At 37.8% G+C, this 72,089-nt stretch overlaps 4 protein-coding genes and 2 long non-coding RNA genes across 6 annotated transcripts; 4 read left to right on the forward strand and 2 right to left on the reverse strand.

Annotated features, from left to right (window-relative positions):
- Window positions 1-5,291: 5,291 nt before the first annotated feature.
- LOC112185020 (zinc finger BED domain-containing protein DAYSLEEPER-like) lies at window positions 5,292-6,425 on the forward strand. Its single transcript, XM_024323235.1, has 2 exons — window positions 5,292-5,740; window positions 6,059-6,425. Exons 1-2 carry the CDS (start codon window positions 5,292-5,294, stop codon window positions 6,423-6,425), a joined length of 816 nt encoding a protein of 271 aa, XP_024179003.1.
- A 9,822-nt stretch (window positions 6,426-16,247) lies between these two features.
- LOC121051792 lies at window positions 16,248-20,562 on the reverse strand. The gene is made up of 6 exons (XR_005806940.1): window positions 20,055-20,562; window positions 19,012-19,165; window positions 18,776-18,890; window positions 18,602-18,682; window positions 16,923-18,473; window positions 16,248-16,561 (listed from the first exon to the last, which is right to left on the reverse strand). It is a non-coding gene; the product is annotated as an uncharacterized LOC121051792 (long non-coding RNA).
- Window positions 20,563-24,866: 4,304 nt separating this feature from the next.
- On the forward strand, window positions 24,867-26,039 carry LOC112189657 (vascular-related unknown protein 1). Its single transcript, XM_024329004.2, has 3 exons — window positions 24,867-25,410; window positions 25,526-25,600; window positions 25,747-26,039. Exons 1-3 carry the CDS (start codon window positions 25,099-25,101, stop codon window positions 25,885-25,887), a joined length of 528 nt encoding a protein of 175 aa, XP_024184772.1. The 5' UTR covers window positions 24,867-25,098; the 3' UTR covers window positions 25,888-26,039.
- An 18,546-nt stretch (window positions 26,040-44,585) lies between these two features.
- On the forward strand, window positions 44,586-48,340 carry LOC112190333 (syntaxin-132). Its single transcript, XM_024329772.2, has 13 exons — window positions 44,586-44,838; window positions 45,450-45,563; window positions 45,825-45,881; window positions 46,300-46,348; window positions 46,610-46,698; window positions 46,793-46,866; window positions 46,970-47,012; window positions 47,098-47,158; window positions 47,265-47,290; window positions 47,382-47,459; window positions 47,548-47,628; window positions 47,709-47,774; window positions 47,870-48,340. Exons 1-13 carry the CDS (start codon window positions 44,821-44,823, stop codon window positions 48,032-48,034), a joined length of 921 nt encoding a protein of 306 aa, XP_024185540.1. The 5' UTR covers window positions 44,586-44,820; the 3' UTR covers window positions 48,035-48,340.
- Window positions 48,341-50,424: 2,084 nt separating this feature from the next.
- On the reverse strand, window positions 50,425-52,951 carry LOC112190332 (isocitrate lyase). Its single transcript, XM_024329770.2, has 3 exons — window positions 52,916-52,951; window positions 50,786-52,388; window positions 50,425-50,632 (listed from the first exon to the last, which is right to left on the reverse strand). The coding sequence occupies exons 1-3, from the start codon at window positions 52,943-52,945 to the stop codon at window positions 50,538-50,540; spliced, it is 1,728 nt and encodes a 575-aa protein (XP_024185538.1). The 5' UTR covers window positions 52,946-52,951; the 3' UTR covers window positions 50,425-50,537.
- A 7,165-nt stretch (window positions 52,952-60,116) lies between these two features.
- On the forward strand, window positions 60,117-70,208 carry LOC112185021. The gene is made up of 7 exons (XR_005805350.1): window positions 60,117-60,555; window positions 60,637-60,724; window positions 61,427-61,502; window positions 67,625-67,942; window positions 68,024-68,111; window positions 68,814-68,889; window positions 69,948-70,208. It is a non-coding gene; the product is annotated as an uncharacterized LOC112185021 (long non-coding RNA).
- Window positions 70,209-72,089: the final 1,881 nt, after the last annotated feature.

A 72,089-nucleotide genomic window follows, 5' to 3' on the forward strand; every position in this document is an offset into this window, starting at 1 on the left:
TATTGTGGGTCAGCCCGTTACAAACACAAAATTTCATTTTAAAAAAAAATATATTAAAAAACTACAATGATGAGATTTGAATATGAGAGCTCTTTATTTAAAATCTTATGACAATTCCACCCATGCTTTCTTTTATATTGTCAAAATAATGAAATAAAACATTATATCCTTGTTTTGACATAAGTATTTTTTCTAAATATTTAATATATGTTTACTTTTTTTTGGAGAATATCATGTCGATATATTAATACTCAGGCCAGAAAGGACTATTACATATCCTCCCTCTACCATCTCTGGGTAGAAAAAGAGTTTGTGGTAAACGACAGTGATACATAGATTAGGTCCGATCATTTGACGGTACCCATGCTCACTTATTTAAGCAAGCCTATACACTATGAAAAAACATAGGAAATAAGCAAGCTTAAGGTAAAAACTCATAGTTGCCCTAAAAAAATAGGAAATTAATTAGAAAGCAAAAAAATAACTAAATAGAATAGCCCACAAGGGCAGCCCATAGAAAAGCCACGACCCAAGCCCAGCAGGTGGATCAGCACCCAGACCAAATTTTCCCCTCCTCCACGTTCTTGTAGCACGTACAGCAGGCATCCCTGCCTTCGGTCTAGCCTGCCATGACACCCACGTCGCCTGCAACAACGCCGCCACGAACATCAACCCCACGACCACACCGCCACGACCAACCTCCCAAGTTCCATCTCTGTACATCCCACTGCCGCGCATCGAAGGCTCTAAATCAGTACCCCACTACCTCAACAAACCTGCCGGGCGACAGCAAACTTTTCAGACCACCGGAGCCATAGCCTCAAGACATTCCCGTCTGGCCGCACTCTACACACAGTGACGAAGCCAGAGGCTTGCCACGGGCAGGAGTCGCCAGACGAGCGATGAGATGGAAACTGGAAAAATCTAGTTTTGGGTAGGGTTGGAGGCGGTTGTATTTGTCTTATGGTAACAGATCCAGAAAAATAATTAAATATATGTTTATTAATAAAGACTAATCTCATAATAATACAACTATAGAATGAAGGAAAGAACAATAGATACTAAATCTTTATTATATTAATAAAGATTAATCTCACAATAATATGCTAAAAACAATATATTTTGAGTTTTTTTCTTTCTTTCTTATAGTGGAATATAAAAAATTATTAGAAATCTAATCTTAAAAAGCTAAGATTAAGAAAAACGTTGTAGAACTTAATTTATTTTAATTTTCTAAATAGTTAAATGAAATTAATTTTTATTTGTTCAAATTAAGATTTTAAAATCGTGCTTTATAGTAGGTAGGCACAAGCACGGCCCGACACGATATGGGCTCGGGCCATGGGCCGGACCGGGCTTAATGTTTAAGTAAATGGGCCGGCACGATAATAAACGGGTTGGCCCAAGCATGGCACGAAGCACGACTAGGCCCGCTTAAAATGGACCGGGCCGGGCCGGCCCGTATGCCACCTCTAAATTTGCCTTTGTCTTGCAGCCATTCTGGTGTCGGATCTTCGCGTAGCGGACTTGTCTGCTTGTGGCTTCTCCAGTGCCTCGCCCACAACACCGAAGCCTAGTTTCTAGTCTCGCCTGTGCTCGGTGCCCCTACTGAGCTGCCTCATTCCTAAGCCATTTCCCCAGCGTAGCTCAAACCAAACTCCGAGCTTGAGGTACCCTGCTATGAAAGTCTTCCTCTTTTCCCTTCTTAGTCATCTAACATTCTGCGACGTCGACCTAGACGTCATGAAGTTTCCTTCACAATGACCAAGACTAACGTCGAGATTAGCGCCGACGTCGAGGTCGACGCTGAGGTTATTGAGAAAGACGTCACTGATGTCGAGGTCGACACGAACGTCAAAGTCGAGGTCTATAGCCAGTGCTTTGATGTTTTGTCCAATCTATAAATGTTCCATCGAAGGATTTAATGCATTTAGTGACATTGTTATCATAGCGGATCAGTATGTCTTATTTTTGGTAAGCCAGATGAAGGATCATTTTCAAGGGTATAGACTCCACAGCTTCACGGTTAATCAAGCTTAATTTACCATGTACTCAATGGCGTAAGCGTAACTTTATATAGATGGGGGCGACAAAGAAAAAAAAAACGATAACCAAACCAATTAATGAAACTTTTAGGGTTAAATACTGTTTACTCCATGAACTTTTACTCCAAAAATACTTCAGTTCCTGTCCTTCTAATTTCACACGTTTACTCCCTGTACTCTCAATTTTGGACTGATAGGTCCATTCCGTTACTCTCCTTTCAAAAACTCCGTCAAATAGCTGACATGGCAATCTCTTTTACACTCAAATGTCCATTATACCCTCGCTTCCTTTTTTTATTTCCTAAATTTTTTCTTCTCTTTTTCTTAATTTATTTTAAATATTTTTCTCTCTTTTTTATTTTTTTTATTTACTGCTTACCATCTCTCCAAAACCCCCAACCTCTTCTGTCTCCCAACCATCACCTCCCCACCCACATTTCCCGATCTCAACTCACACAACTCATACACAAAATCAGAAAATCAAAACTTAGAAAATTTTCATGTTCTTGAACCAAATCCAAATAAAAAAGAATAAGAAAAACTGAAATAGTTCTTCTCCCAAACCTAGATCGATTAGACAAAATGCAAAGAAAATCAAAACAATCCCAACAACAATCCATGAGCTCCATCAAACTTTGCTCAAAACCTTCTTCAAAAACCCCAGTACCATTTAATCCCAATCTCAGGCCAAACAGCTCCATGCCAAAATCTTCTTAAATTCACTTACCAAAACCTCCACATTAATCTTCTTCTACCTTGACATCGACCTGCTTCAGAAGAAAACCCGACACCCGGAAGACCGAGAATTCGGAGGCCCATGAAATGGTTTGTATGCTCATCAGAAGCTTCAGCGATATAGAGCCTCAGGGGATTCAATTCTTCTTCTTCTTTAGCTTCAAACTTGATTTGGGTGGGTCTCTGTAGGCAAGTTCGGCGACAGAATGGGTAAGGCAGAGTGGTCGAAGGTAGGGATGGAGGCGGTGGAGGTGGTGCTGCTTCCACTCGGTAGTCAACAAGTGTTTTCTAGCGTTTGATCGGCCGATGGGTTTGGGGCTATTTTCCGGTGGCGCCTAAGAAAAGACGACGTGGGGATTTGACCCTGAATCCAGTTCCTCCATGTCCGACATCGGTTGAGACCCATATTGATCTTTTTTATCAAAGAGCTCCGAAATTAAATGAATCGGAGAAGCTGCAGGAGTCTGATCTGCTACAACGACCTTGCTCGGGACTTTGGTGCCTTGGGGTTAGATGGGTTTTGGTAGAGGTATGAGTGAGAAGTGTGGGCTGGTTTGGCTTAGGTTAGGGGGGATAAACAGAAGAAAAAGAGAGAGATGGAAGAAGAAGAGAAAACAGAAAAGAAAGGAAATAAAAAAAAAGAATTGAGGGTATAATGGACATTTGAGAGTGGAAGAGATTGCCACGTCAGCTATTTGACGGAGTTTTTGGACGGAGAGTAATGGAATGGACCTATCGGTCCAAAATTGAGAGTACATGGAGTAAACATGTGAAATTAGAAGGACATGGACTGAAATGTTTTTTAAGTAAAAGTTCAGGGAGTGAACAATATTTAACCCAAACTTTTAATTTGCTTATATTTTCATTCAATACATTTCCCTGCATATTCAAAAATAATTAGCATATATCCCAAGCTCCCAGCACACAAAACATTTTCCAGCACACTGAACATTTGCAATCAATTATCCCAATATAGAAAAACATTCAATACATTTTCTGACAAAACAAACTTCCAGCACGAAAACAAAGGAAAGTAACAAACTTAAACAATATTCGATCCTATTAGTGAACAAAATCCTGTAGTAGTGGAATCGAAAAAAAAAAAAAACATAGTCGATTATGAACTAATTCATGAACCCATGCCAGTTCGTAAGATCCTCGATCTAAATTGGAAATATAAGGGAAATAGCTAACATGGACAACAACAACTAGGGGTGGGCATTTTAACCCGGAAACCCGAAAACCCGGTCCGGACAGCCTGGTTCGGGCCGGGCTTTAGAAAAAAAAAAGATAAAAATTTAAGGCCCGGACCGTTTAACAATAAAACGAGCCGGTCTTGGGTTCTGAGATATTGTAGCTTGAAAGCTCGGAGAAAAGCCCGAATTAATGTATAATACTATAATTGTATAAAACTATATAACTATATATGCCTCAAAGTTTTGACCACTTCATTCGAGCTGATGTGGTCGTTGACTCGTTTCTGAGTTTCTCTCTACTCTCTATTCTTCGAAGAAACTAGGGTTTCCTCTAACCCTAAATTTCCAATCCCAGCCGGCCTAACCTCTGAGTCTGTTCCAAAATCCCAATCCATTTCAACCCCAACAAAATCCCAATCCATTTCAACCCCAACAAAATCCCAATCCATTTCAAACCCCAATCTTTATTTTCTAATCCTAAATCCTAAGTTTCAATCAGAAATCTTGAAGAAGTGAAAAGCTGAATTCGTCTAAATGGAAGCGTCTGGGACATAGAGTTCGGTGCCAGCAACGACGGCAAGTCAGGCGACTGAGGGAGGTGAGGCGAGTGTGGCGGTTGATAAAGGTAAGGCGAGTCACTCAACTTTGAAGAACCCCGTGAAGAGAAAGAGGGAGGATGGTTCGAGTCAGAATAGTAGTTGCCGGTCCGCGATTTGGGAGCATTTTGAGAAGTTTGACTAACCAATAACAAAATTGGTGGATGGGAAGGAAGAGGTAATCGGACACTCTAGCAAAGCCAAATGTATGTATTGTTTTACTATTTTCAAAGCTGATTCCTCTTATAATGGTACTTCAACTTTTAGATGTCATATTGAGAATGTGTGTAAACAATATCCTGGTAGAACTGATTTGGAAGATGGGCAGAAGATTTTGAATAGTGAAGGGACGAGTAACTCTGTAGTGATGAGACAGTGGAGTCCAGAAGCTTGTACAGATGTTGTTGTTATGATGATAGTTATGGATGAGTTGCCTTTTAATCATGTAGAAAAGGAAGGGTTTAAGTATTTTTGTTCGGTTGCCATTCCTCGATGGTAAATTCCTAGCAGAAGGGCTATTGTTAGGAAATTCTCAGAGATGTATGATGCTAAGAAAAAGGAGCTTAGGAGTGAGTTGAGTAAACACAGAATTTGTCTCACGACTGATACTTGGGCATCGCTACAAAATGTGAATTACATGGTGTTGACAACACATTTTATCGATATGGGGTGGAATTTTCACAAAAGGATATTGAACTTTTGTGTGATTCCTAATCATCATGGCACCACCATTGAAAATTCTGGAAACCTGCTTGGTTAGTTGGATGAAGGATAAAGTGATGTCCATTTCAGTTGATAATGTTGCTGCCAACAAGCATGCAGTGGAGTATGTTCGAAAGAAGATGATGAATTGGACAGTTCCACCTATTTTGGGAGGCCATCATATACATGTAAGGTGCTTAGCTCACATTTTGAACCTCATAGTTAGATCCGGTTTGTCTATTTTGGACAAGTCGGTGGTAAGTATTAGAAATGCAGTGAGGTATGTGAGGTCTTCATCTTCTAGGCTTGACACGTTCAAGATGTGTGTTGAAAAAGAGATATTAGATGTTAGGAAAGTTTGCATTCTTGATGTTCCAACTAGGTGGAACTCTACATTTTTAATGTTGGAGACAGCGATGGAGTTGAGAAAGGCCTTTGATAGGTTAGCTGAAGAGGAAGAGGGAAAGTATTCCAGCTATTTCGATGAAGATGAAGACCTTATGAGTTTTCTATGAGGTTACATTGAGGATAAGTGCTACAATGAAGCCGACTGCCCAAGCAGCTTTCCATGACATTGTTTCAATAGAGTGCGAGATTAATGGCCTATTTTTGAAGCCCGGAATGGCTTATCACAATGAAATAGAATCATTGATGGCTCGGATGGCAGTGAAGATGAAAAATAAGATTGAAAAATATTTTGGCAACGTTGATGATGTCAATCAGCTTCTTTTGGTTGCCTTAGTTCTTGAACCGCGGTATAAACTTCACAATGTCGGTTCTGCAGGAGAATGTTGGGAATGGAAGATGGTGAGGTTAAAGTAAAGGAAAGAAAGCTCAAAGAACTGATAGTGGCCATGACTGATATCTATGCAGCTTTAACCTCAACCCCAAAACAGAAGGTAGCCACCACTGAAATGCAGTCTGTTAGGAGTGTCCACAGAGGTGTGAGTGGAAAAATGGCCGAGATGATGGAAAATTGGGATAAGGAACTGGCGGAGTCTGATGAAGTTGTGGTGGAGTCTGAAGTTAATCGATACCTTATTGATCCCTTTGAAAAGTCTAAAGATGGGGAACCTTTGGAATTTTGGACTAGTGGAAGCACAATGGGCCAAAATATCCTAACTTGCAAGCTGTGGCAGGAGATGTGCTAGCCATTCAAGTCTCCACAGTAGCTTATGAGTCATGCTGTAGCACAAGCAAGCGAGTAATTGATCCACATAGGTGTTCCTTAACTCCTAGAATTGTTGAAGCCCTTATATGCTTGCAAAATTGGCTTAAGAGTTCGGGAATAATGGCTCTAGAGTATGTTCCAACTCTTGAGGAGGTGCAAGTCTATGAAGAGATTGAGAAAAGTATCTTTCAATGTCTTGATTTGTCATTGACTTCTCTTAATTTTGTCCAGTTGCTAGCTTTTCCAGTTGGTAACTTTCTATATTTTGAACTTGCAGATTATCAAAATAGAACACCAATGGTATATACGACATTGGATTATCAAAATAGAACCCGTGCCCAGGCCTAACAGCAACAAGGCCCATTACACATACTTGGGAGTTGAAAACTGAAGGCTAAATTGCAGACTGAGATGTGGGTAAATCGAATGATGATTCATGATTTCATTCTATAAAGACAACATGAATAGCATAAAACAGGCTTATTGCGGACAAGCAATTTTTTCTATTTTGAGAGTAGTATGTGGTATGTGGTCAAAACAAGGAAACAGAATCAATATGTTTACTTTATTCATTCAATTATCATGGTGTTGAATCAATGAGGCTAGTACTAATTAGTACCTTCAAAAAGAGTATCAAAGTTGAGAGATTAATCATTTTATAGAAGGGTGGTGTTATTCATACGGGTGGTGTTATTCATACACTCATCTATACTATTATTAAGAGAAGGTTTGTTAGCCAAAATCAAAAATTTTGACAGAAATGACCTTAAGAGATTAAAATATTTTGAGAATTAATTAAATTACAACCGCTATTACGACAATTACAAATTATATTTTTATTAATAAAAATAAACAAAATAAATCTCACAACCCACTTTTTTCTCCCACTAACTTTTTTTTGCAATAACCGTTTTCTTCCATTATCTTTTCTTTTTTATTTTCTGAAGAAAAAAAATATTACTTGCACATGCAAAGCATGTGTGGAGGAAGGCTCTATTCACACACCTCTATTTATCTATTACTTTAATTTTTTTTATTTTTTTTTACAAATTACTCTAACTATCATCCATTTCTTTTTTTTCTTTTTTCTTTTTAACAAGTCAATCATCCTCAAATTTCAAACCTTTATTTTTCTGCAGACACAGAGAACTTCAAAACTCTTCGCGATTTGCTTCTTTTTTTTTTTTATCAAACCAGAGTAACTATAGTGTTGTACTGTTGTAGTATAAAGTACTGGTGGTATCATGAAATTTTGCTGAGGTAATCATTCTACATGATTTAGAAGGTGCTGACTAACATTGTTGACAATTGTATGTTCAATCATATTTTGATTATAAAGCCTTGCATAGTACATTCTTATTATTGTTTTCTGTTTTTGCTACATTGGACATAGATTAAAAGGTTGAAAAAAATTAGCCATATCATTGATACGCCCAAAATAGGCGCTCAACTTAACCCTGCAAGAATGTCAATTGTCAGTATAGAATAGGTAGGGATCGTTCTAGCCGGGGATTGAGGGTAACTTTATAATTCACACAAAAGAAAACAAAACTAAACTAACTAAAGCACGTACAAAACAAATAACAAAACTAAACAAAACAGAAAAGTCAAATACTAGAAAAGAGAGAAAAATATGGCTGGAAACAGAAGGGGATAGAAAGGTGGTCTGCAATCCTAAGAGAAAAAGATGGCAGGAAACATAAGGGGATAGAAAGGGGCTCTGCAATCCTAAACAAGAACAATATTTTGGGGTTTTTGGTTTTTAACGAAAATAAAAGATAATTTAAAAGAAAAACGATTTTTATTTTAGGTTTTGAGAAAATAAGATGGAGAACATGTTAGAGACTTGGAAATCCACCGCCAATTACTTTCAAACAATGTTAAGTTAACCTAGATTCAATTACTAAGGTGTGTACAGAAACCAACCAAGAAACAAGTCGGAGCAGATCATGTCCCTTATTAATGTTTCCCTAAATACTTAGTCTACGTGAATGCACAATAGCTAAGCCTATCAAACATGCAATCAAGGTATAGAACACTATCCTATCAACAACACATATAGTGTCAACACATTTGAAGCATTAAGATCTCATGGAAACGATTGATTATAGAGTTGCAGTCTAGTGTGGAACGCCTACCTAGCAAGCTCTTCTAGTTGTTTAAACATCAGCTTTTGTCCAAAGCCTTGCATACTTGTGGATTAGAAAACAAGACGATTAGGTGAATTATTTTCTAAATCCTAGCTCCAATTACATGCAGATATCCTAAGTGTCGACCCAAAGAACATAAACACATAAAAGTTTTCAATCAAGCAGAAATAAACAACCAATTCACACCAAAGATCAAGAAACTAAATTTAAACAAACATATGTTCTACATAATTGGGGCTTCAAACCTTGCCCCTAACAAAAATTAACTAGCCACACATCGTCTGAAATTCAACAAAGAATAACATAAGTATTAGATTACAAGATGATAAAAACCGTAAAAGGGAGAGTATGAGAGCCACGAATTCACTTTTAGGCAGCCTTGGATGCAAGGCTGCAAGCACTCCTTCAAGATAGGGCACGGCTAAGCTTGATGGAAGATGGAGGATGGTTTGCATGCACTAGGGTACTAGTGCTCTTGAAGACTTGGGAATTTCAAGACTTTGTGTACTAGGGTTTGGGAGCAGAAGATGGCGCTGTTGGATCCTCATTTTCAACGTGTTCAGAGCCTTTATATATGTAGAATACACAGCCCAAGTTTCCTTTTCCAATTCTGCTTCGAAAACCTCCCCTAGTTGCTTGAAGATTACTCTAATTGGTGCACAATTAAATCTTGAGGAATCATTCTAGGACTCTCCTTCATATTTTCAGCAGCAATAACCTTCCAAAAATGCACGCAAAATCCGTCCAAAGAAGATTTCTGCCAAACTGTCCTATTTTGACTTGGATTCAATTTCTGACTCTGAAGCTTCCTTGTTGGACAAGGAACGACTTCGTCTCGCCATTTTTCTAGATGGTTCTTGACCCCCACATGTTCTATGACATCCCATATTCTATATTTATCAATAACCTTCTGGAAAAACTCCAAGAAAATCGCCGGAAAAGATCTCCAAAAAAGCTTCGTGAAAAGCTGACAGTTTCTGCCTTATCGGGAAGCCTACTTTGACTTTGATTTCCTGCTGTCTCATTGACGCTTATGACCAGTTCTTTAGCTGTAGTTGAAGTATAACATCATGTCTTCAAGGATCGCTGGCCCTTTCTTCAAAGGTGCATCTGGAAGAGTGCAAGAATTGCTCCTCAACACAGTTCCCAGAAAGCTGATTCTGAAACTGCAGTTTCTGCTTTGCAGCAACTGTTTTGTACAATGAATTCCGTGGACTTCCCTTGTAATTTTTGGCCAAAAGGTTGATCAAACTTGGTCCTTTGCATCAGTACTTCATGATCCATGGTTCGTTGCTCCATTTCAGCTCTTATTTATCTTGAATCACTCCACGAACTACCTAAAAAGAAAACAAAGTTAAAACTGACTTTTTAAAGAAAATAGCTAAGAAAAATGTAAAGGATTGCATATTATATTTGTAGCATTTTATGCTTCTATCAATCATCACTCTACAAAATGTTTTATTCCACTAGTGAAACAGTGACTAAAACACTAGGAATGTTATCTTGAATCAACGTTGCTTAATCAGAGGTGAGAGGTTTTGAATTTCCTTTAGTTTAATTAGTTGATATGCTTACACCTTTGTTCAGTTTTGTATAGCAGTCATAACATACCTAAATCCCCAAACTCAGTTACATAGTGATTTTTCATCTTAACCCTAAACTTTGCCACACTAATTGTAGAACTTTTGACATATTGCACTTTGTCCTGCCCATTAGTTTTTTTTTTTCTAATCAGCAATGACATTCACGAGAAAAATTGCTTTATTGTATAATGATGTTTAATTCATGCTTGACTTGCCAAATATAAAAAGGAAAAAAGAAAGAGAAACATAATTACAAGAAAGGTAGTTAGGGTAATAGCACCACCCTTATAGAAGTTGAAAAGTGTAATATATATACATATATATATATATATATATATATTGACTAAACACTGTTTAGTCCTTGAGCTTTTAACCATAAAACACTTCAGTCCCTGACCTTCTAATTTCACACATTTAATCCCTGTACTTCAAAATTTCAGACCAATAGGTCCTTACCGTTTAAAAGTTGAGGCGAAATGTCTATTATGCCCTTAGTTCTTTTTTTTTAAAATTAATTTTCTTTTTTTTTTAGAAAATGAATTTTTTTCCCCTTTCTTTCTTTCTGTTTGAAAAAAAAAAGAATAAAAAAAAAAAGAGAAATGAATAAATTTATTTTAAAAAAAAGAATTGAGGGCATAATAGACATTTCGCCGCGACTTTTAGACGGCAAAGAGTTATTGGTCTGAAATTTTGAAGTATATGAACTAAACGTGTGAAATTAAAAGATCAGGGACTGAAGTGTTTTATGGTCAAAAGCTCAAAGACTAAACAATATTTAATCCTATATATATGACCATTTAAAATGGTTTTGCGTTATATATGAGATACTTTTTTTTAATTGAAATTGCTTAGATATCTTATGGATTTATCTCGCCATTTACTCTTCGTTTCTAACATTGTACTATTGTAGGAGAAATGTAAGACAGGGGAAGGATATATGATAACCCTGAAATTACGATTACCAACACCTCAACTTTAATGCAAACTAGCAATTATGCCCGCGCGATGCTGCGGGTATATTACTAATGCATTATAAGACAGCGATTACAAATATTGATGCATTCTAAGCTAAAGGGTTCTTTTATACATTCTAAAATCTGGTTTCCTGACCAGATGTGTATTTATAATTTTGCAATTAGGATAACTAAACTACCTTTAGCTAAAAATGGTTACACTTGGCTTTTGGATTTCCAAAATGGGTTCAAAGCGATAAGAGTATACGTGTTTGTGTGAAAAGGGCTTGGCCAAACCAGCTACTTCACATTAGCTTGCATCCTTGGCGAGGGGAAACAAGTCGTTTTCCTTTCTTCCACCTTATCATCTGCCCATTGTTGTTCAAGTTCAGTTTCTACCTGCCACAGAATCACCAAAATTTAAATATTTCAACTCTATGCCTAGCATGTGAAGAAAGTGATTCATTTAGTTACATATAAACCCTTGCCAAAATAAAGACCAGCCTAAACCTACAGTTTCAATCAAGGTTGCTGAAATAAAGCAAAGAGCTAACTCTAGAGGTCTAATACCACCCAACTCGTGCAGCAACTATTCAATTATATACGAATGCAATTGCAATAACCATTTACCACCAGAATGCAGAAAATCAGAAAATGCAGAAAACTAAACCAATCCACAACACAAAAAAACATAGAAAGAAAAAACATGGTCTTCAAATTGTCATGAACTTTCTGTGCAAGGATGAAAACCATCTATGATGTTGCCCCTGTATTCTTATTGATTCTACTAAACTAAACCGTCACCAAGTTTTCATAATGGTCAACGTTTATAATCTAAAACTTTGCTTGTAAAATTGAGAAAGTATAAATTTGAAGAACTCAAAACAATCTATGAACTAAACTATACATCCATAGAAACTAAGTGCCTAAAGTTTACATCAATCTGAAGGAAAAAAAAATATAAAAAAAACATTGGAAGACAATTAATTTTACTGGAAGATAATTGAATTATTGAAATTAAGAGTACCAAGTAGATGCTATCTTTAGAGGAGGCACCTGTTTTTTTACAGGATGTCCTTTATCAGGATTATTGTAATATTATTAGGAGCGCTAGGGGTACAGGTGTTATGTCCCCCCTATGCGACGTTATGAAATAAATAATAATATAGGCGTGGGGATGAGCCTCCCAGCTTCATTTGGTTCCAAACCCTTTAAAAAAAAAAAAAAAAAAAACATACCTTGAAACAAAAACAAAATTGATGCGAACATATTTAAGGATCCAAGCCTTGAAACAAAAACAAAATTGATATCATTTTTAACATTGGAAAGCGAACTTTATTGTAAATTGAAGGATCCAAGCTCATCCATTTAATGCAGGCCTCGCAGGCCTTTTTAGGCCTGGCAGGGCTAAGCCTTGCGGGTTTTTTTGGGGCGGGCCTTGCGGGCTTTATTTACAAATAAATCTTTAAAGATAATATTTTTTATAAACTTATATTTATATATCATACACTCCAAAGAGAAACCTCTATCAACTTAAATAAAATGGAAAAACCGACCGTTAGATGAGATTATTATAATAAATTATGAGTGTGATAAAAAATTTAGCCAATTTCACTATATTTTCGAATCCGATCGAATTGGTCAACCGTCGTCACTTGTATGTTTCTTGGTTGACCGATGACATGACGACCGCGAAACGTGCTTATTTTTTCACATCATGTCTGTAAATATTCCATCGATGGATGTGCGTGGACATAAGATAAAAATTTCAATTTTAATTGCAAAGATGTTGGCCTATATCAATTTGTTTTCTAAAGTCGTATGACTTGTATATTGCATTTAAATTGTTGAGGTTCATTCTAAAGCAACCATGAAGTGGAAAATGAATTTAGAGAAATCAACCGCTCGATTGAGAGATTGTAATGTTTTATGGTGATTGTAAAAAATTCAGCTAATTTGATTCTCGTTTCGAATTCGATCAATTAGATCAAATTTAGTTACTTTTATAAACCTATATCTATATATCATACACTCCAAAGAGCAACGCCTATCAATTCAAAGAAAATGGAAAAATGGACCGTTGGATGAGATTATTACAATAAATTATTAGTGTGGTAAAAAATTTAGCCAATTTCACCATATTTTCGAATCCAATCGAACTGGTTAACTGTCGTCACTTGTATGTTTTCTTGGTTGACCGATGACATAACGACCGCGAAACGTGCTTATTTTTTCACATCACGTCTGTAAATATTTCATCGATGGATGTGCGTGGACATAAGATAAAAATTTCAATTTTAATTACAAAGATGTTGGTCTATATTAATTTGTCTCCTAAAGTTGTATGACTTGTATATTGCATTTAAATTGTTGAAGTTCATTTTAATTGTTGAAATTCATTTTAAAGCAACCATCGAAAATGAATTTAGAGAAATCAACCGCTCAATTGAGAGATTGTAATGTTTTATGGTTATTGTAAAAAATTCAGCTAATTTGATTCTCGTTTCGAATTCGATCAACTAGGTCAAATTTAGTTACTCTTATAAACATATATATATATATATATATATATATATATATATATATATCATACACTCCAAAGAGCAACCCCTATCAATTCAAAGAAAATGGAAAAATGGACCGTTGGATGACATTATTACAATAAATTATGAGTGTGGTAAAAAATTTAGCTAATTTCACCATATTTTCGAATCTGATTGAATTGGTCAACCGTCGTCACTTGTATGTCTTCTTAGTTGACTGATGGCATGACGACCGCGAAACGTGCTTATTTTTTTCACATCACGTTTGTAAATATTCCATCGATGGATGTGCGTGGACATAAGATATATAAAAAAAAATTTAATTACAAACACATTGCCCTATACCAATTTTCTTTCTAAAGTTGTATGACTTATACATTGCATTTAAATTGTTGAGGTTCATTCTAAAGCAACCATGAAGTGGAAAATGAATTTGGAGAAAGCAACCGCTCGATGGAGAGATTGTAATGTTTTATGGTAGTTGTAGAAAATTCAGCCAATTTCGTTCTCGTTTCGAATTCGATCAACTAGGTCAAACTTAGTTACTCTTATAAACTTATATTTATATATCCTACACTTCAAAGGGCAACCTCTATCAATTCAAATAAATGGAAAAACCTACTGTTGGATGAGATTATTATAATAAATTATGAGTGTGGTAAAAAATTTAGCTAATTTCACCATATTTTCGAATCCAATTGAATCGGCCAACCGTAGTCATGACATGTAGAATACTAGAATATATATGCACATATTCTATATAGAAGTATGAGAACTTCCAATTTCACCATAAACCAAATTACAACAAACACTACTACACAAAAGGCTTCACACGACGGTTTAAAACTGTCGTCTCACGTTTTGCATTTCCGTGGTCTATCGAGGCGTCGTCTGATGAAACGCTGTCAGACGACGGTTTTTAACCGTCGTATACCGATCATTGGGTCGACGGTTTGTAGCTGACTCCGTCATCTGATGGATCGGCAGATCTACCGACATGCTGTTGACAGGCTGTCGACAGAAATATGTCGTGGTGTGACTTCTATTCATACCACGGTTTTAGATATTTTCCGTGGTGTGACTTCTATTCATTCCACGGTTTTTAGAAATTTGCCGTGGTGTGACTTCTATTCATACCACGGTTTTTAGGATTCCAGCCTTGTCTCTTTGTTGTTCAGAAGTCAGTTTTTATATTCAAAACGTTGTGCAAATTGTATACACACGACAGTGCATGTGTGCTTCACACGACACATATAACTTTAACCGTTGTACAATGACATTTGAGACAATGATTTTTCCTAATAATTGTTGTCTTCATGCGTATCCAACAATGATATCAGTACAAACCGTCGTGTGAATCATAGAAAATTGTTTGATTTTAGCATTTAATTGGGTGAAATTTTGTTGCACTTTGACCCAATAGACGGTGATGATTTTGTCAAAACATAAGCACTCTAGAGATCAATGTAACACAATTAACTGAAAATTCATCATTTATATGCATAAAGCCATCAAATAAGAACATTTCCAAGTATCCTAAACATCACACAACACTACTAGTAAAGAGGAGAAACAAATCAAAGTCAATTTCTAATTCACTAATGTCCTGCTCTCATTAGCTTTCGTCTTCAAAATTAGGCTTCACTTCATAAAATTCGAAGTCTCCATGGCCTAAAAAATAGTAGTAGGTCGGGCTTCCTCGCTGAAAGGATTCGAGGAAGTTGCATTGCTCCAGATACACGACTCAATGTGCATCATGCTGCAAACAGATATTAATTAACCGTCAGATGACAAATCAGTAGTCACATTCGAAAACACATGAATATGGACATTCTAAACAACCAAAGACAGACCCCTCGTAGTCAATAAAAGTAGCTTCAGCTTGTCCATGATGTACTATGAACCCATCAATAATGAGTTATCACATACAGATCATAATTAGTCTCTGGAACTCTATGAAAATATCAGAAAACAACTCGGATGGAAATACATGCAAGTTGTATCCTAAGTTGTGATAAGTTTGACTTAAGAGATTCAAAAAATATTGGATATCAGCATGTTGCTCGTTAAAACTGATTTAGGTTTGCAATTTAGTCAGAAACTCAAGTACTGACCCAATTAAGCTATTGCTAGATAGACCCAGTTAAGATATTGTTAGATAAATCCCTGAATCCAGCCACATACATACATTAATTTATAAAATTACTGCAGATATATGCGCACATAAAGTCAGCTATTGCTAAGTTGTCAAGCTTGGAATACCTACAGAGATGTAACATGTCAAGATTGGATATACATGAAGTTATCTCTCCTGGCAATCCACTCGAGGACAAGTTCATAATTCCAAGTTTCAAGTAACTCATTAAGTGAATTACGTTGACAGCTAAGTTATAGTTGTGATTCTTGAGTATATAAAAGCATGGTATGTTTAAGCCATGTATGTTTTCAAGCAATGTCTCATAATCTGTCAGGTGTGGATCTGTTTCAAAGCATTACAACCATTGCAGTGAGTGCTCTGATCTATAATCATTCATTGGACTAATTGAAGACTAAAGGAAAACATATGATGGAGGAAGACAATAGAATTACACTTTCAGTTTTAAGAAAAATATAAACAGTTAGCGGTACTGAAGATCGATTCAGAACATAGGGAGAAAAATTTAATAAAATAAAAAGTAAGATATTGAGAACTGGAGAAATTAATAGTTGATCCAAGTGAGAGTGAGATTGCTTACCATCGAAGTTGCCGTCAATGATACGAGTAGCATCATTATAGTTATCCATTGTAAAGACAGCAAAATAGGCATAAAGTTAGTGGCCTAGGCAACTTAGCGTCATTTGTATCTTGAGCCATTTAGAGCTAAAACTCTATATCAGTCTCTGTACGCTGTAGACACATAGTAAAGGCAACGTTACATAAAGAAGAATCAAACAGCAAAAAATTGCAGAACTTTAAACTGTGAATTTAAAATTCTTGATTGCCTAAGTGATCAATATCCATGCTTGAAGATCAAGTACATATGCCAGAACTAAGAATTTATGAAATCTTACATAAATTTTAATTACTCTTTCTCAATATTGGTCGTATTCTACTTGGGCTAAAACTGTACTTCCGATTCTAATACTTTTTCAAAATGGTCCACATTTACATTTTTGTCACAAACAAAGTAACCAAAAGTCCAAAACACAAACACAGCGACTTTTCATCATAATCTGACTCTATAGTTCTTGTCACATTAGTTTTCCACCTGATGAAATTAGAGGAAAAGTTCCCCCTTCTCTCAAACAATGTGAAGGAATAGAAATATTAGCAGACTAAAACAATGGCTTTGTTCAAATTGGCATTAGAAAAGCTACAAGGAAATCAGAGGGAACTATTAGAACTCAAAAATGTATCAAATCTTATTCTGCTTAGTAACATGAAAGAATTCTATAAACAGCTTGACATGAAAACAAGATCTTTTTCGAATTATATAATTGATCCTCCACTTAAAACCGTACACTGGCCCTAAGCTCACAAAATGAGCAAGGATCCAAGGAAAGTGAAAGAATAAGATGCAGGTATATCAATTATTCCATCAGTATAAGAAGCTCTATATTGAACTATATAAACTGGAAACATAAATTAAAAGCAATCAAACTAGATTGCTAGTTATGAAAGCTTCAAGAATCTGATTTCTCTAATTGTGTTTATGCAGGTAATAATGTACTATACATGGTTCATCTCAAATTTCTCTATTTCATGTCATATATACGCAATCTTATTCCCACAATGCTTAATTGTGTTCTCCAACATTAACCTCTGCTCTTCTACAAGTTCCAAGAATCAAATATGATAATCAACAGAACAGAATCCCTGGACTCTAATTATATTCATCTAACAAATGTAATCTAAATGAAATTTACTAAGCAAATTTAAATTCGCTGCTACTGGCATATCTTTTATTCAACTTTCAAAAGACAATGGTGAAAAAAAAGAAAACAACAAGACAAAGAACTGAATCTACAGCCTGTACCTCCTGCTCTATGGCTTCAATTTGATCCCCAATTTTACTTAATCATATTAGCAACGAATCGGTTTGATTGAGCGGCCTAGATTCAAAATCAGAGAGTGAGAGAGAAAGAGTACCTGATGTCGTCGGAAATGGAGTAGACGCGGTAGTGGTGAAGACTGGATTCGACTAGGTCAATCTGTGAAGAACGATAACATTCCCAGAATATGCAATACTATCATTAAAAAAAAAAAAAAAAAACCCTCACAACAACCTACAGCTCTTGGCTTTCTCTCTCACAAGAATGGTTTATGAATCTAGCAATTCCTCCACGATTTGTAGCATCAACCTGCAAGTTTCAGGAAAAAAAAAAACTAATCAATAGGCAATAAACTGCATTGCACAATTGTGCACAACTAGCAGCTTTGAGAAGGGAAGGTTGAAAATGGCTTCCTGAATGCTCCTCACATACAAAGTAGTAAAGAGGAGAAATACTATAGAGCATATGCTGCTTACAATAATTAGAAACAAGCAAAAGAGAGGTTTTGTCTTGACTTTTGATTACTTTAAGGTCAGAGTGCAAATTTCCACAATGACTAGTAAAGAGGAGAACCATGTATGCTGTAATGAGCCCGTTGGACTAACAATTCATGTATTATGCGTGTCGAGATTGTGCTATCTATTATACTTACATGAAAAGAAAAAAGGAAAAAGAACAATAGTGACATCTGAATGAGATGTGTGAAAAGCAGAAAGGAAGAAAAGAAGAAGAAGATAATCACCTTCCAAAAGCCTCCCCAGCAGAACCTATACAAAGAAAAAAAAAATTATATATATATGAATGAGCTAGATCTATGTACATAGCTTGGCACACGAAACAAAAGTACAAATTAAGTGGAGGATTAATATATCAGCAGTGCGTCTCAATAAATTACCTTCCTCCAAGGCTACAGTTTAAGGCTATCAAGAGCCATGGTTTAGGCTTTCGGTTTTCATCAGCCCAACATTTTTGGAACCTAGAAGTTCAGTAAAAAAAATAAAGTTATGATGCAAGCTGCAGTCTATTAGTTAAAGAGGGAAACCAATGCCTAAAAGGAACAAGCACACACTTATTGCTCAGCGTTTCAGCCTGATCCCAGGTATCCAATTTCCATATATCCTTCTTCGTAAGAGGTCTTTGATAGCCAAGCTTCATAAAGGGACTCACCCATGAAAATAATATTCCTGGTAAAAACAGAGAAAATCCAGAGATCAGTTGACAAGTCAGCCATAGCAGCAACAATAACAATATCAGCATTGCAACAAACATCATCAAAGATTATAAATTTCAGGCATAAAGTCTCACTGGAAAATAAGTTGGCATTCCTCTTAGGACAGATTTGCTCTCCACCAGGAAGTGTTTGGTAGGCATCATCAATTGATTCCGTATGGATTGGAGTATAACCAGGATAAGTAAACAAATTTGGTACATGCACAAGCAAAAGTATTCCAAACAAAACCTGCAACGAGGATTATTCCAGTTAAACATTAATAACAAAGGTCTATGAGACTATGAGTGCAAGCAACACTTGGCATCTAACAACTAGATTCTAGTCAAATCACACAAACTTGAATTGTTCTGATTGTAGGCTAACATGTATTGTTATGATTGTAGAGGCTAGTCACAGTCATGATTAACATCTAAAGAGAGAACAGCGCTAGTAACAGTCGAATTACAAGGGACCTCTACTTTTTCTTTTTACTGATTATTAATATGCATCACTTCACACTCTACCAAATTGAAGTTATATCACAATAGTATATACTATATACTATATAGATTATCCTAGCCAATAAAACCCCAGAATACACATCCCAAAATAAGACGAATCATTAAATAGCATTATCATTTCTGAAAACAGTATTAAAATCCTAAGTCTCTCACATATTCAGCTTCGTGATTATGATACCATCAATTCGCCAGAAACACCACCTTAATTTGAAACTGATTAGCAATCAAATCTTCAAGAAAACAACTGGTAGAAGAACATTGCGGCCTTACTTTCTAGTCTATAGTTCCAATTCAGTTACACACCATTCACCATGATCCACATATAAACGGATATGTACAAGTATGGTACACTGCAACAATTACTCTATCAAAAATCCTATTAAGGAGACCAAACAAACAGATAATCAAAACGAAAAACGAATTGCAGAGATTGAAACCGAAACCCTAATAAAGGATACACAATGGTCACAAGCATCAACAAGAAGGATACACAATTCAAAAGGCAAATTCAAGAAAAAATTCAAGAACACCAAGCCCTAAAGATCAGATTTTGAAATCGAACAGATTAGGGGAAATCGAAATTTGAGAGAGATGAAGGAGATAATTGAGACCCCCACCCTAAATTCAAATGCTTCTTCGCTCCATGTCCCTTCCTCAAGCTCGATCCCACTCCCAATCCCATCCCCAAGCTCCGTCTCTCTCTCCGCCGACGCCTCTGCACCTAAACCCTAACCCAACCCCAATCTCATCCTCCTCTCCCGCCGTCACTCTTTGATACCCCAACTCGCTCTCTCACCACCCCCTTCGCATAACTTAGCCGCCTCCACCGCCAGCCCACTCTTCTTCATGACCCTCGTAACGTGACGCCCGAGTTTGTTTTGGGATTGAATTGGGAAGAGATGGGAATGGAAGAAAACTAAAAGTGATGGGATGGGAAGGGAAGCGATCGTCAAGTTTGGTCAAAGAGTGATGGTCCGGTTGGGTTTGTCGAGAAAGGGTTTCTAGCAGAGAGAGTCGACATAGCAGCGGCCGGGCTAATGAGTTTTGCAAATGGGGTATATGCGTTGGTTGCCTCTCTCTCCTAGGGTCATTTTTTGTCTAAGTGTTTTTTTTTGTTGCCGCTTTAATTATATTGGGCTCATTTGGACAGCATCGAGCTCCCTCATTTGATTTATGGACAAGCCCCCTCAGACGATGGTTTTTCATATTTACGTTGTCTGAATGCCTAATTTTAAATTTTCAGTTTGCCTCTTGTTGTTTTCTGGGTGGAGGGAAATGGGTTTGGAGGGAGCGAATGGGGGGAAATATTTGGAGAGAATGTTGGTGGACATGTTTCACTTGCAAACTTATGGATTCATACCACAGTTTTAAACAAACCGTCGTATAACCACTACGTGCTGTGGAAATTTAAGTGCTGCCAATGGTGGAAAATTTGGCACCCTATTTCCATTTTAAACTCACACCACGCTTTCACTTATAAACGTCTTCTGAAATAATTCGTAAGTTTAGCATGAAAAACACCCGTTGGTTGAATTCATATAAGAAGACGGAAATTTTACAACCGTCGTCTCAAAAATGAGAAATGATTCACACCACGGAAAACAGTGTAGCGTCGTATGAGAGGTGTCGTGTGATTCATTTTCTGTAGTAGTGAAATTCACACTCACACAAAGACACACACACACGTATAATATATATATATATATATATATATATATATAAACACACACACATATATAAACATGTCTAAAAGTCCTGGATCTTCAATAATGATGGTGTGGCATACTGAAAATTTTCAAATATATGTGTTGGGCCTTCTAGATGGGCTTTCCGTGCATATTGTAAAAGATGTTGTAGATTCCCGTCCAAGCTGAACTTTCTTCACATAAATTTCCATAACTCCTTGTAGAAAAGTCGGAATTGCAAACCGTAAAATTATTTAGAAACTAGACACATGGGGCTTTCCGTGCATGTAGGGTAAAGCTCCTAATTCCATCTGAGAAGTTCCTAGTAATTCAGCGAAGTTAGGTTCTAGACATGAACTTGTAAAAGATGTTGCAGATTCCCGTCCAAGCTGAACTGCCTCCACTTAAATTGCCATAACTCCTTCTAGAAAGGTTGGAATTACAAACGGTAAAATTTCTCAGAAACTAGACACATGGAGCTTTCCGTGCATATAGGGTACAGCTCCTAATTCCATCCGAGATGTTCCCAGTAATTCAGCGAACTTAGGTTCTAGATATGAACTTGTAAAAGATGTTGCAGATTCCAGTCCAAGCTGAACTACCTTCATTTAAATTACCATAACTCCTTCTAGAAAAGTCTGAATCGCAAACCTTAAAATTTCACAGAAACTAGACACATAGGGCTTTCCGTGCATATAGCGAACAACTCCTAATTCCATCCGAGAAGTTCCCAGTAATGCAGCGAAGTTAGATGTTCTGCACAACAGTTTCTGTGTTAGTTAGCTTAGCTTAGCTTCTTTTCTTCTTTCTTTGAAACACACCTACAAAGACACTAAACTAACATAAATGAACCATAAATAAGGAGAACTAAACATATAAACCAAGAAAAAGAGGCATAGAAATATAAGAATTAAGAAAATATGAGCACATCAACATACATACATATATATATAATATAATAGTTTACGGGCTTTTACGGGCCGGGCCTATGAGCCTGGCTTTTGGCCCTCCGGGTCGGCGGGCCTCCTTCGGCCCACTTGATCTGCTGGCTTTTTGATGAGGCCTATGTTGATTGCGATGGATAAGCCTAATATTAGCGAACAGTGGGTGTTGACCTTTATGGAGGTCGAGGCCGGGATTGGAATCGGGACTGTCAAGCAGTCGCTGACGATTGAGGGCGAGGGACTTTCTTTGAATCGCGGTGGGCCGTGCGAACGGATAGAGTCTTTTTCCGAACCGCAGGTCTTCTTCCTCTCTCTCTCTCTCTCTCTAGTATGCTTCTATCACACCCGAGATATCTCTCTCTGGATCGTTCTTCTCTATCTCTCTAGATTTGTTCTCTATCTGCAGATCTAGGGTATTGGGAGACAGAAGCGTGGAAAGAGATCGTGCTAGGGTGAATGGTCTTTTGTAATTAAAAGGAAATGGAGGACAAAATCGTCTTTTCACCATCGGCTCGGCTCGAGCCGGTACTGTTACTAAGCCGATGATGAACAGTGAATCCCGCACCCTCCTTTAATATATAGTATAATAATAATAATTACGATCTGATCGACGGAACTGGGATGGACCAAGTCCTACTCTTAAACTCGGCCTTGGGCCCTTGGTATCCAAACCCGCAATATTTTAATGTTAGAACATTCTACTCTTGGAAGAGAAAAAAAACCTCCAATTGTTATACTCATTTGGGAAGATGTAAGAATAAGTACATATGCAGAAAACAATCGTTATGTGCATATCTTTTGAAAAACATGAGACGATGTAAAAATTCTCATCTAGCTTTATTTTGTAAAAAAATTTCGTTTGAGCATATCTTTCGCAAAGACATCGTCAAATTTGGGATCGAAATCTTCTTATTGGATCGAACTAGACATATGTCCATGTCTAATCTTCTGAATTCTCGTTGTATTAGGTTTTTCATCTATTCTGGTATTTTCTTATTTTCTTTCCTCACCACAAAAAATGGTAGTACGTTCACATGTAAATGTGTCTATTGTATATGTGCGAAGAGCCCAGATGATGCATATTTATTGTTGTGCAGGCCATTCATACCAACTCGTAAGTCTCCAATTCCAACCAAACTTATCCTATCTTGTTTACCCGTAGAGTTACCTTAGATACTCTGTAAAAGCACATGTTTTTTACGAGGGTTATTGAGATTTGTATTTACTCTCTACTTATGATAGAGGAAGACAGAAAAGTCTGGGTCATCTCCCTACATATATGCATCAGAATGCGTGGTTCTCTTTCGTTTACAAATATAACCACACCAGTTGCATGAATATTTGTCCAGTCCTAATCGAGTTTTGTTTGCATTGTCACCGTTGTTGGCGAGGAAAAATCCCACATTGGAAAAGTGACAAATAAAATATAACTTATAAGTGGGTGGATCTCACCCAATTGTACCGAGACCTTTTGTGATTAAAACTCAACACCTAACAGGTGGTTAAGTTGAGACAGTATCGGTACAATGGTGGGCCACGGGCCACGCTTGTCGCTGTTTAACATGGTATCAGAGCGGGTCTCTCTCCAAATGCGTCTCCAATTGTCATGGGCCCGAACTTGGGTTCCTTACATTGCCATCGGAAAATTCCGATTGGATTGTTACCAAGTGTTCGGTGTGGGTCTTGGATTGTTATGTTGGCCAAGTCTCCAACATGTGACTTGTGTCCCAATTTCCAATGTGGGAATTGGATTGTTAATTAATTTCACGTGCAGACCTAACCCACACCTTGGATTGTTATATTGGCCAAGTATCCAATATGTGACTTGTGTCCCAATTTCCAATGTGGGAATTGGATTGTTAATTAATTTCACGTGCAGACCTAAAATGTTAATTAATTTCACGTGTAGACCTAAAGTTAGGTTGCACGTGAGGGAGTGTGTTGGAGAGGAAAGATCTCACATTGGAAAAATGACAAATAAAATATAACTTATAAGTGGGTGGATCTCACCCAATTGTACCGAGGCCTTTTGTGATTAAAACCCAACACTGTTAAGTTGGGACAGTATCGGTACAATGGTGGGTCACGGGCCACGCTTGTCGCTGTTTAACAACTGTCACATAAAAATCTAATCTAACCAATGGATCGATCTTATTTAAGTTTTTGACATATGTTGTTCAACAAATTGAGGTTTATAGCAGCTGTGAGTAGGTATGAGAACCTTAATGATGCAGTACGCGAGGGGTAGCAGCTGTGAGTAGGTATGAGAACCTTAATGATGCAGTACGCGAGGGGAGAACTATAGGCTGGGTACGTCTTCGAAACACAACTTCCTTTCTTCCGAACATCAGTCTACCTTAGTACGTACCCCAATATCAAGTTTATAGATGGAGAAAAAAAAAAAGAGAATGCTGAATGGCATGGTTGGGCATAAGATATGCTAATGCAAAGTGCCAAAGTCTACTTGGGCTGAATTATCTTTTCTTAAAAGTCTCTATTTGGAAGCTTAATTTCTCGGGCCGGCCCTAAATTAAGGAAATAATGTGTGCGCAGCCTAGCCTGCAGTCCAGGTTTTCTGTCAGGTTTTACCTCATCATTTTTTTGTCAACTGTTTTACCTCGTCATTAACTGGGATTAGTTGAAAGGCGAAGTCAGAAGTCGTAACAAAGGAACTATTGGTGTGAAAATCTCATTCGATCAGAACCACAAAGGTCAACGTACTCCTTCCCCTCATATAATTTGTATTTTTCTCTGCACGTTCTCACCCTTTGTTGGTTTTATGCTGCAACTACTGGTTTTAACGTCGTCATCAACCTCCTCTCTGTCTGGCCCACCCTCATCAGATTCTAACATTATGGGTTCCTCATTTTCTTCATTCCCTTAATCTTCTCTTTCTGTTATAAAATCCCCAGTCTTTTTAGAAACAAGTGGCCGCCCTCTCTCTTCCTCTCTCAGGCAAAACCAAATCTGGCTAGCTAGCTTATCTCTTTTTTATTTTAATTTCTTTTGCTTAATTTTGTTAGATTGATATCATGGATATGTCGACTTTTGGTTCATCGTCTATGATCAGAGCTGTTCCTTCCAAAGAAACAGCAGCAACATACTCCTGCACTGAGGAGGAAGAGAGTGGTTGGACTAAGTACTTTGAAGACTTCTCAAACAATACTAGAGCTGATCAAGGACAGACTAGTTTCTGCTCTTCTTTGGTTTCTGATGCCTCTTCTGGTGCTGCATGGAGAGTTTCGCATAACAACAGTGTGCCGAAAAAATTGAAGAAAAAACCCAAGAAGATTGGGGATTATGATTTGGAGGATACTGCTAGTTCTCCTGTTAATAGTCCCAAGGTCTGATGATCGATGTTATTAATTCTTTATATGTTACTTCTTCCCTTTGGGATATATATGTAGTTTTGTACATGTTTCTAGGAATTGACTGTTGTGGTCGTTTATCAATATGTAGATTGGTGATTTGAGACCAGTTGATCATATGAATCCCAGAAAGATAGATGATCATCGTATCAATATTAATTCTTTGGTATATTCTTTTCTTATTCTTAATTCTTCCATTATTAATTGTTCTTTCTAGCTTGCAAAATAAACTATTCCGTCATTTAGTTTATCATTTATATTGGTTGGTTAGCAGATTAATTTGTTTGGTATTTATTCCTGTTGATTTTGAAGGGTAAAGAGCATTTTGCAGAAATGAAGCAGGCAGATGAAAACAGTAGTGATTGTTCTGGGAAAAATGATCAAAATACAGACCTAAAGAAAAAAGGGTTGTGTTTGGTTCCTCTAAATCTGTTAATGAATTATCTTGTTTAATTTAGTTTTGTCAATGAACTCGATTGTATCCAAACTCTTATGAGTTACTTTATAAATTACTAAAGGAAAATTCTGTGGATATATATAAATGTTGTATATTTCTTGTAAGCTATATATATATATATATATAAATAGTTTTCTTTGGTTTCTGATTCTGGTTTTTGCATATTCATATCTTCATTGTATCTGGTCACAAGAAGTAGGGCTGTATTTTTTTCATTGGCAGTAGTACTAAATTAGAAGCCTATTATAGACAATATTCCTCAACTACAACAGTATATAATGTAAGACTAATTGGGCTTATATGAGGAAAAAGACTAGACAAAGATCTATGATGCCACTACGTGTCTTATTAATTAAGAGAGTAATGTGAGTACGTGGCCTAACAAGCAAAGTAATGGCTATAAAGATATAAAGGTATTGTTCTTTTGAAGTTTCCCTCTAAGCTAATCAACCCTATAATTAAGCAGGAATTGCTTAAAGTAGTCAAAGTAGCAAATGAAAGTGATTGTCGTGGTAACAGTCATCAAACAAGGCTGCCCGGCCCTTTTGCGTCTAGTTATATTCGTGGTCATATATTTCTTCTTCTAAAAAAAAATAAAAAATTAACCCCTCATATATGCACCATTTATGAACTTCCATGTTTCTTATACCAGAGGATATAATAGTATGGTAACTATATGGTTACTACAAATAAACCTGATCGATGAGTATTAATTCTACAGATCAAAAACACAAAGTGGTGGTGTATCTAATGTATGGTTAGTTTTAGAACATTATTTAAAACCGGAGAGCTAAATTTAATTATTCGCTAACAATTTTATGTCTTTAAATAATCACTCTTAAATTATAGAAACACTGTTCACATGTCAAACAACAATTTATTACATACATTATCAAAAATATTTTTTTATACGTTAATGAATATAATTACATTATTTCTTTTCTCAATACCAGGGGCGGAGCTAGAAAATTTTTTCAGGTAAGGCAAAACAATGGCAGAAGGGGAAGAGAGGAAAATTAGAGGGAAGCTATAGATTCTGGAGGCAATTATGAAGATTTTGCCCTGGTTTTGCCATATTTTTGCCCAATTGCTGTCATTTTCTTCCCCAATTCACCTTGTTTTGCCTTGATTTTGCCCAATTTCTGCCATTTTCACATACCTTGCCTATATCAAATCAGTGTAAACTCAAAAACCTAGTCTAGACAAGTGCCTAATTTGGGCTCTATGTGAATCCGCCCCTGCTCAATACAAATTATTTTTTGGAGATTGATAAGAAGTTTCTTATAAATTATTGAGACATAATATATGCAAAGGGAGCGAGAATCCCAACAGAATCCTAGCAAAAGGATGTAAGTTCCTTGTACGCTCAAAGCAAACAATATATATGACATAGCAAAGCTAGAAAGACAGCCAGTCATAACAATATCTAAATGAATGGAAAAAGTAGATTGATAGGTTTAAATATTAATTCAACTTCAACCTCTTGCAGTCCATTCATATAAACAAATACTCAGAAACGGCTGCAATGGAAGACCCCTCCATGTGCACGAGGATTAAAGGCAGGTGAGCGTTTTATTAGAGACATTTAACTCAGCTATATTCCCAGCATTTTATTCTTATGCTGGTTGAGTCTTTCTTTCTCTTCTTAACATTCCTCTAGACCTTTCTTCTTGCGTCTCGATTCAGATTGTTCTCGCCATTATTAAAGGTTAAGATGCTATACCTAGCTACATATGTGCTTAATTGTTTGGTGTTATAGACTTATAGCGAAGAGGGTGAAGGAAACCAAATACATGCTTTGATGTTAATCGTACAACAACCACCATTTCAACGACTCAATTACATAAAATTATATATGTATATCCCTCTCTTAATCGCTTATTCCATCATGCTTCTTTTTTTTTCTTTTTTCTTTTTTCTTTTCCTTATGCAAACCAAACATGTCATTATTGACATATAGTTTTCCTGTCCACCAAAGTGCCAAAGTTGGTACATGCTAATTGACACTTTGACAGTATTAGCTATAGCTATATAGGGATGTTTGTAGCTATGGTCTAGAAAAGGTTCCTAATGATGCGTGTATATTTGTACATCAACTTGCTAATTAAATCCTATTGCAGACATAGCATAATGAGGTGATCATGACGAAGTTTGCAACTTCATATAAACTTCTCAACATTAGGTAATTTATAAACCTATGAATTAGACCGATTAATAAGTTTGATGTGCACAATGACCTCTAGAAATGTAAGCAACACCTTCGGTTAAAATTTGATATAATAATTCATATACAGAATAGATTTTAGGAGACAGTGTACAGGCAAATGTCATCAATAAAAATTTTACTAAACCGTAAAAGAACTTCTCATTTAAATGTTATGATAGCAAATTGTTTATATAAATGTTTCGCGTGATGATGTAGAAGAGATATAACATAACCAATCACACTGTGCTTATGCAAAATGCTCCTCTTACTTAAAATTTTTTTTTGAAATAGAAGTTGAATTCATTAGATCAACAGCCAATAGGCTAGAGTCTGCCATAACTTACAAAAGCAAAACTCGGCAAGAAAATCCGAACTAAAACTATAGAAGCTAGAGTAGATCATTAAAATCTCTGGGACGCTCGCTTTTAAACAAGCCTATCTAAGAATGTATAAACCTCGCCCTCTACGGAAAGAAAATCATTCAACTAGCCCTTCCTTGCCAAGCACGCAATTATGGTACAAGTAAAAAACTAGAAACGTCATAGAAGACTCATAGAAGTCCATACACTCTCACATAAGCTTTACCCCAAGTAACAGAAACTAAAAAAGAGCCAACTCCTTCCCTTTCGGGTTGGAGTGTTTCCCTACAGACTGCTTCATTGTTGGAGACTTATTCTTCTCCTTACCCTCACCATGCTTTGAGATCTGCTGCTTGCCACTAGACAACGACTTATTTCTACTGCCAGAAGGTCGTCCTCGCTTCCGCTTCATACTCCCAGAATGAGTCTCCTCCTGTATATGGTCCAGGCCAAGCTTTTTAGAATCAGGAATGAGATTTCTCTTACCTACCGCCAAACTCAATTTCAGTTTCTTAGGGGAGATAGTCAGGTTGTCTTCTCTGTCTCGATGCTTGCCAATGATACGTTCTAGAGTTTCCGCTGTCCCCTGAAGTTCACGCACCACAACATGTCGCTTCTGCTTTGGAAACAAAGCATTCAAACATGGTTCCCCACTCAGACCAGGATCTGGAGTCCGAAATACCAACGGTGGACACGGGGTGGTAACCCTAGCTCTTACACCAGTAGTGAGCCAACTACCACTAGCATGCCCCTATGTTGACCCCGCCCAAACTCCCGGCGAGCCCCCATCATTCATCTCTGACACCGTGGTCTGGGACCCCAAAAAAATTCTCTCGGCTTCATCATCGTCTTCATCCAGAGCCGGTCCGGAGCATGGCAAACCCACATGTGTGACTAATCCACATACATAGCATCTTCCTTAAAGCTTGTCATAACGAAATTGGTAGCGCAACTCGACCGCATCTTCCACCAAGTACCACCGCTTGAAAGGCAATGGTTTATTCAAAGGTATCTCAACCCTAATCCGGAGTTTCCCAGTCTTCTTAGCATTCTTATCAATTTCCTGAAAATCCCCCAGCGTGTAGCCGATCATGGTCATGACATGTTCAAACCGAAACGCTGGTGGTATTCCCTGAGGAGTTATCCAATATGATGCCATGGCTAGGGGCACTTTCTCCACCGACATGATACCATCATACAAAGCTAGAGCCACAGGCGCGTGATTATACCCCCATGGGGCACCCCGCCATATCCGAACTCGATCAGACGGATCCGACAGCGTGAATAACACCCTCTGTCCTTCTGCTTTCTCCACCTGCAACGACCCATTAACCCTCCAGGCGTTGCAAAACATCCCCATGAAAGACCTGACCTTGAAATCCCGAGCGGTGAGGAGCTTGCCCACTAAGAATACGTTTGTCTATCGCAAACCCTTCCCCTGCGTAGGTCGCAAATCAACCTGCCTCTTGCCTTCAGCGATAGCAAGAGAGGAGGCTAGTCTAGCAGCCATTGCATCAACAGAAGACATTTTGTTGACAAGGAGAAGCACTGAACCGAAACCCTAACCATAGGTTTTTAGAGAGAGAGTTGACGGCTCAAACTAGTTGACTAGTCTAATCCGTTAATTACCACTCCTCTTACTTAAATTTGTTTCAAGAATCAACATAAATTCTTGAATCTGGCACTATGTACATATCGCATTATATACCTAGCTAGCTCGATCACACAATTAATTTGGACCTTTGTCCCCTATTAGAGTCTTGCCTTCTTGAGAAGATTTCTTAAGCCATTATTAGCTAGATCTATAATGGAAAAAGACGAAGTATATGGAGGAGTATGACACAATACAATTGTAGAACTAGCTCTATTTTTAAAAAGTACAATAGAATTTATCAGTAAAAACTAAAAAGTATTAACCGAAAAAAGAAATGTAGATTTAACTTTCTACTAAAAGATTACAATTGTAGCAAGTGCAATTCAAAATTAGGAACATCCAATCTAATAATTCCATTGCCCATAACAAGAATATGAGTTGGGTGCGATCATACAAGCAATAAGCCAATCATGTATTAGATCCCATCAGAATTCCGAAGTTTTGCTTGAGTGAGAGTAGTAATAGGATGGGTGACCTCCTAGAAAGCTCTCGCATTACAGTCCTCTTTTTTATTGCAATCTATTAAAGGTTAATCTGTTCACGGAGGTAGCCAATTTTTCCCCAAAAAAGGCACTTATACATGATTGGCGTTTTCTTTCGTATACGTTCCCTTCCATCCAACGACGCGTTCAAATGACGATGTCGCTGGATGGGCTATAGTGGCTTGGTATCTTCTCGATCGAGCAATTGTTTTCATCAAGTGGGTGTAGTGGTCGAAGATTGAGCATCTTCAATCATTGTCGATCTGGGGCACTCTGATCTAAGATGAATAGCAGGAACAAGCGTAGCTAGCATGGGTACGTGGTTCACTGAGTTAGATCGTTGACGTTGAGTAAGATTGGGATAACGTGGTGGCCAAGCTGAGCCGGATTCGAGCAGGTGTTGCTCGGATCCGAGTGGGTTGTTGGTTGAAGATCGGTTGTTTGATGCATGTGCTTGTTGGTGGATCCGGATTTGGTCTGTATAGGATGGTGACCGGATGAGCACTGGCGGGGGATGGTAATTGTTCAGCGGTGGAGGTTGTACAGTCTCTTCTCAACAGTGACGGTTGTGCGGCTAACATGGGTTGTCCGGCTAGCTTGTCAAGAGTTCTTAGTTACCTTGAGTGACATTGGGCCTAAGCCCAATCTCACTGGGCTTATGGGTTTTTTTGTCCAGTTTTTCTTTACTTGTTTTTTATTTTATTTTTTCAATAAGTCCCTATCCATTATTGGTAACGGAAAATGGGGTTTGTCCTCATTGTCACACTCAACAATCAACATGCCTTGTCTATCTTAAGAAGGCAGCGAGTAGATTACTTCATTAAATGGTCACAACCTCCTAGTGGTAGGATGAAACTAAATGTTGGCAGATATTACCCCGGCTGTCAACATAATGGGAAAGCTATATTAATTGTACTATGGCTCTGCATGAGTTTTATCTTTCCGTTATGTCACTTTTACAGTAAAGCAAATGAAACACTTTTTGCTAGTTGGTGCATGTTATAATACAATTAAAGGTTTAATGAAGACTCATGCTATCAATTGGGATTTACTCTCAATGCTTATTGTAACATATATGAGGTCTATGCACCATGTATTCCCCCCTTCCAAAACAAACAACTTATATTTTACAGTTTCATTAATTAAGATTTCGAGGCTGTGGCACCGCCCTTACTTTCAAAAATAAAAATATGGAATCTGATTACGAGCCCTAATTGAATAATAGCACAATCAAGAATGTTGTTATCTTAGTATTTGTTAATTATAGGTCAATTAAGAATAAGGAACCCAAGTGGTATCAATGACCAAGTAAATATTCTTCCATTCGTCATCAATAGTTCTTTTGTTCGTCATCATCAGTAGTTGAAGAATTTGATGAAGAGCATTATATGGATAATGTGCAGTGCTCCTTCCTCGCTTATGGTAATGGTCCCCTCCTCAATAGTATATATCAATTAATTAGATACAAATACAGATTTAATTTACAATTTATTAAATGAAATCTATCATTTCAATTGTGGACTTGGTTGTGATTAGTTTTGCATATGTGCTCTGCATGAACCAAAGATTTCAAGTCAGACTAGTGGATATCCATGATGTGCCCAGGCAGTATTCAAAGAGACTGCGTTAGGTATGCGTGTCAATGAGATAAACATCAGCATCCAATCTATTAAGAATATATATATTCCACCTGGGAAAAATGAGACATTGTTTATGAATTTATAAGGGTTTGGACAAATTGATTTTGAATGTGAATCTCAAATTACTTTATCATGATATATGTCCAAGCTTGGACCGCTGCTGAGGAGATCGCAACGGTTTCGCTAAATTTTGTTTAACGCATATTGCAACGGTTCCGCTACCTGTCAAATGAAATACAGAGGGTGTCAGAGAGAGACTGCGATTGACTGTCTTCTCTACTCCGATGCCTAAGTCAATCAATTTATTTATGTGAGTAAGAGACTGATCTCTTCCTTATTTTCGATGTGGGACTGATATGCTTCAATTCCCATCTTCTGATGTTTCAGCGAGATGATCTTGGCGCGGCGCTTGGTGGCGCGTTAGCGGTGATCTTGGGCTGAGCTGGAGCTTAGGTGATAGCATGTTTGGCGGTGTTTCCATAAGTCACACCCTTGATATTTGTTGGTAACACTAGTGGTAGTATGAGCGTGGCTCATTATAACTAATTATGGTTAGGCAAATGTTCATGTAAGTACAGTATCAGAGTGAGGTTATCTCACTTGTGCATGCCTAACAACCACACGAACTCCATGTCACCCAAAAGTTGTTCACGTGTATGGCTTGAAAATTTGCCACACGTGCGAGGGCATTTTGAGAATATATACATTCACATGGAAAAAATGAGACATTGCCTATGAGTTTATAAGAGTTAAGGCCACTCTACCCATAATCAATTTATTTTGGATGTGAACTTCAGATTAATTTATCACAATCCATACTACAATCCTTTTTCTTTTTTGAGAAGATTACACCATCTTTTTCCTTGGTGATATCTAGTTATCTAAAATCTTAATTGGCCAATCCTTTTGGCTTGGATATATTGATTAGTAGCATGCAAATCAAAGTTAGGTGGTCAATCACATAGTTAACGACCACTAATAATGTGATTTTAACCTGTGGAGGAGCACCGGTAGATCAAAAGTCTATCTCAGCTTCCCAATCAATTAGCAACAGTAACATCATGAGTAATAAGCAGGAGACGCAAGTGTTCCAGAAGCTAAGGCCTCTTCTTCTCAAATCTCAACTTGGATCAGAAATTGATTTAGAATAATGAATTTCAGAAGATTCCTGCAAGTAGCTAGCTAGAAATGGTTTTTCTTTTTCATCGCTATTGCAAAAGTGCTTGTTTCTATGTTTTTTTTTTTTTTGCCCTGGCAAAGGGTTATTTTTTAAATTGCTCAAGTAGATTTCCCTTTTCCACTCATGGTAATCACTTCTGGGGTCATGTCGCCCACAAAATTTTCTTTTCAGTGTTTCATTGGTTTTTTGAATTTGTGGTTCAGTTTATCCTTTAGGATTTTAGCACCTAAAAGAGTGGGAATGCAAACTCTCTATTTACTTATTTCAGATCCCTTGGCATGTTGTAATTGCTTCTTATCATCTATATAATTTTAGTTTTAGTAACCTATAATTAAATTTTGATATCGGCTACTCAAGTACGCTTTTCATTTGTCAATTTTACGTTAATTTTATCAAAAGGAAGACGGAAAAGAAGCTTGTAACTATTAATTTCTGAAATAAAATTTATCTGAAATGATATGTATTTGGTTTAATTTGCATAAAAATCAATAACAACGACGACAATGAATTTAACTCAGAGATTGAGCATGCTTCTAATAACATGCAATTTATCAAATAATTACCTATGAAGTACTAGTTATTGTAAAGTATCAATTTGTCAGATACAAAAGAAGATAATGGCGCACAGTATAGGGAATTTTTCGAAAGACCAACATACACCTAGTCCTAAATTTCATGCATTGCGTGATTAGCTGATTATGACCATTTGGTCTGCTTGAGAGGCCAACACCTTTATACCATTGTATATAGAATAGAAGAAATTGAAACAATTCCATTTTATTTATTCGGCAATGGACTAATTTTTTTTTAAATGGCCAGCGCAGCTGTTTGCAAGCTTTAATTAATTAAACTGTCGAATACAAGGGGAAATACAATAGGCTGTAAAATGTAAATTATAATGGATTGAATTAGAAGGCAGTTAGAATTAGAGCCATGTGCCACCAATCCATGCATAATATGCCTCCTCATAAATAGTCCATGAATTCATTCAATCTTCCACCAAAATGTGACTTGTATTTTGGTTTTTCATTGACTTTAGAATACGCGATTCCAAATTCTAATACGGCAGGCAATAACCCCGTGATGAGAAAATAGTAGTGATAATCATTTAGGGCCCCGTGAGTCGAATCACTTTCGTAAGAAACAATCAAATCCAGATAATACTTTATGAGACTTTGAATATACATTTCTTTGCTCGCAAACAATGTATATATGTTACATTATTAACTTATAATTTGCCGGCCCTAAACTACTCTAAACCTATAATATATTAATAAACAAAATAATTTAGCTAGGTTGAGCATATAATCTGATTACCTAATTTCGTATCTTTGCAACCATATAAATAAGGCACAAATTCATGTTTGTATGTGTTTATGTGGGAAAGAAAAAGCTTGTGCCGGCTGCAAGGAAGTGTAAAACATAGCCTGCATTCATTCATGAATAATTTTCTCACTAATTAATTTGATGTCTTGAGAAAACAATTAAGTTTATGACATGAATGAAGGGCAATGTGGTCACCGGTGTGATTCTTCCACCTCATAAGTGAATTTAAATACTTTTTTTTTTTTTAAAGAAAGGAGGTCAACCTTTATTAAAATTTAGTAAATTTACACATTACACACTTTAGTTGCTAAGGCAACTTGTAAAAAAGAAGAAGCTAAAAAGTAAAAGGTTTCAAAATGAAGTGAACTACAGTGTGCTGCCATAAGATGAGCCACCCTGTTTGCAGCCCGTTTGGTATGAACCACCCTTATATTGGGATGAGTCTCCAAAATCACACCCAAATCTTCATAAAAGCATCCCAATATGGACGTGTGAGTTCTGTCATTGCTGATCAACTGCCTTTCAGCCAATTGTGAATCAGTCTCCATTATAGTTGGTAAGAAAAAATTTTCCACCACAAAATCCATCGCCTGCCTGCAAGCCACGATTTCAGCACGCTCTGGTGATAGCATGCCATGCAATGGTTTGCTACCACCAGCGAGCATAGTTCCCTGCCAGTTTCTGATAATAAAACCTCGACTTCCTTTCTTAATTAGTTGCATGATGATAAGATCCATCAACATTAATTTATCTTAAACCAACCAATTGGAGGAGCATTCCAGTGAACTACACTCCCTCCACTAGGTCTAATACCAAGCTTCAAGTTATGAAATCTAAAATCTTGCAGCCTAGATGCTGTCTTGATCAACATATCACAAACCGGACTATTTTTATTCTCCCAAACTCTACAGTTCCTTTCTTCCTATATTAGCTCACCCAAGCTTTCCAAACAAACTTCTCTGACACAAGAACTTAACCATTCCAAAATATTGTAATTAGCAAAATAGGGATTGTAACAAACCTGGTACACCACACCATTAGTTCGAAGCTGCTGCTTAGTATATGGACAATCTTGGCAAACATGCAAAGTAGACTCCAAGGCCATAGTGCAAAGAGGACATATATATTAGTGATTCCAGATTAACCATCTTCTAAGCTAACCTCTCCATAGAAGGCACAATATTATGGCACACACGGCATATATGTACTTTGGCAGAATTCAGGATATTCACTTTCCATAACTTCTTCCAAAAGTTCATCCCCATAGGCAAGTCAAAAGGTCTCCTAGAACGAGAAGTAGAAAAAGAGAATCAATAAACAGTTTTCACCGTGAACTTCCCACTTTTCTCAAAGAGTCAAACCACACGATCATCAACCACTCTAGTTGAAAAAGGGACGGATAAAATTATCTCTGCTTCATCCAAAGGAAAAACAGCCCGGATCAAATTAGCATTCCATAGACCAGTTTGGCTAATCAGTTCGTTGACCAAATTGATGTCACCAGTAGCACTATTACCTGCCCTAGGTTTGCAATTTGGTACACCTGGAAGCCAAGAATCAATCCAAATATTCATTGCTACACCATTACCTACCTGCCAATAGGTACCTTGCCCTAACAAATCTCTTGTAGAAAATATGCTTCTCCAAGAATAAGAAGGGGAAGCATGAGGCTCCACCGTCCAAAAGATTTCTCCGAAAAATACTTAGGTTTAAAAATCCGGGAAACCAAAGACAAATGATTGTTTAGCACGCGCCAAGCTTGCTTGGTTAACATTGCTGCATTGAATTAAAACCTCCTCCTGCATATAATCTGAAACATTTTTGCTAAAAGCCACCGAGCTTTTATCAAAATTAACCAATTGTCCATAAGCTCTCCCATATGTTTCAAAGACATCTTGCATCTGGTAACATGACTCCAACGAGGCAGAAGCATAAAGCATGCTATCGTCTGAGAATAATAAATGACTCACTGAAGGTGCATGCTTCACTACAAATTTCAATTCCATAAAGCAAACCTGCATTTTGTTTATGTTGAAGTAGAGCAGAGAAGCCTTTAGTTTGCACCAATGAGAAATAAATATGGAGATAAAGGGTCTCCTGTCTCAACCCTAGACTAGGAACCGCAAAACCACGAGGCTTACCAAGCACCAAAAATGAATATCTCTCCATTACCCTTCTAAGAAAGACCCATTCCATTTTATCGTGGGCTTTACTCAAATCCAGTTTCAGAGCCATATATCCTTCACTGCCATCCCTTTTTTTGTGAACAAAATGAGTCAATTCATTTGCTACAAGGATATTGTCAGTGATCAATCTGCCTAGCACAAAGGCACTTTGGAAAGTTGAAATCATATCCGGCAAAATCCCTTTCAACCTATTAGCAATAACTTTCGAACATTTCTTATAAATAACATTGCATAATGCTATAGGCCTCTAATCAGACATGTGAATTTAAATAGTTTGATATATCCATCTATGTCGTTAGTCAACAAACTACGCAACATATATTTTCGTTATTTTGATAAATTAAGAAAAAATAAGTATGGGGTATCATTACACTGTTGAATTCTCATACATATATAGGTTATGTTTTGAAGTGCATATAGCTTGTTGGTTACAATTATTTGATGAGAAACTCTAAATTTAATAAAAAAATATAAATTAAGTAGGTTCATTGTATTTATTATTAAAATTTGCAAACACATCACGCGTAAATCTATCAATTGATTAAGATGATAAGAAACTTTATCTCGTGACGTTATGTACTTTTTTTTTTTGACATGATGTCAATAAAAAGGTTGACACTTTTGTCTTTCACTGTTCATATCCAACCAATCTTTATAGATTCTCTTTCTTTAGCCGTTACACATGAAAGGTCTTTTTGGTTGTTTGCTAGAAGATATTGCAATCCTAAATATATGATTGAAAATTACACTCATGTATATATAGCACATGGAATTCCAGCTAATTTCTCGAAAACGTTAGTCTAGGTAGTTTTTCGATCAGGTCATTAGATAATGACAAGTTGAAAAAGGCAGCTAGTGTGAAGAGGATGAGTTAGATAGATAGCTCAATGAATTCATCCATGTCTACAGAAGAAAAAGCTCTCGAGGTTTTGACATTAGCATTAACTTACATAAAGGGCAACTTTCCAAAATATACAAAAGCAGTGCTAGATGAACAGGCTAGATACATCATGTAGAAAGCTAAAGAACTTGAAATAACAGTATACCATGTCTTGCATATATATATGAATTACATTTTGAGTTTGGATTTGCACTTAGAATCAATTCGCTCGCTCTTTACGGAAAATGAGATGTCGCATGTGCTAAAAGTCGTAGCGCTAAACTTCATGAACTTGAGCACAGTCACTTTCCCATGTAAATCAGCAATCGAGATCAAATTGAAAATTCCAGTATTCACATCTTCCATGAAATGAGGGTTTGAAATCAACTTGTCGCCCATAAGATCCACAGAGGTGGTAATGTTTATTTTCCCTCCTGCAGGGACAAAGGCATGCTCCATCAGAACCAATCCTACAACTGTGCCGTGATAAGTAACATATGTCGTGGCGTTCTTGAAACTAAAACTTCCATAATTCCTATTATTTATCGTGACGAGCATGCTTAGCGTCACATTTAGTGTCACATTCGGAAAGAGTGTATATTGAATATTTTCAAGGCCAACGGGTCGGGCATTGATCTTGGGTTGTTTAGGCTTGAAAACGGTGAGTGCCAATATCGTTATGACGACGAGGGCTATTATTACGAAAATAGCAGTAACAAGGCAGCATATTTTGAGACCTATGCTCGGACTTCTGGCACTTATCATATCTGAGTTCCTGATAAAATTGAGGCCTACTAAGCTTGAGATAAGATGGCTAATCACTACAAAAAAAAATTGCAATGGCCACCGCAGTTAGCGTCGGCGCAAAAATGCCGTCGCCATTGGTCATAAATTTGCTACGGGAAACAAGGCGTCGCACAATTAAAATTGGTTTGCGACGGCAAATTAACGCCGTGGCATAAAAACTGATACAATTGCGACGGCGTCTTTAATGCCGTAGTTAAATTTGTCCCGATTCTTGCTACGCTATAGTTGCCGTAGCTTTTTTTAGTTTCCTTCAGGTGCATTAGTTGCCTTTTGTTATTTTTATTTTTCATTTTTATTAAGGAAATGGTTCCTATCGGAGTGACGCTCACTCTCTAAACCCCTTCTCTCTCTCCTCTTCTCCTTTCTCCGGATACGATCGATGACTTCGAGAGGGGCGTAGAGCGGAGCCCTCTCTCTCCCGCCGCCCAAAAATCTCTGTCGTTGATTCAATTCCGGTAAGTTCTTCAAACCCTAATCTCACCAATTTTCCTTTACATTGCGGAATCAAATTTGAACGGAATCAAAAACCCCAAATCAGGTTGTGAAATTCATGTAGTTGATGATTCGCTGGCCTTAGGGTTCATGTCATCTCATCTCAGATCTATACTTGCAAATGGCTCAGATCGACCTTCATCTTTACCTCCTTGGCGGCTCTCTCACAGACCAAAGGAAGCCATGGCCACAGTGCATGTCGTATCCTGCCCTCCCCGGCTTGGCAGCGAATCGGTAACCTTTCTCCTCTCTCGTTCGTCAAGTGTAGTTTCTTTTAGGTTAACACATTTTATCTTCATCTTCCTCTGAATTCAGTTTGGTGGCACATGAATTAGAATTAGGTCGAGTGTATTCTCGCATAGATTCACATGAAAAACCCAGTTCAGACTATATGCTGCAACAATGGCTGTAGGGGAGCCCAGAGCACCAAAGTAATTAATTCACATCTCCATGTTTGGGCTTTTCCTCAGAAGGTAACCCAACTCAGTTTTCTAATCTTTTTCTAGTGTAGATTTTTTCTTTTCTTTTTGGGTAAGTTAAATTGGGATTGGATTTTGGGTTTTTAGGCTGCTGGTAAATATCCTTACTTTCCTGGCCAAGAACCCACTTTGCCTGGGGATATCGATTTGTTGCTTCAGGTATGGCTTTCATGAACCCACTAGTATTCCGATTATGTCTTACCCTCTAGCATTTTTCTTTTCAATTTTGTTTGTTGCTTATTTAGAATGTTCAATTACTGCACACCATGTGTTTGAAGTTATGCCTCAAAGACAGCACCCAAGCTGAACCAGTGGGCTATTCCATGATTTTAGAAAACCCTATACTTCTTGTTTTACTCTCGGTTTTTGATAGCTTAAAATAGACTCTTCAATGATCATTTTGAGCTTGGTTTCATGAAAAACGGAGTTAAAATGAAATACTTATGCCATTTTGAAATTACTGCACTGTTTCAGAATTTCTGCAGAAATCAGTATTTTCTGTTACTTTGGATTCTTGTTTGACCACTCATTTGAACTGCGAATGACCTGAAATTTTGCAAAATAGTAGCTTTACATGTCTACTTCAAATCTGGAGAGTTTTGCATGAAATCATTGAAAAGAGTAGTTGTTGGTGAATTTTTCTTTCTTGCTACCAGTCTTCTGAGATTTTCCCAAATTTGCAGCAACCTTGTTATGAAACAATATGTTTGAAAGGCTTTCACACCTTTGTCAGTCCTTGAATTTTAGTATGTTAAAATAGACTGAATATTAACATTCTTATATGGATTTCTTGTTAACACTTAAGCAGGTTTGTAGAGAAACAACAACCATGGGTTGTAACAATTGGTGTCTGGGTAGCTTGATTTGCTAAGAATTGATCAATTTCAAGATTGAGTTTTTTTTTTCTTTTAACAACGTCTGTGTTTTTATCTTCTTCTTTGGTTGTTTGTTTTCATTGATTTTGGATGTTGATCAATTCTGGGTCAAGTAACTGTAACTGGTCATGTAACTTGTCACGTAACTGACCATGTAACTGACTATGTCACTGACCAAGTAACTGTAATTGGTCATGTAACTGACCATGTCACTGACTAAGTAACTGTAACTGGTCAAGTAATTGACCATGTCACTGGTCAAGTAACTGACCATGTCACTGACCAAGTAACTGTAACTGGTCACGTAACTGACCATGTCACTGACCAAGTAACTGTAACTGGTCAAGTAACTGACCATGTCACTGACCAAGTAACTGTAACTGGTCAAGTAACTGACCATGTCACTGGTCAAGTAACTGACCATGTCACTGACCAAGTAACTGTAACTGGTCATATAAGGGATACAATTTCTGGATTTGTCTTCAGCTTTCTCATTCCAATTTGTCTTCAGATTAGGATTTGTCTTCAGCTTTCTCATTCCAATTTTTTTTCTTCTCACAAACTCATAAAATCGTTTATGTCTCTACAAATTACCAACTTTTAGTCTAATACACAAACAAATATGGGATAGGACTATTTTGACTATTCTGCTCTTTAGTCCTAAGTATTACCAAACATGGGTCAGGTATTAACATAGCATATCCCAAGTTAGAAGAGTCCTAGACTATTATAGGAAATAAGGTGGGGGATAATATATAGTCCCACGAAACAAACATCACCTTAATGGATTGTGACACTGTTCAGAAACTTTTTTGTTTCAGTAATAACGCTTCCTGATTGAGCTGATTTGATCGAACTGATTATTTAAGAGAGTCAGATATTTAACTTCAATAATTTATGTTGTTTTTTATGCAGGTGAGGATGTGAAGGAAAAAGAGCCGGGCCCTTCAATTTATCTTATAGTTGCCAAGGTAAACAATCTACATTTTTTTCTTTCAGGCTTTCTACTTTGCCTCCTTCGATGGAGATGGAATCATAAAAGAGAATGATAAGTCAATTTAGAAATCAGAACGTCGACCCAATGTACTCAAATATAGAGTAAGCATTTCCTTACAAGTATGAGGTATGTTGTAATTTTAAGTCTCGGATTGAATGTATCCTTGCAACACTTGATTATGATATAACAGAGCTAGGTTGTATGATATAACATTTGTTATGATATAAATACAATACTTATTGTTGGATTTTTAAAATTTTTTTTTTTGTAGAATTTGGAATCTCTTGTCTGTCCAATTTGGAGTTGCTCATCAAAGAGAGGTGAATATATACCTCCTTTATCATGATCGTTTCTACAGATCAATTGATGTTTACACTTTTACTTTTTGAATATACATGTTTGTTCATTCATATCTGTCATGAAATACTTATGTTCTATTGATGCATTTATACGATTGGGAGTTGTGATAACTATACTATTAGCTCTTCTTTCATCAACCTAGAGACACAGGTACTATTATGAGCACGTCCTGTTTGTCATTTGAGACCTATGCATGTAACTTGGAATTCTATTTACAGTGCATGTAACTTGGAATTCTGTTTACAGTGCATGTAACTTAGACTTATGCGTATGAATTGAATCATATTCGTCCAGATGTCAAGGTTCATTACATATTTGTTTATATGTAGAACGTATTGCAGAAGTCAAAAGAAATAAAACATTCCTTATTTCTTTTCTCTTCTTTTCTTCTAGTTTTCAATTAAATTCAGAAGTATTGCAGTTTATTCTAAGCATTGGCTTTGGCCTAGCAAGCATAGTTCCAGTAGCATTCCCGGAATGGTAAACTTGGCCATGGCCGGCCTACTTCTTAAACTAACCACATCCTAGATAAACACTAAACATGAATCCAATGACTATATGATATATATGCCAAGATACAGAATCCCACAATTGCCATGAATGGGTTTTGTGTTTTAATTTGAAGAAGGGTAAGATAGTTGTGAGCTCGGTTGATGTGGGTTTATAATGAGTTTTGGTTTTGGGTTAGTTTCTATAGTGATCACTTACATATGATGTGGGTTTATGATGAGTTTTAATTAACGTGTTTGTTTCTTAGCCTTAAAGAAATTAGTATAAGTTTTAGTTATTGAGTGTTCATGAAAATCTAATGGTTTTATTGTTTTGCAATGATAAATCAGCCTGCAAAAAGCCAGTGGCAGCGATCTCCGAGTTCATTTTAAGGTACCCTGGATCTTCATGATAATGAATGGAATTTCAGACATATATTTCCAGGTAAGTATGGAACTATGGATTTAGCATTCTTCAAATCAACTACTCTAGCTTTAATGTCGAAGAAAGACTAAGTGAACTACTTCACACACTTGCTGACTCAAAATGTCAAAAAGTAATTAAGAGTTCAAGTGAAGTATTAATTGTATTTACTGGTATGAACAATATCTGTGTCATGTACATCTCCCATTAAGTTTCTAGCTTTTTGTTTCTTTAATGACTGCTTGAAGATTTCTGACTTTCTGTTATAGGAGGCTTGCAACAACACTAGAGTAATTGGTATGTGAAGTAGATCAAGGAAGATCCTGCAAAGTTTATCTTGAAGTAGAGGAAAATAACTGACTTGTAAAGCTTAATCTTGTAAATTTTGGTAGAAACTCCATTCCTTTTGTAACATTCATGAGGAAAATTAAAATGTAACATTTTTTTTATATAAGCTTCATTCCTTTTGTATAGTTTTTATTCATAAAAAAAATAATTAAAAAAAAAATTGGCATGCATATTTGCATGTCAAAATTTTTTTTATTCATAAAAAATATTTTTGTGACGGCATTTTTGCCGTTGCAAATGACTTTTGGCGACGGCAAAAAACTTCAGTAACGGTTGGTGGCGTCGCCATTGGTATTTGCCACGGCATTTTTCCGTCGCAAGAATTGCCGTCGCTAATAGTCTTGCGACGGGGAATTGCAGTGGCAAATAACATTGGTAACGCCACCAACGGCGTCGGAAGCATTGCCGTCGCAGAGCCGTCGCCAATACTCTTTTGCGACGGCAAAAGAGGCTTTTGCTACGGCATTGCGCCGTGGCCATTGCAATTTTTTTTTGTAGTGAATGAAGAAGAAATGGTGATCATATAGGTAAGAACATCATATATAGGAGGTTGGATCTATTTCCTTCTGGCTAAGATAGAAAAATTTGAATGCTAAATATGGTTTATGTGATTAACACTTGCTTGTTTTGCTTGAGATGACGGAAGATAAACGTTGACCAAGGCGGTGACAAGATGGAGCCTATAAACTAAATTGTTCGTTAAGGACACTTCAGAGTTCAGAGTTCCATTATTGACATCCATTTTGATGAGTATCACATATCTTATAAAAGCCCAAATGAAACTGTCCGAGACTCTCAGTTTATATATTGTTGGGCCAATAGCAAAGGAAAAGGAAAAATTGGGCCAGACATATATTTTAGGCCTTGGAATTAAATTTGAGCTCATTAGTCCAGACTTATATACTTTAGGCCCAATCCAAACTATCATTTACCCACTTTTCATACCAAGTTAATAAAGTTATAAGTTTGAATCTCATCTTTTCATCGACAATAACAAAATAGTAGACTTTTCGGTCATTTTATTTTCTTATGCAACTAATTGGGCCTCATTTATCCGAATTAAGCGATAGTCACATATAATCTAACTGGCCCATCTTACAATCTAATATAATTAGTGTTTCAATTGAATGAATCATTATACACGATAAAACTTTACAAAGATTCTAGGCCTCTTATTTGAATTTAACGACTTTAAAATACATTTCAAACACCCAAGCAAGCCATTTCAAAGGGTTGCTAGCTATATATCACACCCAACCGTCTTCAATATTCGCAACAAATTCTCCAATCAAGAAATTCTTTTTTTCTTTTCCAAACAAATAATTGGTATCTGGGGCAATAATCTTCCATGTGCAAGCACTAGATTTGCACCAAGTAACCCAATTGAATTACAATTTTTACATGTCGATCTAATTGAATACTATCATTGACTAAACAAAACAAAAAAAAACAAAAAATGAAGAAGAAGTCACAGCTCACAAAACATTGGGTAAGTTAGGCTGTCAGACAGAACCCAAACCTTGTTGCATAGATTCTCCATTATCAACGTAAAATATTATTGCCAAATTCGTATTTAATTGTGAGCGCGTGGGGCTATTACCTTGCCTCTGTGTCCTTTTTGGCTCTTCCGTTTTTCTCAATATACCTTGGCCGGAAAGCTTGCAACACCTTCGTCACTTTCACAGCTCTCCATCTTCTTCAGATTCTACTCTCTCTCTGTTTCTGGCCTTGTGAGTTTTGTTCAAGATGAACGACCTGCTTACGGTAATTGGGTTTTGATTCAATTCGTTAAAGTTTCTACCTTTTTGACTGTGATAGTTGATTGAATTCAGTTTCATAACTGAGGGGGTCATTGTTCTGATCTGGGTTTATTTGCTTTGATTAAGAAAAGGGTTTATGCTGGTGGGTTTGAATTGGTACTCTTTTAGTGGTGGTGGTGGATGACATTTGAGGATTTTTTTTCCTTGGTGATTTCTATGTAAAGTTCATGTTTTTAGTGAGTACCAGATGTAGTTTAAGACAAATTTTGTATTAGATGCTATAAAGATCATAATCAATTGAGTTTCATTGACACCTTACCCTCCAGTTGATGAGGTGACTGACTGAAAGGGAAAGTGTAACAGACAAAACAGGGTTCTAAGTTTTCAAAGTTTCAATCTAAGGGTGCCTTTGTTACAATTTACTTCTGTTATTATTATTATTTTCTTTTATGTAGGAGTATGTTTTCAATCAAGTATCCCAGACATAACACCCTTGTTCATGGGAAAATTTGAATAAGAAGAAATTTGTAACTGTTTTGCATCTTCCTTTGCCAAATTGGTTATCAGTGTCCTGTAATCAGTGGTTAATTTGTGTAAATTTTTCTCTGGCTTTAGGATTCATTTGTCAGTGAGGCAAGTGCTCAGCCTTCCGGAACAAATGATATCGAAATGGGAAGGCCAATTCCCCATAGCGTGTCTGATGGCGGAATGGATAGTTTCAACAAGCAGGTCTTTCCTCAACAGAAAATTATCATTCTTTGGGCTGCAGACTACATAATTATCAAATCATTTGGGATTTGTGCATTTTATTATCATTTTTTCAAGCAAATACATGAAAAAATAAATCTCTTATCAAATGCATGTATCAATTTTCTTCTTGCATTATGAACTTATGTGGTGAAGAATGTTATTTGTTGACTTTTTTCCTTTTAAGTTCATATCTCCTCAAGTCACCCTTTCATGCTCTTCATTTTTTTTTTGGTAATGTAGATCCAAGAGGTTGAGAAACAGGTGGAAAAGCTTTCCGGGCTTCTTAAAAAACTTAAGGTACATATCTATTTTATGATAGCTATGTTTTAGTTTGTATTGATGTACTTGTGAGTTTTTTATATCTGGAATTGGGGTCTGATAGATCTAAATTTCATTGGCTTTGGTTCTGTATTGATATAACTATGTTGTATCTGAATTTTCATCTTTATGTTAGAACCTATGATCTCTCGTAAACTGGTGGTATTCTTTAATGTTGGTTCTACCTATTATTATTCATGAAAGAGCTTTCTCATCTCCACCACAAATATATGACAGACACATTGTTTATCCCATTACCATGTTTTGTCCTACGAACACAGTCCGCCTTATGGCTAAGACTATCTGAATGATGCTGGTCTTGGATTTTTTTAACAGTTGAATATGTTTGTATGCATAAGAACAGTAAGTAGAAACTTACTGTGAACTTTCTTTATAGGATGCGAATGAGGAGTCGAAGGCTGTTACAAAAGCATCTGCCATGAAAGGTATAAACTATTTTCCGACTCAGTCATGTTTTGAAAAGCTTTAACCTAAAAGTGGAATTTTCAGCAAACGTTAGTCAACTATTCGGAACTTGGAATACTATCGGTAACTGTTTCATGATGCATTGTGTATTCTGATGTTCAATATCTCCATTCTGTTTGCTTGTCGTTCCAGGTCTCTTTTATTTATTTATTTTATTTACTCTTATCATAATTTTACATTCCTATTACTCTGAGAAACTGAGACAGTTACTCTTATTTCAGCAATCAAAAAGCGGATGGAAAAAGATATTGATGAAGTGGGAAAGATTGCCCGTGGTGTCAAAGGAAAACTAGAAGCAATAAGCAAAGATGTAATACTTTAATAACTCTTCCTTGATCTACCAGATTTGTGATATTACTTCGTAGTTTCTCTGTAATCTATTGACTCCCTTTATCCTCCCCCAGAACTTAGCCAACCGACAGAAGCCTGGATGTGAGAAGGGAACAGGTGTTGACAGATCAAGGATGAACATGACAAAGTTTGTATACAGTACTTATGTTTTATATTTTAGAGTACTTAACTCCTTATATAAGTTGTAACAATCTATTAAGTTGATATAAAGTATTTTCATTTTATGGCAGTTCATTGACGAAAAAGTTTAGGGAGATAATGATCGAATTTCAGGTATATGCACTCTGCACATTCAGCTTGTTACTTTTGACTCAGTTTGCCCCACTCTTTTCTTATCAATGTTGTATAAATGTTTTAGACCCTTAGACAAAGAATCCAAGATGAATATCGTGAGGTTGTGGAGAGAAGAGTCATTACAGGTTTGAATGCCTTTCAACACATTTCATATTAAGATACTTGTGTTATAGTTTTATTGTCAGAAATTTTAATGGTTGGACATATATTTTTCCATTGATGGTCAAGCAGTTACAGGAACTAGACCAGATGAAGAGGTGAGCCAGATTCCTAATTATAGACTTCCTGTCACAGATATTTAAGTTGTGATTGTGTTTCTAACCTGTCAAACTTTTTTCACCTTTCTAGACAATTGACAATCTAATAGAAACTGGAAATAGTGAGCAAATATTCCAGAAGGCAGTCCAAGAACAGGGACGAGGACAGGTATATTCTATTATTGTAGTATATTGATGTAACCTTAAGATTTCCCTGCAAAAGAAATTGAGAATTAAACCATGTACTCTGATTCCAGGTACTAAATACTTTGGAAGAAATTCAAGAGAGGCATGACACCGTAAAAGAAATTGAGAAGAAGCTTCTTGACTTGCATCAGGTTTGTACCGTGCATCAAGGCATAAGGTTTTGACTACCTGAAACTAACACATCTGATATGGTTAAGTGTTAAATTTTCAGATCTACCTCGATATGGCAGTATTGGTTGATGCTCAAGGAGAGGTTTTAGATAACATTGAAACTCAGGTTTGATTCTAATTTTGCATCATGTGTTCATATCTGTGTATTGCATGTGTGATTGTGTATCACTTTGCGTCTGTGTTGATGGGGATCGTGTTCAGGTTTCGAGTACAGTTGATTATATGCAATCTGGGACCACTCAACTTCAAAATGCAAAGAAACTCCAGAAGAACTCCAGAAAATGGATGTGCATTGCCATCATGATTCTTTTAATTATAGTAGCTGTTATAGTTGTCGGTGTCCTCAAACCATGGAAAAGCAGCTAGGGTGCTTGAGTCTACCCTATTCTTTTCACCGTGTAATATAGGACCGTAAATGAGTTGGTTGGGGATTATTTTATATTCACATCTGTGAGGATCGAAGAGTGTGTCTTAGTTACTTGGTTGTGATTCTTTATGGTCCTTTCTTCTTCCTTTTTGGCTTTTGAGTGATTCATTTTGTGTGTGTACTTTTGTGAAGTTTGGTTTATTGATGGTGGTGTGTATTTCAGAGTATGGATTTAAAATGATTGTATAGTTGGCCTAATCAAAGGGATGGCTTTGGTTCAAACCATTTCAGTTTCCTTGCAGAAATTGACAATGTGACTCTTTAATTTAGTTTCTTTTTTCTTTGGAGTAATATTGGCACACTTAGAAAACATGATAATACACGCACGTCTCACTTGTCTCACCCTATTTTTCTTTCTTTTTAAATAAATTCTTGGAAACGTATAAAAATGTGTGATACAAATAGGAATTGGTTATAGTAATTTTTCTTACTATTTTTGTGAAAAGTTCAGCTATAATTTTCATCAAGAACAAAAGAGAGAACATCATTAGATTTACTGATTTACATTCAAGCCATATGTAACTTTCCCATGTTAGCCGAAGAAATGAAACTTTTCCTTTTATCCTTCTGTTCCCTTCATGGGTTTGTTTCCTTTAGTGTATTAAAATGAAAAATGGCCTACATGATGATTTTTCGCCAGGCCCAAGCAGTGTGCAGGTTTTATTTACGCACTACCCTTGTCTATAGTAGCGAGCAAAAATGGCTAAAAATTAGCTTTGGTGGGTAACGAAGATGATACGAAAACCTTTGTCAAAAAAAAAAAAAATACCATGAGGTTATATCATCTAGATTAATGTTTATATGCACCGGTCATATATAATATTCTCACATGTATGCAAAATAATTTCACATATGTTATACTTTCACATACAACATATGAATGTATCGAAAATGAGATCATATGTATTCGGTGCATGTCATGACATTATATATGCTTTTAATTCGTTTTTCAATCTTCATTCTTTTGTGTGGTCGAGAAAGACTCAATAAAAAGATGCTACATACAAGCATGCACATATAGATACACACATATCTTATATCTAGTATTAAAGACATAGTAATTCGCTATGACATTAATCTATTACTCTTTTTTTTTATGAATAAAATCTATTACATTTATGTACCAAGATTTTACTTATTACTTGGAAAATGTTACAGAACACTTCATGTTTTTTTCCACTTGAAATTGGACTCATAATCATTGTAGGATCAATATAGGACCTACCTGGGAAAGTTATCGAGTTAGCATTTACTATCTTAGGTTGACCATATATTATGGATTTTGTTCATTAATCTTTTCAAAAAAAAAAAAGGATTTGTTCATTAATACAAGGTGATTTTAACGAGCCAATCAATTGTGTATAAATTTAACTTTTTGTTGTCGATTTAAAAAAGTTACAGCATTTATAGAATGGTAATGATGAGAAGATTTGAATTCACTTCCTTATCATAAAACTTTTGAAGGTTTACAACTTTGATCGATTTGGATCAAATTTTGAGGGTCTAGTTTACAACTTTTTTTTCTCTCGTAGTGAAGAAAACTATTTTATGGAAATTTTCTTTAATCTGTGATAGTATTAATTAGGTGGATTGGAATGTGGAAGTTGGTTACTCATATGTTTGGGTTAGTATGGGGTCATTGATGTTTTCGATTTTCTTTTTCTTCCCATTTTTCTTGCATCAACAAGCCTAATGCATTTGTTCATTCACACTCTCTTTTCACATTGAGTGAGAAAACTAAGCACAATGCTAGCTACAATTTAGAAAACTAAAATGAGTTTGATTTGTATTAATACTTGTTTATTAATTTGGTGCAGGTGACAAATGCAGTGGACCATGTACAATCAGGGACAGATGCTCTACACACTGCAAAGAGCTTGCAAAAGAAGTCAAGAAAATGCATGATCATTTCCATGGTCTTGCTCTTGATCATTGCTCTCATTATTGTCCTCTCTATTCTCAAGCCATGGAAGAAATAATAACCGCTCCAAGCAAGCTTAAGAATCCTCCAGACATAGTCTAATACTTATACAACTTCACTCACAATATTCACAAGGTACTGTCTTTGCTCTTAATTCATTTTTTTGATTCTTACGTACTCGAGGGATTGAACCTTTTGTATTCTATTTTTGATAGCCAATATCCAGCAACTTTGCAAGATGGTTTCTTTGCCTCCAATGTTTTATCCCATGTTATACTTCCTTTGATAATGTATAAGTGGAATTAATAGGAATGAAATGATACGAGTTCATATTTAGGGAAATATCCCATTACAGTACACACAAACAAGGGCACTAGGTAGCAAATACAAAAAACATATACCCAGGATGTTCCAATTTTCACCAATTATATGATTGCAAATTGCAACACATTATTCTAACCCCAAATCCCACAATATATGAGCTGGGTTTAATGTCCATAGTACCCCTGAGGACCATACTCTTACATTCTAGCCTTTGCAATCACAACATTGCCTTCACTCAGATCACTAGCTCCTGGCCTAGTCCATGATTCCTTGAATTGCTCTTCGGTCACTCCTGTAAAACAAATAGTAACAAACAATGGTGAAGTATGAAATGAAAGGCTCCAGTGTATGATTTGTATGTGAAACACAGAAACTGGGTCAAGAACCAAAGTGTAGTAAACTCTTTCTTAGCTAGAGAACAAGAAATTAGAGAAAGATGACTTACCTTTGCCCATAGCAGCAGTTGAAGAAATGCCTCCCTGGACTGTCTTGAGATACCTATCATAGAAATTAGCACCGGACCATTTCTGATGAGCAAGCGTGTCGACTCCATTGTTCCTCTCCTCCCTCTGAATCCTCTCCACATAAGCCAGCATTCCCCTCTTCGCATAGTCCCTCGCAAAAGTATCTATCACGAGTGCATCAGCATGGAAACCAGCCAGTGTTATGAACTGCCAGCAGTACCCCAACTTTGCTATCCTCGGAATGAAGTCCCTCATTTGTTCATCAGTCATTCCAGAAGCATCCCAATTGAAAGAGGGTGAGAGGTTATAAGCCAGCATTGTCTCCGGCTGCATGGTCTTTACTCCCTCTGCGAATTTCGTGCACTCAACGATATCGGGGCTGGCTGTCTCCATCCAGATCAGATCAGCATGGTCGGCAAAAGCCCAGCCACGGACAACTGCAGCCTCCACAGACCCTTCGAACCTATAAAACCCTTCTCTGGTTCTAGGCAAGTCCCAGTCCCAGAACAAGTTCTTAAGCCCCAACCTCTCAGCAATCTGGCGGCCTTGCTCGTTGGACAAACACTTTTCATGACTAGCATGGTTTGCCCATTCGCTCAATCTCCTCCTCTTCTCATGTTCACCAACGTTCATTGCATTGATTGCATCTGTCACGCATTGATTAAATGTCTTCAGCTGTGCCATTGAAATCCAGCCAACCTCAAGTGCTTGAAGCTCAGCTCCTGTTTTCCTAGCAGCCATTGCTTCAGCCAAAAGAGTAGCCAAACTTCTCCCCTTCAGATTAGGATTCGTTGCCCCCAAAATGAACTGGTGATCCCTAGTGTCCACATTGGTCTGGATCAAAGTAGCTCCAACTGCATCGGTTCTAGCCACCAAAACTGTCTCAGTCCCCATCACATCAAACTGCAGCCTCGCTGCGACGAGCCTGTTGATGTGTTCACTCACCGCAACAAGCACCTTCCCAGCCATGTGACCACATTTTTTGGTCACGGAGGACTGGTCCTCAATGTGAACACCGGCTGCGCCACGCTCCACAAAGAGCTTGCAGAGCTTCACCGTCGCGGTGGTCCCACCAAAGCCTGTGTCCCCATCAGCAATGATAGGCTTCAAGTAATCAACATAAGGCGTTCTACCCCTCTCTTCCCTGCTCATGCTCATCCTCGCCTCCTTTTGCTTGCGGTCATGGTATTGTTGAGCAAAGAACAAGTGCTCGACCTTGTTTGGGACGGTGTCGTAGGGGTAGTCGGCTAGGTCAGGACCCGGTTCGTTGGTGCTGGTGTGTGTCGACGAGCATTGCCAACCGGAGACATAGATTGTGTCCAAGTGCTTGGCCATCATGGTGACTTGGACTGGGTCCAAAGCACCGAAGGTTCTTGAGGATGTGCCGTTGGCTTGGTGAGTCTTAAGGGTTCTCCAGAGCTTTTTCGCCATTTCGTTAGAGCCATAGCTTTGCCTGAGGCTGCCTCGGAGTGCCACAACATCTTTGGCTGAGTAAGGTCGTTTTGTTAGCCTGAACCTCTCGGAGCCCCACCATGCCTGCACCTCTGCTACCTCCGCTTCGAACCTTCCTTCTTCTTCCATTATCTGTGTTAATTGGAAAATTCATATAAAGGGTGGTTCTTCAAAACAACATCAAGTAGTTAATAATCATATTAAGACATGCAGATTAATTCATCAAGTTTTAGGAGGCTTTGCAACTCAACAAATAATCCATATACATTAAACAGTACTAATTCTGGAAGTCACCAATTTGCCTAGTAGATATGATACGGTGGTGTTTCATTTACTAAAACTCGAGCGCAATTAAGAACCTAATTAATTTGAAATAGTAAGATAACGATATGTACATGCACCAACGTATCATTTGTGATGAATACATTTGGTGAGCATTCCGACAATTAAGATTTGTGTTGAACCCACCGACAGTAATAAAAGTACATTAACCTTAAATAGAAAAATGAAACTAACCCTTAATAAAAAATCTAAATGAATCAACTGAAAACCATACACAACCAAATTGCTTGAGATAATTAAGAAGCAAAGAACAGTGAAAGAAACTGAATTGAATTAGGAAGTTGAAAGGGAGATGAAATTGTTGAATTATTAATTACCATTGAAGGCACCGAGTAAGATGCAGCCATGGCAAGAACTTGGTTTTGTATAAGAGGCTTTTGCTATAGGACTAGTGAGAAGTTCATGTGATCGAGGAACCTCCTCGAAGTGCCTGTATTTATAATACCATGGTCACCACTGAGCAGGATAACAATTCTTGTGACGATTGCAAAAACCGGTGGCGTTGTGGATAAGAAAGAAACAAAAACCAAGAAATTTCCACTGTGTTTCTGAATATTATTATTTACTTCTATTTTTCATTCTTGCAACTTATCTGTGCAGAAAAGGCGCGAAACTTGTCCTTTGGGAGCTGCATTTGTAGGCACGTAGGGTGATGCCATGCACTTAGAGTCACCATGCTTAATTGTCTTCTTCTTTTCCACTTTCAGATGATGTCACTAAGCTATTTTTGCATATAACTGATTCTGTTTTTCAGTTTCGAGCTTTTGTTATTATTTTAGTTACTCAACTGCCTCAGTTGTGCCTCGCTAAGTTAGTCGCTAGGCCTTTTCATGACTCTTCAATATGCTTTCTGGGTTTGAAGTGCTCATGACCAATAAATAAAAAAACCTGTGATTGAATCCAGGAAATAGATATACATGGTTCAGTTTAAATGAAATTAGAAATTTTGCTAGCTACTAGCTAGCTCGAGTTAATTACAGAGATGAATTAAATCAGGTTAGGGTTGTCCCGTCCCTCCCTATGGTTATTTTCTTTTTCTGGGAAATGAGTCTTAATTTCTTTCCAAGTGGCAACAAAAATTAGGTGACACGGCTGTGACAGATGTAGATAAATGTAATTGCTATGATTTTACATGTGTCATCAGTGCATTTTTGAGGCATATGGATATATGGCAGAAGAAGTTTTGGTTTTAATTATCTTCTGTAATAGATTGAAGTAGTTTTCTTTGTACACAACTCTACAGTTCTATATAATCTGCAGGGTGATGCTTGTTAGAGTAGTAGTAGTAGTACTGGGGATGAGTATAAAAGGGCTGCAAGCCTGCAAGGGTTTGGGAATTTGGACTTCCAAGGAGGTGAGGTGAAGGAGGATAAGCCTATCTTCTATCTAAACTATATGAGTATTCTAGTGCAGTGGTGGGTATCTCATACCCACATTTACAAAAGTGAGAACAAATTTTGTTGTCAAAGTTGTAATTTGAGTCATACTTTGTGTAATCTTAGTTCTAATAATGGTAATTACACCTCTTACGACATTTTACAAGTTTTTGAACAAATTAGTTGTCAATGTTGTGATCTTAGTTATAATAATGGTAATTACACCTCTTACGACATTTTTACAAGCTTTTGAATAAATTCGTTGTCAATGTTGTAATTTTTGTTTAACTATATGTAAATAGTGTAAATGAATATGATAACTTTTGTTCTCAATGTTGTAATTTTGGTTCAAATACTCGTAAATTTTTGTTCAAATAGTTGTAAATGAGGGTATCTCATACCCACCAATACACTAGCTTGTCTCGAGCAGTCTTATCCTCTCATGCATGTAATTTTCGCTTGGTAAAAACTTTTGCCTAGTTCAATTTCTACCTCCAAGCATATTTACTCTTTTCTTTCCCTATTGTATCATTTATGCACTATGCAGCACAAGTTGCTGTGAAAGCTGAAACACATATGCCCGATAGAAGTAAATGATTCTATTGCAAATGATAGAAATGTGTGTGCGCGCGCGCACACACACATAGCTAGTTTCATGCATCCTGAGGAAAATATTATTGTCTAACGGTCGATCTGGTTTGCTAATAATGTAGCCAGACTATGAATGTTGGTTTAGTTTAGCAGGAATGATTTTTATATATGGTTTGCACTTCTCGTGTTATCGGATGAACAGTTTGACAATACAACATATATATGCAGGGTAAAGCTACGGTATGTTAACATTTCTCATACATCAACTATTTTTACCACTTTGAGGACTAATATTACTATTTTGAGGACTCATATGGTAAACTAAGAAAATTTACCACTTTAAAGACTCATGTTACCACTTTGAGGACTAATATTACTATTTACTTTGAGGACTAATATTACTATTTTGAGGACTCATATGGTAATTAAGTAAATTTACCACTTTAAGGACTCATGTTACCACTTTGAGGACTAATATTACTATATTGAGGACTCATTTTATCACTTTTAAGGCAATTGTATGCATGTCATACGTTAACACATTGTAGAATTTTCCATATATGCATACGACATAAGAAATCACACCATGGTTACTTATGCCGCGTAGTGTTGACCTTAGAAGGAAAAAAAAGGACACTCTCTTCTTTGCATGGGTATAGATTTGCTCGATCCTTCAATATATTCGCCAATAATTAAGTCGTGTATAGTTTGATCTGCAGAAAATTGTAGCGCAATGCTATTGTATGACCTCTTTTTTGTTTTTTGTTTCTTTTTCTTTTTAGTCAGACCATATGACCTCTTGAATTTAATGATCGATAACATTTATGTAGAGTGTAATTGCTGATGAAATTGGAAATCCCCGGCCAGTGCGGGTGATTTAATTAACCAGTAAAACTGTAGGTCATATGCCATGGATATTGAGCCTGACTATTGACCATTATTTTACAAAGTTTCTTGTGGAACTAGTAGAAGATACGTATGTATGGAATATAATAGTAGGGAATTATAGCATATATGCAGTAGCCACCAGACGAGGTATTGGTTTGGGGATCGATATGTATAGAATTATTAGAATATAAGATTGGATAACTTTAGGTACGTCATGAATATGGAGTGATATATTTGCACCGTCCCCAACGGATTATCAGGATAATCGGATAAACTTAATAATGGTTCGATCTACTACCTACCCACCAGGGATTGGTGACAAACAGTGATGAATAATTGCCTCGCAGCTTGCTGGGTGAGACTAGCTGAGACTCAACTTGGGGTGGTGGTCCTCAATTGCTGCTGCTGCTGCGGCTAATCCTAGCAGGCAGCTAGGGTTGGGTTTTGAGCATTTCGAGGCAAAAATAGAACCTTCTTATCCTCGCATATCTTTGGAGTCCTCATCATTTCCCCGATTTGTTGTTTCACTTCTATCCGACATTAATGAAATGAGCTTAATTAATTACTAATTAGGTGATGATCGATTGGTTTTGTAAAATTAAGCAATATTAGTTCCTTCACTAATTTTCCATGCATAACATATTCACCAGCTATATGTAGGTGTGAATCAATGAAATCCAGGAAATGATCTATGAATAAAACAGTGATACAGATTCATTGTGCCAGATCGAGGGTTTGACTGAAGTTTCGCATCTTGGGATTTAGAGTTTGATTTTTGTCAAAAATTCTGTCTGGTATCCCTTTACTCTTTCACATCTAAGGAGAGCTGGGCTGGGATTGGATGGAGGCTTTAATTCAGCAGAGCTAATATGAAAGTTTAGAAAAGTTTGCATTGGCTGTAACCTAGCTAGCTAGTTACTTACTTAGTCCTTAATGAAGTTCTGTCTCTGTCAATAGTGATCCTAATATGTGAGTGGAGTATATGCAACGAGTGTTGTCGGTGTACTGACATCTCCGAATTATTCTTCTATGAATTAGTCAAATTTACTACGACTATCTTTCTTTCTAACAAAAAAAACAAAAAAAACAAAACAAAACAAAACAAAACAAAACAGCATACGAAATTGGTTCCAACCGAGGTTTAGGGTTTACGAAATTGGTTCCAACCGAGGGATTCAAGGGTTCGTATACCAAGGTGTGATCTACGAAGAAGACTGATCGAACTATTAAATCCCTTTGTTCTAGTTAGGTACTTCTAGTTTTGGTTGTAGTTATATCTGTTTAATTATATTAATTCGGTCTGGTTTTCAACTACCTTGGTATTTATTTGATCGCTGGAATCTAGTGGAACTATTACAAATGGTACGCTCGGATTCATTGAATTATATATAGAGACAAATTCAGTTACCGTCCTCAAACTATGCTGCCAAGGTCAATTTGATATCCAAATTCTCAAAAGTATCAATATTGTGATACCCAAAGACCTATTTTGAAATCAACGTGATACTTCCGTCCAAATTCTCGAACGGCTCCGTTAGTCTGCTGACGTGGCAAGCACGTGAGTCCTGTGTAATATTTTTATCAAGGGCAGAATAGTCTTTTACTACTAACTAATTAATAATAATAAATAAAAAAAACGGAGCACAGAGCTCCATCTCTCTCTCTCCTCTCTCCTCTCTCTTTCTCTCTTTCTCTCTTTCTCTCTTTCTCTCTTGGTTCTGGTTTTCGGGTTAATGGGTTTTGATGGCTTTGGAGGCTATCAGTCTCTCGCTCTCTCTCCTTCTCTCAACCCCCCATCTCCTCTCTCTCACCAACTTCATCCTTGATTTCTTCGCTATCCACCATGCCTCCATATCCATAGTAGCTATTGGTACTCCTCCACAACCAGTCGATTAGGACACCAACATTGACTATACGACGATGCCATCACAGCCGTCAATTCTGAAGACGACGAGGATCACCATCCCCAAAACGACGCGGTTGTTTCCCAGTCGCAGCTGCTTCCCAACGACAAATTGTGAACCAGGGGCAGAGGGGAGTGTCGTCACTCAGATTAAAAGACGATGTCGAGGGTGATAATGGAGGTACTAGCGAAGAAGAAGAAGAAGAAGAAGAAGAAGAAGAAGAAGAAGAAGAAGAGATTATAGGAAGTTCTGATTCGGCGATCACGAGAGCGATCAGAGAGGATCAGAGTCGCCGGAATGCGCCGTTGACGCCAGAGAATGCGACGAGGGTTATGGGCAGCTGCTGGCGTCGGATTGGCAGTGGCGGAAGTGGTCGAGCGGCCTTGATGGTGGCGAACAAAATGAAAGACACGATTTTGAGGGGGAGAAGGAAGAGGTGGAAGAGGAGGCTTCGTATGGTTTCGGGATCGAAGTCTGGAGGTGGTTCATTTGCTTCTGATTGATGTGTTTGATTTGCAGGGATGAGAGGTTCTGTGATTTTCGCCATTATTGTTGAGGCAGTGGAGCTCGCTCTTCAGCTTCAACTCTTCACTCAAATCGGCAATTGACAGTGTGTGGGAGAAGCCAAAGGTACCAAGTACCAGCTGCCAAGTCTTTTTCTTGGTCTAAATGTACTCAATTGCTATCTAGGTTGGTTTCGCTTTTTTGGTTTATGCTAGGTTTGTTTTTAGTTCTGGTATACATGAATTCGTAGTTATATGTTGCTTTGGCCTTGTGATTGTGATTTTGATCGGAGTTTCTGGTATCTGTTGTTACTGACCTGACGGTGGCAGTGGAGGAGGAGGACGTTACTGACATGACGGTGGCAATGGAGGAGGAGGACGTTGAGGCTGTGGCAGCGGAGGAGGAAAGCTGCTGAGCGGAGAAGAAGGAGAAGACAAAAAGAAGAAAAAGAAATGAAAAGAAAAAAAATGAATTAACAAAAAAAAAGGGTAAATTGGTCATTTTACTTTTTTTTAGGGGCCCATATGTTTGCCACGTCAGCAAACAGACTGTGCCGTTAGATATTTTTGACGGAAGTATCACGATGTTGCCAATATAGGTCTTTGGGTATCACATTGATACTTTTGAGAGTTTGGGTATCAAATTGGCCTTGGCAGCATAGTTTGGGGACGTGGACTGAAATTTTCTCTTATATATAATGGTTTCATGACTTTCATCATGTTAATCTATCATATATAGTTAAGGGGGATAGGTGAGGTACGTAGCTAGAGACATAAGCCCTGGTGTTCTTTTATTGATGGGTTGTTCTTTGGCTGGCTGTTCAACATGCACTATGCCAATCAGGGCCGGTCCTGAGAATTCAGAGACCTAGTGCGAAAATTTGACCGAGTTCTTATGTTCGTTGCATAATAACTTAAAGAAAATGAATGGGTATAATAAAATAGGAAAGTAAAAAAAGAAAGAAAGAAAAAAAGTAGAAAAAAAAGAAAGGAAGATTAAAAAACTCAGCCCACGACTCGAAACTGTACCAAAGGGAATGAAGGCACGCGCTCATTTGCCATCCTACCAACTGCACAAGACTTGCTTTTGTAGTCATTTTGGAAACTAAATTCAATATATTGACTAATACCTACATATACGTATTTGAAACTCGAAGTTGGAGGCCTCCAATTTTCGGAGGCCTTGTGCGGTGGCACACCTTGCACACCCTCAGGGCCGCCCCTGATGCCAATAATAGCTTCAGACGACATATATCATCTGTTGTCTGATATGCAAATTATCTGTTGTGTATCCAGCTGCGGTCTCTTATGGCATCAGACGACAGATATTCTCCGTCGTCTCATCTCCTTCACACAGCAGAATATCTGCAAGGCTCTGTTGTCTGAACAACCCAACTTTGAAGAATTTGTGACATTCTGTCGTTTTTAACAAGAAGAAACAACAAATAAATGTTGTTCCATAAGAATTGTGGACAACAGACTTAGGCATATATCTGTGGTTTTAATGCTTCTTAATTGACAGGGAAACATGTGTTTCTGTTGTTTGAATATACCAATTTTAGCATTTAGTTGACAAATATGTTGTCTGAATTAGTTTTCAAGGTCAGTTTTATGTTGCTTTAGGTTCTTCTAGTCAACATCTATGTGATGAGTTCTGTAGTCTGATTGCAACTTCTGTTGTTTGATATTGATTATGATTTCACTTTTCTGTTGTTTACAAGTAAGAAGAAACAATAGATAATAATTTGGTTTAGTTGTTCCTATTATCCTATATATGTTGAGGCAACATATATTGTTAAACCTGTGTAAGATTTTAACCATATCAATATCATTCATAAATAACAATCACCAAAGCCATTAAAATTAGTCATAAAAAAGAAGCCAAATTTATCATTGTCTCCACCAAAATACATGAATACATATAGTGATCAATCCCATCAGTACCCTAATACTAAACAAGGTTTAAGTATGATCAATGAAGGCACAAAAAAACTAGGTTTAAGTATGATCATATAGTGACCAGTTCTATGTATAGGGACAACAAAATTTCCTTAGTACTACTCAAGTACCATATATATATATATATATATATATATATGGAACTGACATGACGATCTGCAAGCTCTCCTCTCCCAGTAAAATCGACACGAAAGGGTCAAAGCAATCTGCATCACACATAAAAAAGTAGACACAAGTGAACTTGTAATAACCGTTCCTTTCCAATCATAATGGAACTACTGTAGTTAAAAGGAAAAAGTGGCAAACACCACTTTCTGATTTTAAGGACTAAAACTCGGGCTTGTTTGTTCCTGTTTCAAGCATGATTATCATGCTCTGCATCTCTCTCTCACTCCCTCTTTTCTCGTCCGAAAAACAGAGCATCGGCTCTCACCTTTCTCTCTTGCTCCACCGGCCACCAGGCAGCACCACATCACCTCCCACACCTTCAAGACGATCGTGCGCAGCTGCAGGAGGCGGCCTTGCGCTGCAGAACCACCGGAGACGGCGGCGGAGGCCGAAAAACCCGTTTTTGCTCCAAGCTTGATAACTCGAGCTACCGGCCACGAAACCTTCCCAAACTTCACCCACAGGTTCGCCTTGACCTTCTGAAGCTCCCAGAACCTCCCTTTCACGGCGGCGCTGCCTCTGGACGCGGCTGGAACTCGAACCCGGTTGCACCGAAAACTTCGATCAGGTATATCTCGAGTTGTAGAGCTTGGTTTTGATTGATTCTTGAACCAGTGTGTTCACCATGATGTTCTTAACAACTTTATAGAAGGGATCGAGGCCTGAGGTTGCAGTTTTTACGTCGAACTCGGAGCTCGCCGGTTTCTGGGTTTTTCCGGCCAACCCGACTGTTTGAGGTATTTTCTATCCCTTCCGGTCATTTTCAGCTTACATGCTAGTTAGGAAAGTCATTGAGCTTGATGAAACGGAGCAGAGCAGCCTGGCCCCGACACCATTGGTGGTGGTCGGCGGCGGCGCTGCCACTAACTCCGGCGGCCATTTCCGGCCACTTACGGGGGTCACAAGGACAGTTTCTGTACATTTTTTTGATTCTATACTTCGATACGATCATTTCGATATATTATGCGCAATTTTTCGATTCGTATGATTTAGTTGTGAATTTTACGATTTCGATCGATTTCGATCGTTCGATTTATGATCTGTGAAGATCAGACCGTTGAATGGACTTGAAATTTAAAGATGTTGCTCGTATGACTGTACCGATGACTTTGTGTGGTCACGGGCGAAGATCCGACCGTTGGATCTTCGTATAATTGTGAAATTGTGTTTTGGAAGGCGATTCGTGAGAATCTGACCGTCGGATTTTCATATAAATCTGTGGAGATGTTATTAAAGGCGATTCAGGAAGATCTGACCGTTGGATCTTCGTAATGATTTTGGAGGATGATCCTAATGGCGATCCGTGAGGATCCGACCGTTGGATCATCATATAATTTCGATCCGACCGTTGGATCGTTTTTATTTTAGGATCCGACCGTTGGATTTCCATGTATGTGTGGTTTATGAATGATTCCTAAGTTAAGATCGTGTTTGATTAGGTGATTGACGGTTTTTACTTGGGCGAGCGAGTTTGGTGTGATTGTATTAATTTGAAGACGCAGCGGGATTATCGAGGTGAGTAAATCGCACATGGTTCAATTACGAACCGAAATTCGGTGATTTTATTTAAGTATGATATTGTGGAAATTGTTTTATGAAAATAAATATTTGTTTTAAATTATATGGACTTGTTCGACTACGGTCCATAGGTAAGTAAAATGAATTTATTTATAAAATGAATTTTGTTTTAATGCAAGTGAACTATGGTGGTGTTGGTAATCATTCCTGAGGGAATGGTTTCATATATATATATTTATGTGAAATAAATATTGGATGGTGTGATATTGGATGAAGTATTGATATGGTTAAATGAGTTATGATCCGAGCATTACTCTTGTGAAGATATAAATTATCTTATAAGTTGAGTTGAGTATGAGAAAGAGTTTTTGAGTAAAGTGTGATAGTTGAGTCGTTGAGATGAATTAAATGAGGAGTCGAGTGAGATGAGAAAAACTGTTATCGTAAAGGTGAACCTTGTCTAAGGTGACACATTACGATTCAGTTGAGGAGTCGAGTGAGATGAGAAAAACTGTTATCGTAAAGGTGAACCTTGTCTAAGGTGACACATTACGATTCAGTTGAGGAGTCGAGTGAATTGAGGCAAATATTATCGTAAAGGTGAACCTTGGCCAAGGTGACACATTACGATTCAGTTAGAGCTCTAGTCTGTCTGCCTTGTGTACTGCATGGGGGATAACCTCGAGTTATCGTATGCCCATTGAGTACACTATACTGCTAGGGGGATAACGTGAGTTATCGCATGCCTTAGAGTATAATATACTGCATGGGGGATTAAAATAAAAATCGCATGCCCATGAGTATACATTTGTGTATTAGAGAGAGAACGTGTAGTTGTGGTGTCGTGGTCATTGTGAGATGTGAGTTGACTGATGTTTGAAGTGACACTGTGCACTTCAATGATTTTGCAAAGGGAGGAAAATGCTTGAGTTGATTTTATGCCTGAGTTGCTTTTGTCATTTTAAATCGTGCAATCCTTTCGTTTACTCATACGGGCTGTCAAGCTCACCGGGTTTGTATTGTTGCAATCCCGGTACACTATTCAAACGGTGTAGCGGGTAATCCTACAGGTCAGGAGAACCAAGGCGGTGATCGGGCTGCTTAGAGTGGTGGCACTTGGGTTACAACATTTTGTGAGGTTTGTTATGCTCATTTAGAGCTTACAAAATTTACGTTGTAAGAGTGAGTTGTAATAATTAACTCGAAGTTTTCGAGATTTGTATTTTGAGTGGTGTGAGGCATGATTGTTTTGAAAAATTTTCAGAATGTATAAGTGTTTAAGTTTGTTTAATTCATGTTTCGGATTTTGATTGTGTTATTCAGAATTCGGGGCGTGACAGTTTGGTATCAGAGCGTAAGGTGCATATTTGGTGATGTGTCAATACCTTCCGAGTGATGGCCCGTCTGCAGCGGATCCCCATCGTGTGCTCTTCGGTATTGGCTAAGTCATTGGGTATGCATGAGTGTTGGGAGTCATTTAGTCCGCTAGGTCGTTTTAGGAACGTGAATACCTTCCCTGTAGTATTGACTTGGTTAATATGGATTTGTATTAGACTTATACTGTGTTTTAAGTGTTATACTTGTATTAGCCAAGCATACTATACTTCTTAGGTGTTGGATATTCGAAAGGAGTAGTACTTAGGACCATGAGTGGTCATGGAGGTTCGTATCAGAATAAGTTCAGTTGCCGCGAGTACAATCTTTAAGGAAATGGGAACCTCTAGATTTAATTCTGATGAGACAGTGAGAATTGTTTTATGGAAGTGGGGTTCTTTTTGTTGTTGATGTGTTTGGTTGAAGGCATGCTGTTGGCCTATGCACGTACCTAGGGTGGATACGAGTATAAAGTGATAGAATCTTTGCTTTCTTCGGTTGGACACCCTGTTGTTGTTGAACAGATTCATGACTCATGTGGAGTTGTGAGTTGTGTTGCAGTTAGGGGATGTATTATTGTGATTAATTATTCCACGTGCTTGTAAGTTGTTGAGCTGAGTTTAAGTTGTGAGAACGGAGTTTGATCTCGTGTTTGAGTGAATGAGACGAACGATTTTATACTTGTGTTGTCTCCGAGTACCTAAAATCATAAGGGTTATTTGAAGTGGGACTAGTGGTAGTTTTAGTGATTCTAAATTTAAATCGAGTTCGATGCACGTGTTTTATATACATGGTTGATGTTACGTGCATCATTTTTGAATGATAGTTTGTGATTCACAAGACAACTGAATTGGAAATTCTCCGTTTGGACACCTTGGTCTGTTGACCTGACTATGACTTGTGGGCATAGTTTTATTAAGTAGAGGAAATTGATTTATGTGAATTAGTTTTCTTAAGTGTTGGATCGTAGTATGGAGATAGACTGAAGTGAATTTGAGGTTGTTTTGTATTTTAAGTTTAAGTAGGCGGGGCACTTAAAGTTTTGCAAATGGAATTAATCTTGGTCGGTAATTGATGGAGAGATTTAGAACAACTCTCTGTAAATGATGTTAGACGAGAGTGTGTTTCCGTGACTATGGATTTTAGGAGAAATGGTTAAGTGCAATTTTGGATATTGATTGTAGTGACATTGTTGGGTATCCATAGTGGTTCAAGTGAATTACTATGTGATTTGGAGTTTGATTCGGATTCTGAATATAGAAATTATAGGGTTGAATTGTGGTAAGTTGATGGAGCAATTGATTGATGAAATGGTTGAGATGTTATAAGATTAGTACGAGTAACTCTAAGGATGTGGGTTTTCCTAGTTAACTCAGGAAGTGTTTACCTTTATTAGTTCCTAATTTTAGCGATGGAATGGTTTGTGTTTGGTTTGGCTAAGAGGATGCTAGCTAGACCACTAAGTGACTTAATTGATTGTTAAGTTTTGAATGATTGTTTGTGTTACATCATTATGAACGACGTGTGCAGCAGAGTCGGCTAAGGCCTTGAAAGAGCAATGGGTGACCAAGGTTCGATCCTTGGTGTCGTTGTTGGTTGTTTAAGGAAAAGACGACATGCATTCAATCTTATTGATTTAGTAAGGTTACAAAATAAACAAACAGAGGACTACACTATTCTAAGCCAAATCAGCAGCTCCGGAAGGGTTGAGACTGAGCTCAAGAGAAATGTGGGAACCACGGTTGTAATCGCCCGAGCCACCGGAATAGTAACCAAATGCGCTACCTTCCTCGGATGTAGTCTTCGGGTTACCAAGGATGTTTTCACCGTGCTCAGGGAATAGTGGGAGAGTCTCGACCTCCTGGTGATCTCCTTCTCGTCGTTCCATGAATGATCGTAACCCAAGGGTTAGATCGATCGACCCATCATCACCAGTGGAATCTGTGGAACCAAAGTTGAGCTCGATGGATCTGCCACCTTCAGTAGAACTTGTGGATCCAAATTTGAGATCGAGGGATCCACCAACCCGAACGTTCCGGATTTCCTTCAACTTCTGACTCTCACGAGCCTTGAGGTTCTGGAACCAATAGAAAACGTTTTTGTTCTCGATCTGCCCATACGGCTTCAGATGGAGACAGATCCCTTGAATCTGCTCTGGATTTGGGTTTTTAAGCCCCCTGTCGTAGTAAAGCTCCTGGAGGATTCTCAGTTGAGCTGGTGTTGGAGCCCACCGGTTATTGGTTGGCCTGATAAGTGTGTTGGCACTACTCCCGGCTGCTTGGTTGCTTCCTCCCTCCTCGGTTGGTTGCTGTTGTTGTAGTTCCAGATATTGCTGGGCTTGTAGTTCCATTTGCTGTTGGGTTTGAAGCTCCATTAGTTGCAGAGTTCGTGGTTCCATGGTGATGAGTTGAGAGAAAGTGAAAATTGAAGAACGAAGTTTGTTGAGTGTTTAAGGAAAAGTGTGGTTAAAAGGATTGAAGTTGATGAAGTGGAGTTGGGGATCTGAAGTTCTCAGATGAAGGAAGAGGTTGAGTCTTTCAGATGGAAGAAAAGGATCTGAGAGAGAAGGATTGAAGATTGGTGAAGGAAAGACTGGAGATTTGAGAAGAGAAGGCTGAAGAGTTTGAGAGAGAATGGCTAAAGCTCGGAATGAAATTCTTTTCCTTTGGAGTGAACAGTCGTTTCCTCAGAATGCACCTATTTATAGAGCGAGGTGAGCAGATCTCCACCGTTGGATGGACGATCTCTGTGATTCATTCTACGCGTTGGATTAAAATCACCCTGAAACCCGGAAAAGTTGTTGACGCGTGTAGAGCGCGTAGGGAGACAGGAGGGATCTCGAGGCGCTGTGGCAGACAGCTTTAGCCGAAAGCAGAATTGACTGCCGTAAATCACGGAAGGGATAAGCCGTGACACAAGTGGGCCGTACTTGGGCCTGTCTCGGATCAAGGCCATCACTGTAGCTGTGGGTGGAGGCCTGATGAGCCAAGTTTCTGTAAACAGTTTTGGATGAGCTGGGCCGGATTCTGCAAACAGTTTTGGATGAGTTGGGCCGGATTCTGTAAACAGTTTTGGATGAGCTGGGCCGGATTTCTGAAATAGTTTTGGGTATTTTGGGCCTGATTGCTGAAACGGTTGAGTTTAAATAGAAGGATTTGTATGGATAATAATGAGAGCAGCTTACGCTCGAGTGGTTGAAGGCTGAGTTTGTGTACTAGAGGTCTGAGGTTCGAAACCATGTCTCTCGTTTATTTTATTATATTCGTTTTGGACATAATAAGTATAACATTTGTACATACTATAATAAGCACAGCTTGTGCTCCAGTGGTTGGGGGCAAAGTTTTCATACACCAGGTTAAGAGTTCGAACCTTGCCTCCCCTTTTATTTTATTATGTCGCTTATGACATGATAAATATAACACGTGAGGATATATTAATGAATGTAGCTTTTGCTTCAGTGGTTGGGAGCAAAGCCTTGGGGTATAGGGTCGGGAGTTCGAAACTTACCTCTTACAAATATTTTTGGATATCGTATTTGCTCGATATACGGATGTATATACGGTCAGTACAGTATACGTACAGTATGTAAAACTTCATACTGTAGCCGAGCCGAAAGCAGCCAAACTGTACGGCTAAGCTGAGCTGAGCCGAGTAGAAGGTTAGTGGGCTGAGTTTTTGGCCCAAATTGGTTTGGGCCGGTTCGAAATGTAGTTGGTTCGATTTCTTTGGCCCAAATGGCCAGCCTTAGTGCTCAGCCCAAGGATTGAGCAGGCCCAAGTCATCATCACTGGGTGACACATTTTATTGGCGTGCTTTTGAGGATGATTTGTTTTGAGTGATGCATCTCTATTGTTGTGTAGATTAGTGCATGCTTAAATTTTACTATGGAGGTTTACCGTGATGCTAATTGAGTAGCGAAACGCTTTGTGTGAGTGTTTACTGTGCTTGTATGCCTGTACGGGATGACGATCTGTGTGAAAACAGTTATATGTGCAATACCACGTGGTGATTTGTGTGTGTTGCTTGAGGCAATTGTTGAGTTGTAATTTTGAGAAATGATGCGGTAAAGGAATGTCATGTCGGTGACGTAAGTGGGAATGAGGATTTCATTTGAGAACTCTTGTTGTGCGAGTTTACATCAGTGATGATCTAAATTAGTGGCTATTGGGATGTAATGTTATACATAGGGCCTTACCTTTGAGATTCTGGAAAGGGTGGGGAACTTGGCATATCGCCTCGCCTTACCTGTTTGCATGTCTGGTGTACACAATGTCTTTCTTGTGTCTATGCTCAGGAAGTACATCCGAGATGTGTCCCATGTAATTGATCATGGTACGATTGAGGTAAACACGGATGTAACCTTTGTGGTTGAACCTGTTCGTATCATAGATAGGTCTACAAAGAAACTTCGTAGGAAGGAGGTTGATCTTGTGAAGGTGTAGTGGAGTCATCATGACGAGGGCAATGCATCATGGGAGTTGGAGTCAGACATGAGAGTGAAGTATCCGCAGCTCTTTGAGACTTTTGGTGCTTGAATTTCGGGACGAAATTCTTTTTAGGGGGGTAGATTGTAATAACCGTTCCTTTCCAATCATAATGGAACTACTGTAGTTAAAAGGAAAAAGTGGCAAACACCACTTTCTGATTTTAAGGACTAAAACTCGGGCTTGTTTGTTCCTGTTTCAAGCATGATTATCATGCTCTGCATCTCTCTCTCACTCCCTCTTTTCTCGTCCGAAAAACAGAGCATCGGCTCTCACCTTTCTCTCTTGCTCCACCGGCCACCAGGCAGCACCACATCACCTCCCACACCTTCAAGACGATCGTGCGCAGCTGCAGGAGGCGGCCTTGCGCTGCAGAACCACCGGAGACGGCGGCGGAGGCCGAAAAACCCGTTTTTGCTCCAAGCTTGATAACTCGAGCTACCGGCCACGAAACCTTCCCAAACTTCACCCACAGGTTCGCCTTGACCTTCTGAAGCTCCCAGAACCTCCCTTTCACGGCGGCGCTGCCTCTGGACGCGGCTGGAACTCGAACCCGGTTGCACCGAAAACTTCGATCAGGTATATCTCGAGTTGTAGAGCTTGGTTTTGATTGATTCTTGAACCAGTGTGTTCACCATGATGTTCTTAACAACTTTATAGAAGGGATCGAGGCCTGAGGTTGCAGTTTTTACGTCGAACTCGGAGCTCGCCGGTTTCTGGGTTTTTCCGGCCAACCCGACTGTTTGAGGTATTTTCTATCCCTTCCGGTCATTTTCAGCTTACATGCTAGTTAGGAAAGTCATTGAGCTTGATGAAACGGAGCAGAGCAGCCTGGCCCCGACACCATTGGTGGTGGTCGGCGGCGGCGCTGCCACTAACTCCGGCGGCCATTTCCGGCCACTTACGGGGGTCACAAGGACAGTTTCTGTACATTTTTTTGATTCTATACTTCGATACGATCATTTCGATATATTATGCGCAATTTTTCGATTCGTATGATTTAGTTGTGAATTTTACGATTTCGATCGATTTCGATCGTTCGATTTATGATCTGTGAAGATCAGACCGTTGAATGGACTTGAAATTTAAAGATGTTGCTCGTATGACTGTACCGATGACTTTGTGTGGTCACGGGCGAAGATCCGACCGTTGGATCTTCGTATAATTGTGAAATTGTGTTTTGGAAGGCGATTCGTGAGAATCTGACCGTCGGATTTTCATATAAATCTGTGGAGATGTTATTAAAGGCGATTCAGGAAGATCTGACCGTTGGATCTTCGTAATGATTTTGGAGGATGATCCTAATGGCGATCCGTGAGGATCCGACCGTTGGATCATCATATAATTTCGATCCGACCGTTGGATCGTTTTTATTTTAGGATCCGACCGTTGGATTTCCATGTATGTGTGGTTTATGAATGATTCCTAAGTTAAGATCGTGTTTGATTAGGTGATTGACGGTTTTTACTTGGGCGAGCGAGTTTGGTGTGATTGTATTAATTTGAAGACGCAGCGGGATTATCGAGGTGAGTAAATCGCACATGGTTCAATTACGAACCGAAATTCGGTGATTTTATTTAAGTATGATATTGTGGAAATTGTTTTATGAAAATAAATATTTGTTTTAAATTATATGGACTTGTTCGACTACGGTCCATAGGTAAGTAAAATGAATTTATTTATAAAATGAATTTTGTTTTAATGCAAGTGAACTATGGTGGTGTTGGTAATCATTCCTGAGGGAATGGTTTCATATATATATATTTATGTGAAATAAATATTGGATGGTGTGATATTGGATGAAGTATTGATATGGTTAAATGAGTTATGATCCGAGCATTACTCTTGTGAAGATATAAATTATCTTATAAGTTGAGTTGAGTATGAGAAAGAGTTTTTGAGTAAAGTGTGATAGTTGAGTCGTTGAGATGAATTAAATGAGGAGTCGAGTGAGATGAGAAAAACTGTTATCGTAAAGGTGAACCTTGTCTAAGGTGACACATTACGATTCAGTTGAGGAGTCGAGTGAGATGAGAAAAACTGTTATCGTAAAGGTGAACCTTGTCTAAGGTGACACATTACGATTCAGTTGAGGAGTCGAGTGAATTGAGGCAAATATTATCGTAAAGGTGAACCTTGGCCAAGGTGACACATTACGATTCAGTTAGAGCTCTAGTCTGTCTGCCTTGTGTACTGCATGGGGGATAACCTCGAGTTATCGTATGCCCATTGAGTACACTATACTGCTAGGGGGATAACGTGAGTTATCGCATGCCTTAGAGTATAATATACTGCATGGGGGATTAAAATAAAAATCGCATGCCCATGAGTATACATTTGTGTATTAGAGAGAGAACGTGTAGTTGTGGTGTCGTGGTCATTGTGAGATGTGAGTTGACTGATGTTTGAAGTGACACTGTGCACTTCAATGATTTTGCAAAGGGAGGAAAATGCTTGAGTTGATTTTATGCCTGAGTTGCTTTTGTCATTTTAAATCGTGCAATCCTTTCGTTTACTCATACGGGCTGTCAAGCTCACCGGGTTTGTATTGTTGCAATCCCGGTACACTATTCAAACGGTGTAGCGGGTAATCCTACAGGTCAGGAGAACCAAGGCGGTGATCGGGCTGCTTAGAGTGGTGGCACTTGGGTTACAACATTTTGTGAGGTTTGTTATGCTCATTTAGAGCTTACAAAATTTACGTTGTAAGAGTGAGTTGTAATAATTAACTCGAAGTTTTCGAGATTTGTATTTTGAGTGGTGTGAGGCATGATTGTTCTGAAAAATTTTCAGAATGTATAAGTGTTTAAGTTTGTTTAATTCATGTTTCGGATTTTGATTGTGTTATTCAGAATTCGGGGCGTGACAGAACTGGAATATTAAGGCATAAACGGCTTAGATTTGGGAATTCATTTGTTTAGCCATGAGCTTGAAATTTTGCAGACTCATATTAAACATGTTGAGTTAGAACATATTAAAATTTCATGTAATTCGGAGTTTGGAAAGCAAGGAAAAAGATGAACACAATCTGACTGAACTGTAGGAGTTATATAAAAAAAATCTCAGCACTATGGTCAACTTAGAAAATTCACCAAAAATTCATTGTAAGTCCAATTGACATAAAATCAGTTTTGAAACAACCATTTGAAATGCATAATTCAATATACATAAGAACCAGAGATTAAATGATTCAAATAAGAGTTCAAATCTCAACAGATGATCAGAAGTTACATTCAAAATGCTGTAACTTTCCCAAATGCAGACAAAATTTGGAAAAATCACCAAAAAATCACTTTGCTTCGGAATAAGAGGAAACTTTTCAGATCCTTTGTTAACTAATAGAAAAAAATCATGTCAAAATTTCAGGATATTTGAATATCAGTAAATAGGGTCAAACAAATACCAAAGAGAGCTGTGCTGCAGGGCAGTTTCTGCAGAATTCCAGGTTTCTACAGAATTCCAGCTAATTGTTCTTTCTTCTAGAAGGAGCTAAGGATTCAAACTTATCTTTCTTCAGGAAGTTAGCACCTTTCCATGACTTCTTGGATCAACAACTTGGTGAACCTTTCTATTTTCAGCACCAGAATACTGCCGCACTACACAGGCATAAACTGTTTTGAACCATATCTTGCAAATTGTAAATACACAAAGCAAGGTACAAAAGGGTAAAGCACAAACCTTGAATTATAAAATTAAAGAACTCGTGCCAACCCTTTTCAAACCAAACCTTGCAATCACGTCTTGTGATATCCACTTCCCATTGAGAACCACTCTCCGTTATGGAACCAATTTAGACAAACATAATATATGGATATTAGAACAAACTAGCTAGCAATCCCAAAAGTAAAATTCCAGACATTACATGCAAGCTTTGAAACTTAAAAACCCTTATATTCTCTACAGATGTAAAAAATGGGAGGGTATTACCTTAAAAAATAAAGCAATAGCAGGTCTTTTCCTTGAAACATACCTAGCCATCTAAAAGACACTAAGGTGGACAATCTGCATTTGGAAGCACAAAAAACATGTAAGCAAAGATATGACAGGATACAGAAAGTACTAACCCACATGCCAGCGATAAAGGAGAGAAGAACAATAACATAAGCAAACAAAAATAAAGTCCTAAAGACCAAGAGTGGAATATTGAAACAGAGAACGGGACTACCATAATAGAACTGCCATTGTTGCAGAACTTACAATGCAGCAGAAACCTAAAGGAACCATGTTAAAGGCATAAAGCATTACATTTATGCCTGACCCTAACTAGTAGGCCTTGATTGTTCGTATAAACTTTTGATAAGCAAAAATCAGATAGTTTAAGTACATATATGGTTCTTTACCTATGATGCACGGATACGTGAAATTGGCTTCGTATCCCGTACCGATCCGGGATCCGGGTACGATACGCTCGGATACGCCTAGATACGTGTATCCGAATTTGGATACGGTTTGAATACGTCCTATCCTATATCAATACGTAAATATGTAAATAAATCGGATACGTGGGGGTAATGCTGACTTTTTACCCTGAAAACAAAAAAAACAAACCCAGATCGGGACAGAGACCAAATCTGAGATTCGCTCTGCTCTTCATCTCTTTTCTTATGTTCTTCTTCGCAAGTCGCAACCTTCTTTGCTCAAGCCTTCTCTTCATTGATTCGCTTGAAGCTTGGAGCTTGGAGCTTGGAGCTTGGATCTTCAATTTCTAGCCGATTTCTCCTGCTCT

This window comes from Rosa chinensis, chromosome 2, assembly GCF_002994745.2.
Source record: "Rosa chinensis cultivar Old Blush chromosome 2, RchiOBHm-V2, whole genome shotgun sequence".
Lineage (NCBI taxonomy): Eukaryota > Viridiplantae > Streptophyta > Magnoliopsida > Rosales > Rosaceae > Rosa > Rosa chinensis.

Excerpts from the sequence above, each read along its gene's own strand:
- LOC112185020 (XM_024323235.1), top strand. The coding sequence starts at position 5,292 with ATGGCACCACCATTGAAAATTCTGGAAACCTGCTTGGTTAGTTGGATG. Across the intron at positions 5,741-6,058 it reads GCTGAAGAGGAAGAGGGAAA|GAGAATGTTGGGAATGGAAG; the intron begins GTATTCCAGCTA and ends TCGGTTCTGCAG.
- LOC112189657 (XM_024329004.2), top strand. The coding sequence starts at position 25,099 with ATGGATATGTCGACTTTTGGTTCATCGTCTATGATCAGAGCTGTTCCT. Across the intron at positions 25,411-25,525 it reads CTCCTGTTAATAGTCCCAAG|ATTGGTGATTTGAGACCAGT; the intron begins GTCTGATGATCG and ends ATCAATATGTAG. Across the intron at positions 25,601-25,746 it reads GTATCAATATTAATTCTTTG|GGTAAAGAGCATTTTGCAGA; the intron begins GTATATTCTTTT and ends TTGATTTTGAAG.
- LOC112190333 (XM_024329772.2), top strand. Across the intron at positions 46,867-46,969 it reads TCAAGGATGAACATGACAAA|TTCATTGACGAAAAAGTTTA; the intron begins GTTTGTATACAG and ends ATTTTATGGCAG. Across the intron at positions 47,291-47,381 it reads GAACTAGACCAGATGAAGAG|ACAATTGACAATCTAATAGA; the intron begins GTGAGCCAGATT and ends TCACCTTTCTAG.
- LOC112190332 (XM_024329770.2), bottom strand. The coding sequence starts at position 52,945 with ATGGCTGCATCTTACTCGGTGCCTTCAATG. Across the intron at positions 52,389-52,915 it reads CTTACTCGGTGCCTTCAATG|ATAATGGAAGAAGAAGGAAG; the intron begins GTAATTAATAAT and ends CAATTAACACAG. Across the intron at positions 50,633-50,785 it reads AACTGCTGCTATGGGCAAAG|GAGTGACCGAAGAGCAATTC; the intron begins GTAAGTCATCTT and ends TTTGTTTTACAG.